This window comes from Centroberyx gerrardi, chromosome 17 (assembly GCF_048128805.1).
Source record: "Centroberyx gerrardi isolate f3 chromosome 17, fCenGer3.hap1.cur.20231027, whole genome shotgun sequence".
In the NCBI taxonomy this organism is placed as follows: Eukaryota; Metazoa; Chordata; class Actinopteri; order Beryciformes; family Berycidae; genus Centroberyx; species Centroberyx gerrardi.
In genome coordinates, this window is record NC_136013.1 from 27,392,856 (window position 1) to 27,464,944 (window position 72,089).

At 42.0% G+C, this 72,089-nt stretch overlaps 1 protein-coding gene across 1 annotated transcript; it reads right to left on the bottom strand.

Annotated features, from left to right (window-relative positions):
- Window positions 1–39,179: 39,179 nt before the first annotated feature.
- On the bottom strand, window positions 39,180–44,535 carry LOC144542536 (thyrotropin receptor-like). The gene is made up of 4 exons (XM_078289356.1): window positions 44,513–44,535; window positions 41,130–41,439; window positions 40,889–41,038; window positions 39,180–39,203 (listed from the first exon to the last, which is right to left on the bottom strand). Exons 1-4 carry the CDS (start codon window positions 44,533–44,535, stop codon window positions 39,180–39,182), a joined length of 507 nt encoding a protein of 168 aa, XP_078145482.1.
- Between the last annotated feature and the right edge of the window lie 27,554 nt (window positions 44,536–72,089).

The following is a 72,089-nucleotide window of genomic DNA, read 5'->3' on the forward strand; positions in this document are numbered from 1 at the left end:
AAAACATCAGTTGCAGGTTTCCTCTAGGTTACCAGAACCCGGGGAAGAACCAACACATCCTTTCCAGCCAGGAGACTTTGTCCTTGTAAAATCACTAACAAATGTCACCCTCTCCCCTAAGTGGAAAGGACTGTACCAGGTGCTGTTGACCACCAGAACAGCAGTAAAGGTGGAAGGCAAAGCCGAGTGGATTCACGCCACACGTTGCTGCAGAGCACCATGCGCCGGTTCGGGGCCAGCAGAGGGGACTGCAGCACAATCATCTGTTGCATCCTCTTTGGAATCTTCAGCGCAGGGGTGATACTCATCCTCTTCGAGAAGGAACTTAGGGAAAAAAGTTCTCCAAACCAACATCCAACGATAAACTCAACGGCGTTTCCGGAGGACACTCAGGACTCCAACTACAGGCTGGACAAACGGGAAAGGTCCTGTCGTTCAGCTCCAAAGAACACAATCTCATCTCAAACAAATGCTAATAGGGTTCCGTATACTAATCTGTACATGAAATTGATGCATGATTTTGCTTATACCCTCAAAAGGTCTAACTGTTATGTTTGTGCTCATATTCCACATACTTCAGGAGAGGGGATGCCTTTGATTCCCAGCCCACTGTCAGGACCAGACATGGTAGGATGGGTGTTGGCGATGCAAAAAGAGTCCTTATTCCGGAGGTCAGGTTGACTGTGCAGAATTCAAACAATATCAGACACTTAACTGAAGTGACCGCTACTGACTATTGTGGCCATAGTGTACGACAGGTAAATTTCACTCAATTAGCCCTCCGGAGATATAATTACCATTCATTGCAATCGCCGGTGTTGACCTTAAACCCTTCTTATGTGCCAACTGGCCATTACTGTATTTCTCAGTATAGACAAGGAGAAACATCTCAATTTTTCCTAGGTAACAGTACATGTGACCATTACATTCCATCTAGCTGTGGGACATCTGAGAGTATCCCTAAGTGGTGTCCTCAAATGTGGATACCATACCTACAGAAAATAGCAATAAATTCGACCCTAAAATCTGATCCCTCCATGCCTGCAATGTTCAACACTTAATTTTTGTGGTGGCCAAGTGGTGATGGAGCGAATACTCTAACATCTACAGTGTTCATATGTGGTAATAAAGCGTATGCCTTTCTCCCAACCAATTGGACAGGTTCCTGTTATGTAGCATATCTAATACCTCATATGTATGTTAACGAAACTCTGACCCACAGGCACTTGTATTATCCCCATCGTGTGAGGCGAGAGGATAGGATTAGTGAGGGCAGGAGATTCATGACAGGGCTAGTACCATGGTATGGTGCAGGAAGTAATGCTCATGAAATAGACAAACTGGCAGCAGATTTGGAGAACCTCACGGGACAGGCCGAGGCGGGTTTTGAATCTCTAAATGAGGAACAAAAAGCTAACAGACTAGTGTCATTACAAAATAGAATGGCCCTTGATTATGTTCTGGCTTCCACTGGTGGAGTATGTGACTTAATTGGTCAAGAGTGTTGTACTTACATCCCGGATTCCTCTGATAATGTTACTCACGTGGTCCATCACCTAAATTCTCTGTTGAAAAATATGAAGGTGCATGATTCTCCCACCGCATTGGGCTGGGATCTTATTGATTGGCTTAAACTGACTCTCGGTCCCAAATTGTGGTTGATATTTCAGCCTCTGATCATAGGGTTTGTGGTCCTGGTCAGTCTGGTGGTGGTTATCAAATGTAGTATCTCTCTCCTGTTGTCTCTAATGCAGAAACCAGCTTGTTAATTTGTTGTTCAAAATGTTCAGTGCACCTCTACTGACAGTAGTGAGGACGCCTCTTTAGCTACAGGTTCGTGCTTGGAAATGGACTGGGCTCCATTTTATCATGATGATTCTGATTCAGATGCTGAATTGATCATCTGGAATGATGTCCATACTAGTGAAGTGTGTCTGTGATAATAGTGACTACGACGGGGCAGCTCTCTGAAGGAAGACTCGAAACCACTCTGCATCGTATGTTCTAGCACCTCTCCAGAGTGGTGGCCCTCTACTGAGTATAAAGCTCATGGGTTGAAGACGATGATCTTGACACTGTTGTATGAACCCTTTACCCATTTCCTTTGAATATTGTCACTAGGTAAATTGAGAAGGTTTCAAGCTCAGCGACACAACGGAGGTTGCTTACCAAGATGCATTGTACCAGTGATTGGAACGTCCCTTTTTCCCATTTTGCTTTTATGTATGTGTTTCCTCTCTCATTTAACATTGATCCTTTATGTTTTCCTTCATTTATGTTTTTCTATATTCCATATTGATTGAAGCTTGCTTGTAACTCTTAGTAGTAATGTTTTCCTCACTGTTTCAGTGAAGTATACATAGGGTAGGATGTATCTTGCGTTATTTGATTTTAATCTTAGTTGTCACTCTGTGCAGAATGACACTACTGAAATGTGATTTTCTTTAACTCCAGCATCTACCTCAAACACCATAAGATTTGTGGGATTTGATTTGTTTCTTGATTTGAATGTTACGAAAAATGGTGTTGTTAATGATATTATGATATGTGTGATTTGAATTACTATGTTATCATTTTATAATGAGTGATTTAACTTTTATTCTACGTGTATGATTTTGATGATCAGCAAAGTGTAACACTTGGGTTTTTTCCTCTGTATAAATGATTGAGGTTTTACATAAGTGTTAGCCATTTTGCTAATAGAGTAGCCTACCGCATGAGGTCTTTTACCCAACTCATGTCCAGTGTGAGGGGGGACGTTTGGCCTTATGCTGGCTATGTGACTTAGGACCTCTGCCCAAGGTATTATAAATTCTTGGTAATTTGTGATCAGTTCGTTTGGGACTGGCGGACAGAACTCCTAGGGCATGTGGGAGTGTAGTTAAAAATTTTAGTTAAATTTTGTGTTGTTGATTTCATAATCAACAAGGGGGGAACTGTGGAAGAAAATTTAACATACATGTAACAGCTTAACTGGTCTCCCTCGGGGAATGCACTGTTTCATGATGAATGGTTACCTCACTGTAACCTTTGGGCCATAACTTACTAGGCCAGAGGTCTCTTGTCACAAGTGGCTCCTGGATGTCCCAGACTATCTGTAGATTCTCTAAACTAAGACATAACATATGATGCTGTAATCCTTTTCTGTGACCTGTTCCCATGTCAGCACATTCTGTGCGTCCTTGGAAGATACATAAAGACCAGCTCAAATCTATTCTCCTTTGAAGAAGTGTATGTAGCCTATGTGCTGTGTGCATCTCTTCCTCTCATGAGACTCCTTTTAATAAATATATACTCAAGTAAGACGAACCTCTGACTCCAGAACTTTTTCCTCAACACGCTAACACTAGCATACAAATGAACAACAAACATTGCGTGCAACCGCTTTTACAACAGCATTGTTTCAGCAACATGGAGTGAAACTACTCCCAGGTAAAAACAAACAAACAAAAGAACAGGCAGTTTAATTTCCGCACAAGCAGCCTCACTTCCGCCCAGCAGGAGGCGTTTGCCCAACCAAGAGCGCGATCTGCGAGACTGCAGCTGCATAGTACTCAGAAGAAGACTGCGAGCAGAGGACAACAACACGAGAAAAAGCTGCTGCCTTATGTGCCGAAAACGTCTCGACAAAGGTATATATTAACGATAATGTTACATACTACTAATAATAATACTGATTCATCACAAGTATATGCCTTTTTTGGAGGATTTCATACATTTCTGTATTCTTGCACCGACAGGCATAACTTACGCCTGTGCTATTAAACTACCCTCAATCGCACGCTACACACCTAGCCATTACTAGCCACCATTCGGACTGCTGCCTCTACAAAACACAGCTATCGGGAACTTCATTTCTTGTCGCATTCCACACGCCTGCTTACTTCAAACATACATCTCTTGTCCTTGCCCTCACTACCAACTGTACGCCATTAAAGTTTCGGTAAACTCCTCCATTTTGGGAGCTGCCACCCAAACTAAATGCTACCACACTCGACGCCATTGTTCAGGGAAAGTTTCCTCTGCAATATACCTGCTACAACTCTGACAAAACAGTGTACAGTATAATATTGTGCCCATCGCACAGTACTATGCCGAATACGTGACTTTTGGAAGACAGAAAAAAATATACTTTGTCTTGAACATTCTATTTAACCTCACACGTTTTGGTATATTGCCAAGGAACCTTTAGGCCGCAGCCTTTTACTCTCCCGGTCGACGTCATCATCGTGCTAGCACCAGCCCCCCAAAGCTTCTTTTGGTGAAAACGGAAGACGTTATTGGAATTTTTATGCCAACGTAGACACAATACTATGCCCATGGCCAAAGTGTACGTTTGACCTACAAAGACGTTTCGGAATGCAACGCTACATGCAATCCCACATCGTTACATTTTACCATTTACAGCTACTAACGCCTTAGCCATCTAGCGTCCATTTGAGGCAAGCTGTAGACCTTTATCACAAACAATGGCTGCCGTACTTCCGCTGCGTATAGCTCATTTCTCACCATTGCCAACAATGTTAACAAACCACCGTTATGTCACTCCTTTGTCTTTCAACATCATGTGTAACACAATACAGGGTTTTGCCGTTGACCTCTGTTTCTGTTATCAGACGACTGCGCAAGTACCTGTGATCTTGCGTCACAAAATGCTAACTGGCTAACCAAGGCTAACGGCCAGTTCTGTACTGTCATCGTTTTGTGACCCTTGATCAAATAACTTTTTATGTCTTTATTTTTTCATAACTGCTCTAGTCCTCTGACAACCACACCTGAAAGATATGTCAGACACAACAACTGTATTGCGTTACACATTATGTTGGAAAACAGAATACGTGATCACAGACACAGTTATGTGTGACAGAATGTTGGCTTTGTAACATTGTCAAAGCATGGCAGCCATGTTTGTGAAAACGGTGAAATGTGAGCTGACTATTCATAGTATCCTGTTACATCACCACACGGCCATCTTGACAGTAAAATAACAGGTGCTTGTTATAAATTCACAGCTGCTTACAATCAAATGACAAACACAGACAATGAGCTGTGTGTATTTTAAAGCCCCATATTGATACAAAATACATGTGACATCATGGCAATACAGCACATATGCACATTGTCATTCTTGCTACATACTACAGCAGCTATTTTCACTAAATAGTTCCCCATCTCTGGTTAAAGGTGTCCTAGTAGAAATGTTCACATTCTTTTTCCCCATGCTTCTGCATTGCAATACCACTGCATTACAACTTCCTGTTGCCAGCTATGGCCTTCACTAAATCGCTCTGCAGCGTACCCAAAGTCTTACATTTGTAACATCATTTATGTAGTTATAGTAACCATTACATTTCTGTTGCTTTTGTTGGTTCATCTTCTCTATACATCACAAAAACACACTTGCCACAGGAAGTAGTAATGCACCAGCTTAACTGTTACCATGACAGTGTGAAAAGGGCCTATCGGTAAAATCACCTGCTGTATTCTTTGGCTGGAATGAAAACATATACTATCAATCCACTACGGCGCACAGTTGAATAGTCCTAAGTCATAGCATACATCATTTGATGTTGCTTAGCAAGCAGATGGTAGCAGTTTGCAATCATAACAATTCAGCTACCTTAACTGTTCGAACATAGAAACCATACACAATTAAAAGCATTTGTGTAGCAACACTTCACTGTAAACATTTTGGTACAGTAACTAACCATGATGTTGACTTTTGCTCTTACTTCAGTATTTTACAAGAATGGCGACTCCAGCAAAAGTGAGCAAGATGGAGTTGTGTGGATACATACACAACGTCAGCCATAAAAAGTCATACGTAAAGGACCCCTCCAAGAAATACTTCAATGCTGTTATTCAAGAAGAGGACCAGTTTACACACATTGTAGCCTTCAGTGCCAAAGACTACACCACATTCTGCAGTGCCCAAAGCAACAAGTGCTCTACATTGCAATTAAGTACAAATACATTTATTGTCATTTATATTCCCATTACCACAACCAAGCCACCCACAAACAACACAATATACAACGGCATGGTTGGGACTGGCACAACACTACATAGGTGCCAGTCCCAAGTCCTTGCATTAAAAACCTTGCATTTTATTATCATATAGGAACTTTGTAGGACCAGGTCTGTCTTAGAAATAGCTTCCACTCTTCTTCTACACCTCTTCGCTGTGCAAAAAACACCCCTTACATCTGGTCACTGTGTGGAGACAGCAGATGCGAAGGGGGCCAGCAAAGATGATGTTTCCCAGTTTGCTGCACAGAGCAGACGTGTACAAGAACAGTGGCAACCATTTCTAAGACATCCATATGAAAACAACAAGGACAAGCCACACAAACAAGACACTTTACACATTATTACATCTACTGTAACACAATATGATAACAGATACAATCTGGTAAAAGACAAGAGTTCAACGAATCCACACAGCTTGTCATATTACTATCTCTATAAACCCTGCCCACTTGTAGTCAACATTCCTTTACAATCCAAAACTAAACATGTTTAATTCAAGGACTTCAGCTACTACCTGCACAGTGTTCCAGTACCAACCAGGCTACATATGCAACTGATACCTATATTGTTACAGAACATATGACACTAAAAGTGTCATTTCTATGTCATTATCTGACATCTCCAAGCATATATTGTCAATGTTCATCAAATAACACATTTCCCAACAAGAACCTGCGCTGTACAACTCACCACTCACAGTTCAGGACACACATCCATACCGCATATCATTCTGTCCCAGACTTCACCATGGCTTCATCCTCCGTGGACATTATCTGTCCAATCAGTTGGCTGATTTATACATCCAAGTACCATAACAGCACACCTACATACTGTTACTAATACAGACAGGTGTATTGTATATTTTCCCCTTTCACTTGTATGTTTAAAAACAGACTGTCACATTGACTCCAATGCTACTACTATACTGGTCCGTGCATTACCATATCTACAATGCCATAAAACACACATTACTGCCATTGCACATCACTTTACACAAAATTCTACACATTGCCCCACTTTGAAATTTGCACATGATGTGCCTGTATTGTGGCTGTACACTACAAGGACCCTGACGTCACTCTGACATCACACTGTAAGCAGGGAGACAGGAGAAGGAGAGTCAATACATCAATACAACTTCCTCATCACACAGCTTTTTGCACAAAATCTATCAGCGCACATTCAGACATCCACAGAGCAATGACAAAGGCCCTGGGGGTGTACATTCCAGCCGTCCAAACACGAACTACGTTCTACTTCTTTTCACTATGTTTACATTTCCTTTTTTAGACATCTTACCATCTGGAAGCCTGCAATTTATCTCTACACAAACGTAATAATAAAAGATAGTACTCTACAATGCAGAAAAATTTACTGTTATAATAACAACATAGCATACATAGTTTTGTATGCCATGTTTTGACAAAGACACACTTTTTCTCTATAAATACATACATTGCCTACATTGGAATTTGCAATTGTACACCTCCCCCCCCCCCCATGCACCAGCTGAATATACCCATTTACACCCATAACCACATCACCTTCACTGTTCTACTTTTGCACACAATGCTTAAATACTTTTCACCTTATAAAACACCCTATCTTTCCTGCACCTCCTTTTGAACACTCAATACATTCCAAATCACCTAGCTCATAATAACATCAACATTGCCATCCTCTTTTGATATGGAAACCAACAAACCACAACACAACATTACAATCTTCACACTATGTCAGTGACTGTAACCTAATTGTTTTCCCGTCAATGACATTAATCAGATGTTTACTTCAATCTCTTATTGATTATTTCACCGCCCCATCTGTGCTTTAGAACACCAGTGAAGTTGCAGAACATCACGCTGCTGCCTTCACGAACCACTCAAGGGAAAATGGATGTGAGGTTTTCTGCATGGTCTACAGTATCCTGTGTGAGACAACTCAACTTCATCTACGACAGCAGCTACAGAACTCCAGAAACATCCATGACTGTTTCTGAAGTCTACTCACAAGCCAACAACTACCAACGGGTAAATATCCTTGCATTGTGTGTACCCTGTACAATAGTATGTCTATTCAATTAACTTACAAACATGTCACAATGAAACTACACAATCAACATTTACCTACAACTTGCACACACTACTTACTTCTTGTGTGTGCACTGTCTCTGTCTCAGCATCAAGTTGCATTAGCAACACAGCACATCATTTGTGTACATTTTCACACATTACTCACACTCTTCACATACAGTACTGACACACTTTATTACATGCCCAGTTATGAGAAACCCATTCATGGAATTACCTGTTGCTTTATCTGCTTTCCATCCAAACCATTCACACAACCATTACAGTTACACTGCACTTAGAGCTATAATTACTACAGTGTTACAATCTAGTCTTTCTAAATATTCATACCTGTACAAGCACTACAAAGAATATAAAAATACCCCCATACAGATCTACATACTTGTTAGAGCTACATTCCCCAAAAGCTACAGCATGGTCTCCTTTACATATTACTATTTGCAACTATGTACATAATCCTTACAGAAGTTTGTTTCACTGCAACAATTACCTCCGACTTTTGTAGACACACAGCTGAATCCTACCTTTGCACTTGTCATCACTTGCCCCTTATTGCTTGCAGGAAACAAACTATTCCATGGTTTGGGCCTACCTTGAACATTTACACAACATAATATACTGGAAGCATTTCACATTCTCATTTACAACTATCACAGCATAGTTTACATTCTTCACGTCTCATACTAGCACATGTTCTGCCGATATCCCCATGTACTATACATCATATTGCTCGCTGTTGAAAATACTTCATCAGGCAGTATACACTGGCATTATGTGCTTTGTGCAATAATGCTACATGTGCTATGCAACTATTTAGATAAAAAACAAACGGTGCCTGTCCTATGTACTGTAACAACTGTCCACCTGTAATCACTATTACACGCTTATGACATACCGCACAAACATCACCACACAACACCTGCAATTTACAGGTCATTACTGGCCCCACACAACATCTAATCTACTACTTTTTAAATGTGCACATTATTGTCTATCTTCTACTCACAAACATGGAAATACTTACATCACCTACACAATATTAGCTTATTATATCTCATACACATCATATGATGACATCTCACGCAAACATACCACAACAATTTGCTTGCCATACACTACCACTTAACTCTAAAAGCAAATTGTAAATGAAATACTCCTCCATCACAAGTTACTTGCTATACAGACAAGATATCGCACATTAGAAACATTGCCCAATTTGTTACTTATTACAAATTATAAAATGTTCTCCATTGCTAACACTACCATTACAATTCTCATCTACATATTACTTTTTCCTCATTATTTGTCTTTCTCTTCTCTACAACTCCACAGACAACCATTACTGGAAAGGTACTGGCCAAGAGGACTACTGGCTCCAACAGGGTGTCTTCAGGCAGTTTACTGCCATACACCATATTCTTGCTGGGTGACTCCACAAACACCATCGACCTAACTGTCTGGGGTCAACCAACTGTAGACATTGACGAGTGGTACATGTTTCGGGAGATTTCAGTACGTGAGTTTGGCGGCACCGAGTCCCTGAGCACCACAAGAGACACAACATCATCACAAGTTGCTGCAGCAGGACCTTGTGTGACTGCACCAAAAGAACAACCCCAAATCATCTGTGGAGAAGTTGTGCGCGCAACCGTTAGCAAGAACTTTTTGTGCAGTTGCGGAGCAGACATACCAACTGTCAACTGTGCCTCACTGAGTTACAAGTGCACTAAATGCCAACAACGTTGCAAGTGCAAAACACTCAACAGTGTGACCTCTGTACAGATTACCATTTCCACTGCTGATGCTACAGAGACCACACACAAAATAACTGATTCTGTACTAAGAAGCGTGCTTATGAGTACATATGACCAAATGTCAGCAGACGACATAGAAGAGGCACTGCTGATGCTAGACAACATTGAACTTGAATTGTATCGCAACCAAGTCATTTCCATGGCTGAAGTCTTTGCCACTCAAGCCCACCACAATCAATCCAGCACACCTGCAGCCTCTATAGACTGTGCCACCACCTACCTAACAGCTTCACAGACCACAGCTAGCCCTGCGATTTCTGGAGACCAACCCTCAACTTCAGCTACAAAGACCCCTGCTAAACCACCCAAACACACCTTTACACGTAAAGGTAAATCTAAAGCCACACCAACAACTACACAAAACCCAATCATGGACAAGAAACAAAGCACTGACAACAACATCCTGGCTGATGTTCCCCTGGAAAACCGGGAAGACATGACAGAAGATTAACAACCTCACATTTCATCACAGGGCTCCAGATGACAACTACATATTCACACTTACAACCTTTGTTCTTAAATGTGCTACAACATTTTACAACATGTCACACTGGTATCACTATGTGATAATTGTTACTTTACATAACTTCCTGTTTTTTGGTTAACTACATGCTCATTGAGTACTGCAACTATCATACTTCTTGGAGACTTACCACAACTTCACTACAGCAGTGACCCTTTACACTAATAACATGTTGGCTGAATAAAATACTGCACATTTCTCATAATCAGGTACATTTCATGTTGTACACTGATCCACAATACTTCAACAATGCTTACCTTTTTCCCAACCACACAATAGCTACTCTTTGTACTATCACATGTACTTCCCTGGTCACTCATATTGTATGTTAATCAACATCCCTGCTGCTTTAAAACATAATGAGACACTTTATGCCATTTTTCCCAGATTTTCACTTACAAATAATGACCAACTAAGAAGTCCATTCTTTTTTGCACTTTATTCACGTTGACATATTCCTGAAAAACATTTTGTGACAAATACTGCATTCTATGTTTACACTTAACATACTGTTACCTTTACCATGGAATGCACTACTTCTTATGCCTTGATCTTTGTGTTCCTTTTCTGAAGGTTCTTACACCAACAGTTGATAAAGATGAGCAATATAAAGACATGCTCAATGTTTACAATATCTCTGTTGCACTACAATTGTAATATAGTTTTATTTGTTTTGCTTTTTTATTACACTTGACGACACTCCCAATACAAGTTTTATATTCTCATATTTCACATCCTTGCACAAAACACACAGTACAATAGCAAGGTATTACATACTAACACAACAAACTTGACAACCACTATTACTGCTACTTATATCCTTCATATTACTACTTACAGACGTATGACTATTTACACTTATTTTCTACAATTTCTACAACTTTTATACAACCACTTCAGCAATGGCAACTAGTTTTCATGATGGTGCCTCAAAAACACCTTTACAATGACAGACATCACCTGCTGTACTTGTGTCTGACCAAATACTTTCAATTACTATGTTCAATTATTGCCTCTTGTTTTTCTAAATTGTGCACTATTTCTATAATAAAGTAAGACACTTTTCAAATACCTTGCTTTCCATATGTCTTCCTATAATGTCTATCATTATTGCACTTTTTACAACTGATTGCTTCCATTAACCACATACAGACTTCACCAACATATTCCCCATTCTTTTACATTTGACCGTTGGCATAAAAGCCACAATCTGCATATTAGCTGCTTTTGAGATTACACTTACAATTTACACTTTCCCATTTGGCAGACGCTTTTATCCAAAGCAAGGTACATATGAGGTGCAGTGAACACTTGCAACGCTCCTTATAACATACCAAAACATGTCATACTATTATACTTTGGACATTGCGCACTATCTCCATAATTCTCAAACTTGCCACATCTTCCCTTCAAGTTATTTACATCAACATGCTGTGTACCCATTTATAAAAACCTCACCCACAAAAGGCCAATATGTGCTTGGACCCGTCATTGCCGCCTGCGGCTATATTTAGGGGTCCTAGCACGTAGTGCTGGGAACCCTATTGTTTTTGTTCCGATTATTAGGGGTCCTAGCACGTAGTGCTGGGAACCCTATTGTTTTTGTTCCGATTATTAGGGGTCCTAGCACGTAGTGCTGGGAACCCAATTGTTTTTGTTCTGATTATTATTATTATTCTTCCCGTGCCCTAAAAGTATCTGGATCTCAGAAACCATAAGCCCCACAGCAGCCAAACTTTCCACATAGGTTGGAAATCTCACCCACTACTCAGGAAACAAAAATTACACCAATCTACCTGATGGTGGCGCTATAACAGCCTACTTCACGTTTTGGTCCATAACTTCTGAACCGTGAGTCATAGAATCAAAATTCCTCTTCTCATGGATTCCTTGGATCATTTTGAATTTTCTCCAAAACCTATTTTTGCGAACTCCTCCTAGACCGTTGAGGCAATCATCTCCAAATTTGCCATGCATCATCTCTGGACTCCCATGATTAAAAAACATTAAAAGATATTTGATATTCCATACCGTTTTCATATAATTAGCTTCCAAAGTTTAGTCAAAGGTTGTGGGCGGGGTCTATTTTACAAAAATTGCCGTAACTCATGAGTGCATTGTGCTACCTTCACCAAATTTTGTACACTTGTGCAGATGTCTACTCTGAGATACAAATCAGAATTTCCTGTTATTTTGCCGATAGGGGGCGCTACAGCAACATTTTACATTTTAAATGCCCATAATTCAGTAACTATAAATCATAGAAACAAAATTCTTTTTTTCCTGTATTCCTTAGGTGAAGCCACATCATATTCATATTCATTCAATTTGGTATGCATCATTTCTGGACTCCCATGATTAAAAAACATTAAAAGGTATTTGGTACTCCATATCGTTTGGCCGCTATATGCCAATCAATTTGATGCCATGGCACATATTTGAGAAAATTGTAATTGTAATTGTTCCGATTATTATTAGGGTTCCTAGCACGTAGTGCTGGGAACCCTATTGTAATTGTTCCGATTATTATTATTTTTCTTATTCTTCCCGTGCCCTAAAAGTATCTGGACTTCAGAAACCATAAGCCCCACAGAAGCCAAACTTTCCACATAGGTTGGAAATCTCACCCACTACTCAGGAAAAAAAATTACCCCAATCTACCTGATGGTGGCGCTATAACAGCCTACTTCACGTTTTGGTCCATAACTTCTGAACCGTGAGTCATAGAATCACAATTCCTCTTCTCCTGTATTCCTTGGGTCATTACGCATCTACCCAGATAGGCGACGCCCATTTCCGTCTGACTAGATTTTCCGCCATTTTGAATTTTCTCAAAAACCTATTTTTGCGAACTCCTCCTAGACCGTTGAGGCAATCATCTCCAAATTTGCCATGCATCATCTCTGGACTCCCCTGATTAAAAAACATTAAAAGATATTCCATACCGTTTTCATATAATTAGCTTCCAAAGTTTAGTCAAAGGTTGTGGGCGGGGTCTATTTTACAAAAATTGCCGTAACTCATGAGTGCATTGTGCCTACCTTCACCAAATGTTGTACACTTGTGCAGATGTCTACTCTGAGATACCAACCAGAATTTCCTGTCATTCTGCCCATAGGGGGCGCTACAGCAACATTTTAGATTTTAAATGCCCATAATTCAGTCACTATAAGTCATAGAAACAAAATTCTTTTTTTCCTGTATTCCTTGGGTGAAGCCACATCATATTCATAGGCCCCGCCCATTGCCGCCATATTAGACTTTCCGCCATTTTGGATTTTCTCAAAAACCTGTTTTTGCGAACTCCTCCTACACCGTTGAGGCAATCTACTCCAAATTTGGTATGCATCATCTCTGGACTCCCATGATTAAAAAATATTAAAAGATATTTGATACTTCATATCGTTTGGCCGCTATATGCCAATCAATTTCATGCCGTGTCACATATTTGACAAAATGAGCCATAACCCATGATTGCTTTGTGCTATCTTCACTGAATCTAGTACACTTCTGCACATATCTACTCTGAGGAAATGTGCAATATTTGGTGTCTATATCTCACATTTAACCCAGAGGTCACCAGCTGCTAGGACCCCGTCATTGCCGCTTGCGGCTATATTTAGGGGTCCTAGCACGTAGTGCTGGGAACCCTATTGTAATTGTTCCGATTATTAGGGGTCCTAGCACGTAGTGCTGGGAACCCTATTGTAATTGTTCCGATTATTAGGGGTCCTAGCACGTAGTGCTGGGAACCCTATTGTAATTGTTACGATTATTATTAGGGCCCGAGCACCGACCGGTGCGAGGACCTATTGTAATGCAAGGAATTATTATTAGGGCCCGAGCACCGACCGGTGCGAGGACCTATTGTAATGCAAGGAATTATTAGGGCCCGAGCACCGTCCGGTGCGAGGACCTATTGTATTTCAAGGAATTATTAGGGCCCGAACACCGACCGGTGCGAGGACCTATTGTAATGCAAGGAATTATTATTATTATTAGGGCCCGAGCACCGACCGGTGCGAAGCCCTATTGAAATGCAAGGAATTATTAGGGCCCGAGCACCGACCGGTGCGAGGACCTATTGTAATGCAAGGAATTATTATTATTTTTCTGCCGAATGAATTGCATTTTTGAGGGGCTAAAGATGCTCGAAAAGTTGCGCAACTTTGCACATGCCTCAGAAGTGGTGAAAAATTACATATTTTATGGGTCTTGCGCATGGGTGTGGCAAAATGGCTCAATAGCGCCCCCTACAAAATTTCAAAAAAATACTCATCGCTCTACGTTTCACCTACATGTACCAAATTTGGTAGGCACATGTATCAAGTCCACACCTACAAAAAACGTCAATAGCTGCCATGACCTAAACCCAACAGGAAGTCAGCCATTTTGAATTGATTGTGGCATTTTTGTGCGTTTTTGCCCATTTACAGGGGTCATACTTTAACGAACTCCTCCTAGACGGTTAATCGGATCCACCTCAAACTTGCTCAGCGTATATAACAGACCTTGACGATGAAAAGTTATTAAAAGCTTGAGTTTTCCTCGAACGGCGTGGGCGTGGCGAGGCGTCGAATTTCCATGTTTCGCCACGAAACAGGAAGTGCTTTGTAACTCGGCCGTACATGGTCAAATCTGGCCCAAACTTTACATGTTTGATAAGTGTCATGGCCTCAAGACATCGACATGGCAATATTCAGTTATAGTCATAGCGCCACCTACTGGCAAACAGGAAGTGCTTTGTAACTCGGCTGTACGTGGTCACATCTGCCCCAAACTTCACATGTTTGATGTGACTCCCGGCCTCAACATTTCTACATGCGAATTTTCAATCACAGTCATAGCGCCACCTACTGGCAACACAGGAAGTGGTTTGTAACTCAGCTGTACTTGGTCACATCTGCCCGAAACTTCACACGTTTGATGACAGTCCTGGCCTGAAGACATCTACATGCCAATATTCAGTTATAGTCATAGCGCCACCTACTGGCAACACAGGAAATGACATGTTATATACTGAAAATTCTGAGCCGCGTCGACCGGTCGGTGTCCAGTAACGATGCCGCGGTTGCGGCTCACCCCGACGTGCACGAAGTGCGAGGGCCCGATCATCGCTGCTTGCAGCTTTAATTAGGGCCCGAGCACCGTCCGGTGCGAGGACCTATTGTATTTCAAGGAATTATTATTATTAGGGCCCGAGCACCGTCCGGTGCGAGGACCTATTGTATTTCAAGGAATTATTAGGGCCCGAGCACCGTCCGGTGCGAGGACCTATTGTATTTCAAGGAATTATTATTATTATTTTTCTTTGTAAAAAAAAAACGCATTTTTGAGGGGCTAAACGTGCTCGGAAAGTTGCGAAACTTTGCACACACGTCAGAAGTGGTGAAAAATTACATATTTTATGGGTCTTGCGCATGGGTTTGGCTAAATGGCTCAATAGCGCCCCCTACAAAATTTCAAAAAAATACTCATCGCTCTACGTTTCACCTACATGTACCAAATTTGGTAGGCACATGTATCATGTCCAGACCTACAAAAAACATCAATACGTGCCATGACCTAAACCCAACAGGAAGTCAGCCATTTTGAATTGATTGTGCCATTTTTGTGCGTTTTTGGCCATTTACAGGGGTCGTACTTTAACGAACTCCTCCTAGACGGTTCATCGGATCCATCTCAAACTTGCTCAGCGTACATAACAGACCTTGACGATGAAAAGTTATTAAAAGCTTGAGTTTTCCTCCAACGGTGTGGGCGTGGCCTGGCGTCGAATTTCCATGTTTCGCCATGAAACAGGAAGTGCCTGTAACTCCACCGTACATGCTCACATCTGCCCCAAACTTCACATGTTTGATAAGTGTCCCGGCCTCAACATTTCTACATGCCGATTTTCAATCACTGTCATAGCGCCACCTACTGGCAACACAGGAAGTGCTTTGTAACTCGGCTGTACGTGGTCACATCTGCCCCAAACTTCACATGTTTGCTAAGTGTCATGGCCTCAAGACATCGACATGGCAATATTAATTTATAGTCATAGCGCCACCTGCTGGCAATACAGGAAGTGCTTTGTAACTCCACTGTACATGGTCACATCTGCCCCAAACTTCACATGTTTGATGAGTGTCCCAGCCTGAACACATCCGCAGGCCAATATTCAGTTATAGTCATAGTGCCACCTACTGGCAACACAGGAAGTGGTTTGTAACTCCACTGTACATGCTCAAATCTGCACCAAACTTCACATATTTGATGAGAGTCCCGGGCTGAAGACATCGACATGCCAATATTCAGTTATGGTCATAGCGCCACCTGCTGGCAACACAGGAAGTGGTTTGTAACTCGGCTGTACGTGGTCAAATCTGCCCCAAACTTCACATGTTTGATGAGACTCCCGGCCTGAACACATCTACAGGCCAATTTTCAATCATAGTCATAGCGCCACCTACTGGCAAAAGGAAATGACTTGTTTTATACTGAAAATTCAGAGCCGCGTCGACCGGTCGGTGTCCAGTAATGATGCCGCGGCTGCGGCACACCCCGACTTGCGCGGAGTGCGAGGGCCCGATCATCGCTGCTTGCAGCTTTAATTAGGGCCCGAGCACCGTCCGGTGCGAGGACCTATTGTATTTCAAGGAATTATTATTATTATTATTATTAGGGCCCGAGCACCGTCCGGTGCGAGGACCTATTGTATTTCAAGGAATTATTATTATTATTATTATTTTTATTATTATTATTATTTTTCTTTGTAAAAAAAAAACGCATTTTTGAGGGGCTAAACGTGCTCGGAAAGTTGCGAAACTTTGCACACACGTCAGAAGTGGTGAAAAATTACATATTTTATGGGTCTTGCGCATGGGTTTGGCTAAATGGCTCAATAGCGCCCCCTACAAAATTTCAAAAAAATACTCATCGCTCTACGTTTCACCTACATGTACCAAATTTGGTAGGCACATGTATCATGTCCAGACCTACAAAAAACATCAATACGTGCCATGACCTAAACCCAACAGGAAGTCAGCCATTTTGAATTGATTGTGCCATTTTTGTGCGTTTTTGGCCATTTACAGGGTTCATACTTTAACGAACTCCTCCTAGACGGTTAATCGGATCAACCTCAAACTTGCGCAGCGTATATAACAGACCTTGACGATGAAAAATTGTTAAAAGCTTGAGTTTTCCTCGAACGGCGTGGGCGTGGCGAGGCGTCGAATTTCCATGTTTCGCCACGAAACAGGAAGTGCTATGTAACTCCACTGTACATGGTCAAATCTGCCCCAAACTTCACATGTTTGATAAGTGTCACAGTCTGAACACATCTAAAGGCCAATATTCAGTTATAGTCATGGGCGGGGCGTCGCATTTCCATGTTTCGCCACGAAACAGGAAGTGGTTTGTAACTCCACTGTACATGGTCAAGTCTGCCCCAAACTTCACATGTTTGCTAAGTGTCACAGTCTGAACACATCTAAAGGCCAATATTCAGTTATAGTCATGGGCGGGGCGTCGAATTTCCATGTTTCGCCACGAAACAGGAAGTGGTTTGTAACTCCACTGTACATGGTCAAATCTGCCCCAAACTTCACGTTTGCTAAGTGTCACAGTCTGAACACATCTAAAGGCCAATATTCAGTTATAGTCATAGCGCCACCTACTGGCAAAACAGGAAGTGGTTTGTATCTTGGCTGTACGTGGTCAAATCTGCCCCAAACTTCACATTTTTTATGAGAGTCCTGGCCTCAACATTTCTACATGCCAATATTCTGTTATAGTCATAGCGCCACCTACTGGCAACACAGGAAATGGCTTGTAACTTGGCTGTACGTGGTCTACTCTGACCCAAACTTCACATGTTTGATGACAGTCCCAGCCTGAACAAATCTACATGGCAATATTTAGTCATAGTCATAGCGCCACCTACTGGCAAAACAGGAAGTGGTTTGTAACTCGGCTGTACGTGGTCAAATCTGCCCCAAACTTCACATGTTTGCTAAGTGTCCCAGCCTGAACACATCCACAGGCCAATATTCAGTTATAGACATAGCGCCACCTACTGGCAACACAGGAAATGACACGTTATATACAGAAAATCAGAGCCGCGTCTACAGGTCGGTGTCCAGCAACGATGCCGCGGCTGCGGCACACCCCGACATGCGCGAAGTGCGAGGGCCCGATCATCACTGCTTGCAGCTTTAATTAGGGGTCCTAGCACGTAGTGCTGGGAACCCTATTGTTTTTGTTCCGATTGTTATTATTATTATTATTAGGGGTCCTAGCACGTAGTGCTGGGAACCCTATTGTAATTGTTCCGATTATTATTATTATTATTATTATTATTAGGGGTCCTAGCACGTAGTGCTGGGAACCCTATTGTAATTGTTCTGATTATTATTAGGGGTCCTAGCACGTAGTGCTGGGAACCCTATTGTAATTGTTCCGATCATTATTATTATTATTATTAGGGGTCCTAGCACGTAGTGCTGGGAACCCTATTGTAATTGTTCCGATTATTAGGGGTCCTAGCACGTAGTGCTGGGAACCCTATTGTAATTGTTCCGATTATTAGGGGTCCTAGCACGTAGTGCTGGGAACCCTATTGTTTTTGTTCCGATTATTATTAGGGGTCCTAGCACGTAGTGCTGGGAACCCTATTGTTTTTGTTCCGATTATTATTATTAGGGGTCCTAGCACGTAGTGCTGGGAACCCTATTGTAATTGTTCCGATTATTATTATTAGGGGTCCTAGCACGTAGTGCTGGGAACCCTATTGTAATTGTTCCGATTATTATTATTATTATTATTAGGGGTCCTAGCACGTAGTGCTGGGAACCCTATTGTAATTGTTCCGATTATTATTATTATTATTATTATTTTTCTTCTTCTTCTCGTGCCCTAAAAGTATCTGGACCTCAGAAACCATAAGCCCCACAGCACCCAAACTTTCCACATAGGTTGGTAATCTCACCCACTACTCAGGAAACAAAAATTACCCCAATCTACCTGATGGTGGCGCTATAACAGCCTACTTCACGTTTTGGTCCATAACTCCTGAACCGTCAGTCATAGAATCAAAATTCCTCTACTCCTGGATTCCTTGGATCATTACGCATCTACCCAGATAGGCCACGTCCATTTCCGTCTGACTAGATTTTCCGCCATTTTGAATTTTCTGAAAAACCTTACTTTTGCGAACTCCTCCTAGACCGTTGAAGCAATCATCTCCAAATTTGCTATGCATCATCTCTGGACTCCCCTGATTAAAAAACATTAAAAGATATTTGATATTCCACACCGTTCTGATATAATTAGCTTCCAAAGTTTAGTCACAGCTTGTGGGCGGGGTCTATTTCACAAAAATTGCCATAACTCATGAGTGCATTGTGCTACCTTCACCAAATGTTGTACACTTGTGCAGATATCTACTCTGAGATACCCACCAGAAGTTCCTGTCATTCTGCCCATAGGGGGCGCTACAGCAACATTTTACATTTTAAATGCCCATAATTCAGTCACTATAAATCATAGAAACAAAATTCTTTTTTTCCTGTATTCCTTGGGTGAAGCCACATCATATTCATAGGCCCCGCCCATTGCCGCCATATTAGACTTTCCGCCATTTTGGATTTTCTCAAAAACCCATTTTGGCGAACTCCTCCTACACCGTTGAACCTATCTACTCCAAATTTGGTATGCATCATCTCTGGACTCCCATGATTAAAAAATATTAAAAGATATTTGGTACTCGATATCGTTTGGCCGCAATATGCCAATCAATTTCATGCCGTGGCACATATTTGACAAAATGAGCCATAACCCGTGATGGCTTTGTGCTATCTTCACTGAATCTGGTACACTTGTGCACACATCTACTCTGAGGAAATGTGCAATATTTGGTGTCTATATCTCACATTTAACCCAGAGGTCGCCAGCTGCTAGGACCCCGTCATTGCCGCTTGCGGCTATATTTAGGGGTCCTAGCACGTAGTGCTGGGAACCCTATTGTAATTGTTCCGATTATTAGGGGTCCTAGCACGTAGTGCTGGGAACCCTATTGTAATTGTTCCGATTATTAGGGGTCCTAGCACGTAGTGCTGGGAACCCTATTGTAATTGTTCCGATTATTATTATTATTAGGGGTCCTAGCACGTAGTGCTGGGAACCCTATTGTAATTGTTCCGATTATTATTATTATTATTAGGGGTCCTAGCACGTAGTGCTGGGAACCCTATTGTAATTGTTCCGATTATTATTATTATTATTATTATTATTAGGGGTCCTAGCACGTAGTGCTGGGAACCCTATTGTAATTGTTCCGATTATTATTATTATTATTATTCTTCTTGTGCCCTAAAAGTATCTGGACCTCAGAAACCATAAGCCCCACAGCACCCAAACTTTCCACATAGGTTGGAAATCTCACCCACTACTCAGGAAACAAAAATTACCCCAATCTACCTGATGGTGGCGCTATAACAGCCTACTTCACGTTTTGGTCCATAACTCCTGAACCGTGAGTCATAGAATCTAAATTCCTCTACTCCTGGATTCCTTGGATCATTACGCATCTACCCAGATAGGCCACGCCCATTTCCGTCTGACTAGATTTTCCGCCATTTTGAATTTTCTCAAAAACCTATTTTTGCGAACTCCTCCTAAACCGTTGAGGCAATCATCTCCAAATTTGCCATGCATCATCTCTGGACTCTCATGATTTAAAAACATTAAAAGATATTTGATATTCCATACCGTTCTGATATAATTAGCTTCCAAAGTTTAGTCAGAGGTTGTGGGCGGGGTCTATTTTACACAAATTGCCATAACTCATGAGTGCATTGTGCTACCTTCACCAAATTTTGTACACTTGTGCAGATGTCTACTCTGAGGTATAAACCAGAATGTCCTGTCATTTTGCCCATAGGGGGCGCTACAGCAACATTTTAGATTTTAAATGCTCATAATTCAGTCACTATAAATCATAGAAACACAATTCTTTTTTTCCTGTATTCCTTAGGTGAAGCCACATCATATTCATAGGCCCCGCCCACTGCCGCCATATTACACTTTCCGCCATTTTGGATTTTCTCAAAAACCTATTTTGGCGAACTCCTCCAACACCGTTGAACCTATCTACTCCAAATTTGGTATGCATCATCTCTGGACTCCCATGATTAAAAAACATTAAAAGATATTGGCTGCTCCATATCGTTTGGCCGCAATATGCCAATCAATTTCATGCCATGGCACATATTTGACAAAACGAGCCATAACCCATGATTGCTTTGTGCTAACTTCACTGAATCTGGTACACTTGTGCACATATCTACTCTGAGGAAATGTGCAATATTTGGTGTCTATATCTCACATTTAACCCAGAGGTCACCAGCTGCTAGGACCCCGTCATTGCCGCTTGCGGCTATATTTATTATTATTATTATTATTATTTTTCTTCCTGTGCCCTAAAAGTATCTGGACCTCAGAAACCATAAGCCCCACAGCAGCCAAACTTTCCACATATGTTGGAAATCTCACCCACTACTCAGGAAACAAAAATTACCCCAATCTACCTGATGGTGGCGCTATAACAGCCTACTTCACGTTTTGGTCCATAACTCCTGAACCGTCAGTCATAGAATCCAAATTCCTCTATTCCTGGATTCCTTGGATCATTACGCATCTACCCAGATAGGCCACGCCCATTTCCGTCTGACTAGATTTTCCGCCATGTTGAATTTTCTCAAAAACCTACTTTTGCGAACTCCTCCTAGACCGTTGAGGCAATCATCTCCAAATTTGCCATGCATCATCTCTGGACTCTCATGATTAAAAAACATTAAAAGATATTTGATATTCCATACCGTTGTGATATAATTAGCTTCCAAAGTTTAGTCACAGGATGTGGGCGGGGTCCATTTTACAAAAATTGCCGTAACTCATGAGTGCATTGTGCTACCTTCACCAAATTTTGTACACTTGTGCAGATGTCTACTCTGAGGTATAAACCAGAATTTCCTGTCATTTTGCCCATAGGGGGCGCTACAGCAACATTTTAGATTTTAAATGCCCATAATTCAGTCACTATAAATCATAGAAACGAAATTCTTTTTTTCCTGTATTCCTTGGGTGAAGCCACATCATATTCATAGGCCCCGCCCATTGCCGCCATATTAGACTTTCCGCCATTTTGGATTTTCTCAAAAACCCATTTTGGCGAACTCCTCCTACACCGTTGAACCTATCTACTCCAAATTTGGTATGCATCATCTCTAGACTCCCATGATTAAAAAACATTAAAAGATATTTGGTACTCCATATCGTTTGGCCGCAATATGCCAATCAATTTCATGCCGTGGCACATATTTGACAAAATGAGCCATAACCCGTGATGGCTTTGTGCTATCGTCACTGAATCTGGTACACTTGTGCACATATCTACTCTGAGGAAATGTGCAATATTTGGTGTCTATATCTCACATTTAACCCAGAGGTCACCAGCTGCTAGGACCCCGTCATTGCCGCTTGCGGCTATATTTAGGGGTCCTAGCACGTAGTGCTGGGAACCCTATTGTAATTGTTCCGATTATTATTATTATTATTATTCTTCCCGTGCCCTAAAAGTATCTGGACCTCAGAAACCATAAGCCCCACAGCACCCAAACTTTCCACATAGGTTGGAAATGTCACCCACTACTCAGGAAACAAAAATTACCCCAATCTACCTGATGGTGGCGCTATAACAGCCTACTTCACGTTTTGGTCCATAACTACTGAACCATGAGTCATAGAATCAAAATTCCTCTACTCCTGGATTCCTTGGATCATTACGCATCTACCCAGATAGGCCACGCCCATTTCCGTCTGACTAGATTTTCCGCCATTTTGAATTTTCTGCAAAACCTATTTTTACGAACTCCTCCTACACTGTTGAGGCAATCATCTCCAAATTTGCCATGCATCATCTCTGGACTCCCCTGATTAAAAAACATTAAAAGATATTTGATATTCCATACCGTTGTGATATAATTAGCTTCCAAAGTTTAGTCACAGGTTGTGGGCGGGGTCTATTTCACAAACATTGCCATAACTCATGAGTGCATTGTGCTACCTGCAACAAATTTGGTACACTTGTGCAGATGTCTACTCTGAGATACCAACCCGAATTTCCTGTCATTCTGCCCATAGGGGGCGCTACAGCAACATTTTACATTTTAAATGCTCATAATTCAGTCACTATAAATCATAGAAACAAACTTCTTTTTTTCCTGTATTCCTTAGGTGAAGCCACATCATATTCACAGGCCCCGCCCATTGCCGCCATATTAGACTTTCCGCCATTTTGCATTTTCTCAAAAGCCTATTTTTGCGAACTCCTCCTACACCGTTGATCCTATCTACTCCAAATTTGATATGCGTCATCTCTGGACTCCCATGACTAAAAAACATTAAAAGATATTTGGTACTCCATATCGTTTGGCCGCAATATGCCAATCAATTTCATGCCATGACACATATTTGACAAAATGAGCCATAACCCATGATTGCTTAGTACTATCTTCACTGAATCTGGTACACTTGTGCACATATCTACTCTGAGGAAATGTGCAATATTTGGTGTCTATATCTCACATTTAACCCAGATGTCACCAGATGCTAGGACCCCGTCATTGCCGCCTGCGGCTATATTTATTATTATTATTTTTCTTCCTGTGCCCTAAAAGTATCTGGACCTCAGAAACCATAAGCCCCACAGCAGCCAAACTTTCCACATATGTTGGAAATCTCACCCACTACTCAGGAAACAAAAATTACCCCAATCTACCTGATGGTGGCGCTATAACAGCCTACTTCACGTTTTGGTCCATAACTCCTGAACCGTCAGTCATAGAATCCAAATTCCTCTATTCCTGGATTCCTTGGATCATTACGCATCTACCCAGATAGGCCACGCCCATTTCCGTCTGACTAGATTTTCCGCCATTTTGAATTTTCTCAAAAACCTACTTTTGCGAACTCCTCCTAGACCGTTGAGGCAATCATCTCCAAATTTGCCATGCATCATCTCTGGACTCTCATGATTAAAAAACATTAAAAGATATTTGATATTCCATACCGTTGTGATATAATTAGCTTCCAAAGTTTAGTCACAGGATGTGGGCGGGGTCCATTTTACAAAAATTGCCGTAACTCATGAGTGCATTGTGCTACCTTCACCAAATTTTGTACACTTGTGCAGATGTCTACTCTGAGGTATAAACCAGAATTTCCTGTCATTTTGCCCATAGGGGGCGCTACAGCAACATTTTAGATTTTAAATGCCCATAATTCAGTCACTATAAATCATAGAAACGAAATTCTTTTTTTCCTGTATTCCTTGGGTGAAGCCACATCATATTCATAGGCCCCGCCCATTGCCGCCATATTAGACTTTCCGCCATTTTGGATTTTCTCAAAAACCCATTTTGGCGAACTCCTCCTACACCGTTGAACCTATCTACTCCAAATTTGGTATGCATCATCTCTGGACTCCCATGATTAAAAAACATTAAAAGATATTTGGTACTCCATATCGTTTGGCCGCAATATGCCAATCAATTTCATGCCGTGGCACATATTTGACAAAATGAGCCATAACCCGTGATGGCTTTGTGCTATCGTCACTGAATCTGGTACACTTGTGCACATATCTACTCTGAGGAAATGTGCAATATTTGGTGTCTATATCTCACATTTAACCCAGAGGTCACCAGCTGCTAGGACCCCGTCATTGCCGCTTGCGGCTATATTTATTATTATTATTTTTCTTCCTGTGCCCTAAAAGTATCTGGACCTCAGAAACCATAAGCCCCACAGCACCCAAACTTTCCACATAGGTTGGAAATCTCACCCACTACTCAGGAAACAAAAAGTACCCCAATCTACCTGATGGTGGCGCTATAACAGCCTACTTCACGTTTTGGTCCATAACTCCTGAACCGTCAGTCATAGAATGAAAATTCCTCTACTCCTGGATTCCTTGGATCATTACGCATCTAGCCATATAGGCCACGCCCATTTCCGTCTGACTAGATTTTCCGCCATTTTGAATTTTCTCAAAAACCTATTTTTGCGAACTCCTCCTAGACCGTTGAGGCAATCATCTCCAAATTTGCCATGCATCATCTCTGGACTCCCCTGATTACAAAACATTAAAAGATATTTGATATTCCATACCGTTCTGATATAATTAGCTTCCAAAGTTTAGTCACAGGTTGTGGGCGGGGTCCATTTTACAAAAATTGCCATAACTCATGAGTGCATTGTGCTACCTTCACCAAATTTTGTACACTTGTGCAGATATCTACTCTGAGATACCAACCAAAATGTCCTGTCAGTATGCCCATAGGGGGCGCTACAGCAACATTTTACATTTTAAATGCTCATAATTCAGTCACTATAAATCATAGAAACAAAATTCTTTTTTTCCTGTATTCCTTAGGTGAAACCACATCATATTCATAGGCCGCCATATTAGACTTTCCGCCATTTTGGATTTTCTCAAAAACCCATTTTGGCGAACTCCTCCTACACCGTTGAACCTATCTACTCCAAATTTGGTATGCATCATCTCTGGACTCCCATGATTAAAAAACATTAAAAGATATTTGGTACTCCATATCGTTTGGCCGCAATATGCCAATCAATTTCATGCCGTGGCACATATTTGACAAAATGAGCCATAACCCGTGATGGCTTTGTGCTATCTTCACTGAATCTGGTACACTTGTGCACATATCTACTCTGAGGAAATGTGCAATATTTGGTGTCTATATCTCACATTTAACCCAGAGGTCACCAGATGCTAGGACCCCGTCATTGCCGCTTGCGGCTATATTTATTATTATTTTTCTTATTCTTCCTGTGCCCTAAAAGTATCTGGACCTCAGAAACCATAAGCCCCACAGAAGCCAAATTTTCCACATAGGTTGGAAATCTCACCCACTACTCAGGAAACAAAACTTACCCCGATCTACCTGATGGTGGCGCTATAACAGCCTACTTCACGTTTTGGTCCATAACTCCTGAACCGTGAGTCATAGAATCAAAATTCCTCTACTCGTGGATTCCTTGGATCATTACACATCTACCCAGATAGGCCACGCCCATTTCCGTCTGACTAGATTTTCCGCCATTTTGAATTTTCTCAAAAACCTATTTTTGCGAACTCCTCCTAGACCGTTGAGGCAATCATCTCCAAATTTGCCATGCATCATCTCTGGACTCCCCTGATTAAAAAACATTAAAAGATATTTGATATTCCATACCGTTCTGATATAATTAGCTTCCAAAGTTTAGTCACAGGTTGTGGGCGGGGTCCATTTTACAAAAATTGCCATAACTCATGAGTGCATTGTGCTACCTTCACCAAATGTTGTACACTTGTGCAGATATCTACTCTGAGATACCAACCAGAATTTCCTGTCGTTCTGCCCATAGGGGGCGCTACAGCAACATTTTACATTTTAAATGCCCATAATTCAGTCACTATAAGTCATAGAAACAAAATTATTTTTTTCCTGTATTCCTTGGGTGAAGCCACATCATATTCATAGGCCCCGCCCATTGCCGCCATATTAGACTTTCCGCCATTTTGAATGTTCTCAAAAACCTGTTTTTGCGAACTCCTCCTACACCGTTGAGGCAATCTACTCCACATTTGGTATGCATCATCTGTGGACTCCCATGATTAAAAAACATTTAAAGATATTGGCTGCTCCATATCGTTTGGCTGCGATATGCCAATCAATTTCATGCCATGGCACATATTTGACAAAACGAGCCATAACCCATGATTGCTTTGTGCTATCTTCACTGAATCTGGTACACTTGTGCACATATCTACTCTGAGGAAATGTGCAATATTTAGTGTCTATATCTCGCATTTAACCCAGAGGTCACCAGATGCTAGGACCCCGTCATTGCCGCTTGCGGCTATATTTTTATTATTATTTTTCTTATTCTTCCTGTGCCCTAAAAGTATCTGGACCTCAGAAACCATAAGCCCCACAGCACCCAAACTTTCCACATAGGTTGGAAATCTCACCCACTACTCAGGAAAAAAAAATTACCCCAATCTACCTGATGGTGGTGCTATAACAGCCTACTTCACGTTTTGGTCCATAACTTCTGAACCGTGAGTCATAGAATCAAAATTCCTCTTCTCCTGTATTCCTTGGGTCATTACGCATCTACCCAGATAGGCCACGCCCATTTCCGTCTGACTAGATTTTCCGCCATTTTGAATTTTCTCAAAAACCTATTTTTGCGAACTCCTCCTAGACCGTTGAGGCAATCATCTCCAAATTTGCCATGCATCATCTCTGGACTCTCATGATTTAAAAACATTAAAAGATATTTGATATTCCATACCGTTTCCATATAATTAGCTTCCTAAGTTTAGTCACAGGTTGTGGGCGGGGTCCATTTTACAAAAATTGCCATAACTCATGAGTGCATTGTGCTACCTTCACCAAATTTTGTACACTTGTGCAGATGTCTACTCTGAGATACACACCAGAATTTCCTGTCATTCTGCCGATAGGGGGCGCTACAGCAACATTTTAGATTTTAAATGCTCATAATTCAGTCACTATAAGTCATAGAAACAAAATTCTTTTTTTCCTGTATTCCTTAGGTGAAACCACATCATATTCATAGGCCCCGCCCATTGCCGCCATATTAGACTTTCCGCCATTTTGGATTTTCTCAAAAACCCATTTTGGCGAACTCCTCCTACACCGTTGAACCTATCTACTTCAAATTTGGTATGCATCATCTCTGGACTCCCATGATTAAAAAACATTAAAAGATATTTGATACTCCATATCGTTTGGCCGCTATATGCCAATCAATGTTAGGGCGTGGCACATATTTGACAAAATGAGCCATAACCCATGATTGCTTTGTGCTATCTTCACTGAATCTGGTACACTTGTGCACATATCTACTCTGAGGAAATGTGCAATATTTGGTGTCTATATCTCACATTTAAGCCAGAGGTCACCAGATGCTAGGACCCCGTCATTGCCGCTTGCGGCTATATTTAGGGGTCCTAGCACGTAGTGCTGGGAACCCTATTGTAATTGTTCCGATTATTAGGGGTCCTAGCACGTAGTGCTGGGAACCCTATTGTAATTGTTCCGATTATTATTATTAGGGGTCCTAGCACGTAGTGCTGGGAACCCTATTGTAATTGTTCCGATTATTATTATTATTATTATTATTATTATTATTATTATTATTATTATTATTTTTCTTCCTGTGCCCTAAAAGTATCTGGACCTCAGAAACCATAAGCCCCACAGCAGCCAAACTTTCCACATATGTTGGAAATCTCACCCACTACTCAGGAAACAAAAATTACCCCAATCTACCTGATGGTGGCGCTATAACAGCCTACTTCACGTTTTGGTCCATAACTCCTGAACCGTCAGTCATAGAATCCAAATTCCTCTATTCCTGGATTCCTTGGATCATTACGCATCTACCCAGATAGGCCACGCCCATTTCCGTCTGACTAGATTTTCCGCCATTTTGAATTTTCTCAAAAACCTACTTTTGCGAACTCCTCCTAGACCGTTGAGGCAATCATCTCCAAATTTGCCATGCATCATCTCTGGACTCTCATGATTAAAAAACATTAAAAGATATTTGATATTCCATACCGTTGTGATATAATTAGCTTCCAAAGTTTAGTCACAGGATGTGGGCGGGGTCCATTTTACAAAAATTGCCGTAACTCATGAGTGCATTGTGCTACCTTCACCAAATTTTGTACACTTGTGCAGATGTCTACTCTGAGGTATAAACCAGAATTTCCTGTCATTTTGCCCATAGGGGGCGCTACAGCAACATTTTAGATTTTAAATGCCCATAATTCAGTCACTATAAATCATAGAAACGAAATTCTTTTTTTCCTGTATTCCTTGGGTGAAGCCACATCATATTCATAGGCCCCGCCCATTGCCGCCATATTAGACTTTCCGCCATTTTGGATTTTCTCAAAAACCCATTTTGGCGAACTCCTCCTACACCGTTGAACCTATCTACTCCAAATTTGGTATGCATCATCTCTAGACTCCCATGATTAAAAAACATTAAAAGATATTTGGTACTCCATATCGTTTGGCCGCAATATGCCAATCAATTTCATGCCGTGGCACATATTTGACAAAATGAGCCATAACCCGTGATGGCTTTGTGCTATCGTCACTGAATCTGGTACACTTGTGCACATATCTACTCTGAGGAAATGTGCAATATTTGGTGTCTATATCTCACATTTAACCCAGAGGTCACCAGCTGCTAGGACCCCGTCATTGCCGCTTGCGGCTATATTTAGGGGTCCTAGCACGTAGTGCTGGGAACCCTATTGTAATTGTTCCGATTATTATTATTATTATTATTCTTCCCGTGCCCTAAAAGTATCTGGACCTCAGAAACCATAAGCCCCACAGCACCCAAACTTTCCACATAGGTTGGAAATGTCACCCACTACTCAGGAAACAAAAATTACCCCAATCTACCTGATGGTGGCGCTATAACAGCCTACTTCACGTTTTGGTCCATAACTTCTGAACCATGAGTCATAGAATCAAAATTCCTCTACTCCTGGATTCCTTGGATCATTACGCATCTACCCAGATAGGCCACGCCCATTTCCGTCTGACTAGATTTTCCGCCATTTTGAATTTTCTGCAAAACCTATTTTTACGAACTCCTCCTACACTGTTGAGGCAATCATCTCCAAATTTGCCATGCATCATCTCTGGACTCCCCTGATTAAAAAACATTAAAAGATATTTGATATTCCATACCGTTGTGATATAATTAGCTTCCAAAGTTTAGTCACAGGTTGTGGGCGGGGTCTATTTCACAAACATTGCCATAACTCATGAGTGCATTGTGCTACCTGCAACAAATTTGGTACACTTGTGCAGATGTCTACTCTGAGATACCAACCCGAATTTCCTGTCATTCTGCCCATAGGGGGCGCTACAGCAACATTTTACATTTTAAATGCTCATAATTCAGTCACTATAAATCATAGAAACAAACTTCTTTTTTTCCTGTATTCCTTAGGTGAAGCCACATCATATTCACAGGCCCCGCCCATTGCCGCCATATTAGACTTTCCGCCATTTTGCATTTTCTCAAAAGCCTATTTTTGCGAACTCCTCCTACACCGTTGATCCTATCTACTCCAAATTTGATATGCGTCATCTCTGGACTCCCATGACTAAAAAACATTAAAAGATATTTGGTACTCCATATCGTTTGGCCGCAATATGCCAATCAATTTCATGCCATGACACATATTTGACAAAATGAGCCATAACCCATGATTGCTTAGTACTATCTTCACTGAATCTGGTACACTTGTGCACATATCTACTCTGAGGAAATGTGCAATATTTGGTGTCTATATCTCACATTTAACCCAGATGTCACCAGATGCTAGGACCCCGTCATTGCCGCCTGCGGCTATATTTATTATTATTATTTTTCTTCCTGTGCCCTAAAAGTATCTGGACCTCAGAAACCATAAGCCCCACAGCAGCCAAACTTTCCACATATGTTGGAAATCTCACCCACTACTCAGGAAACAAAAATTACCCCAATCTACCTGATGGTGGCGCTATAACAGCCTACTTCACGTTTTGGTCCATAACTCCTGAACCGTCAGTCATAGAATCCAAATTCCTCTATTCCTGGATTCCTTGGATCATTACGCATCTACCCAGATAGGCCACGCCCATTTCCGTCTGACTAGATTTTCCGCCATTTTGAATTTTCTCAAAAACCTACTTTTGCGAACTCCTCCTAGACCGTTGAGGCAATCATCTCCAAATTTGCCATGCATCATCTCTGGACTCTCATGATTAAAAAACATTAAAAGATATTTGATATTCCATACCGTTGTGATATAATTAGCTTCCAAAGTTTAGTCACAGGATGTGGGCGGGGTCCATTTTACAAAAATTGCCGTAACTCATGAGTGCATTGTGCTACCTTCACCAAATTTTGTACACTTGTGCAGATGTCTACTCTGAGGTATAAACCAGAATTTCCTGTCATTTTGCCCATAGGGGGCGCTACAGCAACATTTTAGATTTTAAATGCCCATAATTCAGTCACTATAAATCATAGAAACGAAATTCTTTTTTTCCTGTATTCCTTGGGTGAAGCCACATCATATTCATAGGCCCCGCCCATTGCCGCCATATTAGACTTTCCGCCATTTTGGATTTTCTCAAAAACCCATTTTGGCGAACTCCTCCTACACCGTTGAACCTATCTACTCCAAATTTGGTATGCATCATCTCTGGACTCCCATGATTAAAAAACATTAAAAGATATTTGGTACTCCATATCGTTTGGCCGCAATATGCCAATCAATTTCATGCCGTGGCACATATTTGACAAAATGAGCCATAACCCGTGATGGCTTTGTGCTATCGTCACTGAATCTGGTACACTTGTGCACATATCTACTCTGAGGAAATGTGCAATATTTGGTGTCTATATCTCACATTTAACCCAGAGGTCACCAGCTGCTAGGACCCCGTCATTGCCGCTTGCGGCTATATTTATTATTATTATTTTTCTTCCTGTGCCCTAAAAGTATCTGGACCTCAGAAACCATAAGCCCCACAGCACCCAAACTTTCCACATAGGTTGGAAATCTCACCCACTACTCAGGAAACAAAAAGTACCCCAATCTACCTGATGGTGGCGCTATAACAGCCTACTTCACGTTTTGGTCCATAACTCCTGAACCGTCAGTCATAGAATGAAAATTCCTCTACTCCTGGATTCCTTGGATCATTACGCATCTAGCCATATAGGCCACGCCCATTTCCGTCTGACTAGATTTTCCGCCATTTTGAATTTTCTCAAAAACCTATTTTTGCGAACTCCTCCTAGACCGTTGAGGCAATCATCTCCAAATTTGCCATGCATCATCTCTGGACTCCCCTGATTACAAAACATTAAAAGATATTTGATATTCCATACCGTTCTGATATAATTAGCTTCCAAAGTTTAGTCACAGGTTGTGGGCGGGGTCCATTTTACAAAAATTGCCATAACTCATGAGTGCATTGTGCTACCTTCACCAAATTTTGTACACTTGTGCAGATATCTACTCTGAGATACCAACCAAAATGTCCTGTCAGTATGCCCATAGGGGGCGCTACAGCAACATTTTACATTTTAAATGCTCATAATTCAGTCACTATAAATCATAGAAACAAAATTCTTTTTTTCCTGTATTCCTTAGGTGAAACCACATCATATTCATAGGCCGCCATATTAGACTTTCTGCCATTTTGGATTTTCTCAAAAACCCATTTTGGCGAACTCCTCCTACACCGTTGAACCTATCTACTCCAAATTTGGTATGCATCATCTCTGGACTCCCATGATTAAAAAACATTAAAAGATATTTGGTACTCCATATCGTTTGGCCGCAATATGCCAATCAATTTCATGCCGTGGCACATATTTGACAAAATGAGCCATAACCCGTGATGGCTTTGTGCTATCTTCACTGAATCTGGTACACTTGTGCACATATCTACTCTGAGGAAATGTGCAATATTTGGTGTCTATATCTCACATTTAACCCAGAGGTCACCAGATGCTAGGACCCCGTCATTGCCGCTTGCGGCTATATTTATTATTATTTTTCTTATTCTTCCTGTGCCCTAAAAGTATCTGGACCTCAGAAACCATAAGCCCCACAGAAGCCAAATTTTCCACATAGGTTGGAAATCTCACCCACTACTCAGGAAACAAAACTTACCCCGATCTACCTGATGGTGGCGCTATAACAGCCTACTTCACGTTTTGGTCCATAACTCCTGAACCGTGAGTCATAGAATCAAAATTCCTCTACTCGTGGATTCCTTGGATCATTACACATCTACCCAGATAGGCCACGCCCATTTCCGTCTGACTAGATTTTCCGCCATTTTGAATTTTCTCAAAAACCTACTTTTGCGAACTCCTCCTAGACCGTTGAGGCAATCATCTCCAAATTTGCCATGCATCATTTCTGGACTCCCATGATTAAAAAACATTGAAAGATATTTGATATTCCATACCGTTGTGATATAATTAGCTTCCAAAGTTTAGTCAAAGGTTGTGGGCGGGGTCTATTTTACAAAATTTGCAGTAACTCATGAGTGCATTGTGCTACCTTCACCAAATTTTGTACACTTGTGCAGATGTCTACTCTGAGGTATAAACCAGAATGTCCTGTCATTTTGCCCATAGGGGGCGCTACAGCAACATTTTAGATTTTAAATGCTCATAATTCAGTCACTATAAATCATAGAAACACAATTCTTTTTTTCCTGTATTCCTTAGGTGAAGCCACATCATATTCATAGGCCCCGCCCACTGCCGCCATATTACACTTTCCGCCATTTTGGATTTTCTCAAAAACCTATTTTGGCGAACTCCTCCAACACCGTTGAACCTATCTACTCCAAATTTGGTATGCATCATCTCTGGACTCCCATGATTAAAAAACATTAAAAGATATTGGCTGCTCCATATCGTTTGGCCGCGATATGCCAATCAATTTCATGCCATGGCACATATTTGACAAAACGAGCCATAACCCATGATTGCTTTGTGCTATCTTCACTGAATCTGGTACACTTCTGCACATATCTACTCTGAGGAAATGTGCCATATTTGGTGTCTATATCTCACATTTAACCCAGAGGTCACCACATGCTAGGACCCCGTCATTGCCGCTTGCGGCTATATTTATTATTATTATTACTATAGAACTTTAACACAGATTGCTTCATAAACAAAAGCAAATACATCAGTACAACCAAACAATTAATACAACTCAATTTCTCACTCTGAAAATATTTTCACTTATCTCACTAGTCAGCACAGTGGGCCTTATTTTGGCCTAAAGATTCAGCACCATGGACAGCCCCGCTAAAACTCATTTATTACCTCCGCCAAGGAGGTTCTGTTTTCGGTGCCGTTTGTTTGTGTTTGTTTGTCTGTCTGTCAGCAGGATTACGGAAAAACTACTCGCCCGATTTTCATGAAACTTCGTGGAAGGATGTAGCATGGGCCAAGGAAGAACCCACTAAATTTTGGAGCGGATCCGTATATTGGTTGCACTTGCACATTTGCATATCATAGAAGACTGGATTGGCCTTGGCGGAGGTCTGCGCTCTCCGAGTGCCCTTCTAGTTTATTTTGGGATGCAGTGAGATGCAATGACAAACAAAGGATGCAGTAACAGGATGCAATTGTGTCATGAAAAATAAATGAATAAAGCTCCCCTACATTCTCCTTTGTTCTCCGCTTCAAATCATGCCATCTTCTTTTGCAGTCTGAAGGTGTGCGTTTGGAAACACCAACAGCACTGACAGACTGGGATATTAAATCCCAAATATGGTTTCTCGCAGTCCCGGTTAAATTTCTTGCCTGAAGTTTTGAGGAATGCCTCTGCACCTCATCCGTCAGGACTTGCAGCTCGCGGTCTAAAAATTTCATTTTTCTCTTTCTCTCTGCCATTGTCCTGCCTACTGTGTTCTTGGCGCAAAGGCAACATTTATACTTTGCCACATTGATAATTGCAATCAGACGCAAAACAGGGGCAAATTGCACTCAGTTGCAACAGGTTATGGGCGTGTTTGCGCTGGCATATCATTAGCGCAATATCTTTTGTGAATCGGTCCTTGAGACGGAGCAAATAGCGGTTGCAAATGATACGCAATTCATGGTGCTATTAGCGGCCGCAATCCATTCTTTGTGAATTCGCCCCTCAATGTAAGTTTGAGCCACAAAGGAGCAGGCGTTTGGAAGGCATTGCTAAATTAAGTTCTTGTTAACGATAAGTTGGATAAAGATATTTGGGACGCCAATAACGGCATAGCCATCTAGCGTCCCTTTGGGGCTAGTTGACTGTGAAAAACTGCAGTACCGCTACATGTTTATCGCGTTTGTTAAGAAAATATGCCTTGTGTCAAAAGTTACATTGCTTTTTATACGAGAAACCTTTTTTCTTAATTCGGAATATGCTTTATCCGTAAAAGACATAACTGTATTAACAGTGAAATGCAATGATGTATTAACTTACCCAATAACGTCAACGACCTTCAGCTGCGGAGAACCAGTGCAGTTTCAGACCACCAGGTATGTGCAGACAAATGCGCAGAGCAACCGTCAACTATGGTAAGTCTGGAGAGGAAATAATGTAGGGCCAGGCCCATGAAAAGCATAAAATTTGAAACAAATTGAGCTATATCTTGTCACATTTTGTAAAATAAATCTCTATATGGCAATTGAGCTTTGTAAACCTGTAAAAACAAAAAGACATAAACAAATTGCGTTCACTTTGTTGGACGTCGACTACCTTACAATATCCTACAGGTGAATTACACATGGTAGCCTATTTGTTCTGCTTTTTGGCTCAAAGGTGTGTGGGAATGATGATATGGTTGATTGTGTTCACATTTCTAGACTACTCCGTAACGTTAATTGGCAAATGTGAAAGTTGAAATAGCTCAGTCATTCAAAGAATAAAGTGTAACAGCGCTTTTCTTAACTGTTCAAGTGACAACAAGGGCACGGTTAAGCTCGTTAACTACCTAATTAGCACTGTTGCTGAGGAGTAGGCCATGAAAGACTGCAGTAACGCTACATGTTTATCATGTTTGTTGAGAAAACATGACATGTCAAAAGTGGCATTGCTTTTTAGAGAAACCTTTTTTCTTATACTTTTTCTATACTTTTTACGTAGAAAACATGTACACTGTATTAACAGTGAAATTTAATGATGTATGAACTTACCCAATAACATCAATGACCTTCAGTCGCGGAGAACCAGCGCAGTTTCAGAGAACCTCCTTGTTTCAGACCACCAGGTATGCGCAGATGATTGACCAGAGCGACCATCAACTACGGCAAGTCTAAAGGGGAAATAATGTAGGCCCAGGCCGTACCTCATGCAAGTCTGGAGTACTATAAATTCCTACATATATATACATATTTTAATATAAAACCTCCTTGGTCTTTTTGTGAAACAATATAATGATGTCCTACCTCAATAAAGGCTTTTAAAAAAACTCCCAAAAAAACAAGAATTTTGTCTTTTTTTTTGTAATTCTTTGCATATGACTGTAGCCTATACAACTGCAGCCTACATTCCTGATTTTATTACGCAAATAAAAATAAAGTGTCGCCAAACCAGTCAAAAGCATATAATGAAATACAGTCACAGATGTTTGTCAAATTCACAGTATGCCTTATAGGCTATATACACTATTGAAAAGTTTATCAGCAGTAAAACACCTGATATTAGATTAGGTAAATTGCTAGTAAAACTATAACAAATGAAGACCGTTTTCATGTTTTACTTTTTGACAGAAAAAAAGAACAGTTTTATAACAGGTTATTTATTTATTTGTTTGTGTATTTTTAATGTGAAACGGATGACATGTCCTGGAAGTCTGTGGACCACACCAACCACCTGTTTTTGTGACAACTAACACAAAACAGAAGGTACATTTTATGATTACAGATTAGAAAGTAATTTGAAAATATCCACAACAAAGCACAAAAGAGAAGCAAACCACACCAGACTATAATTGATTAGCCTATATTTTATAATTTGTTGTTTCTAATATACAGTATATGCTTTGAAGGGTTAATGTGTAGCCTAATTTCTGGTCCAATGCTGACCTCAATCAGTTCAGTGTTGTCATGACAAGACAGCCTGTTTTGTGCCTTCGCTAGAATGAGACCATCATCAGCATGGTGGGCAGGTTGGACTGTTCCACAATCAAAAATAATGAACATTCTATCATGTTTCACTGAGTTTGAGCATTGTTCTATTGTCTTAGCATTGTTCAATGAACGGGGACCGTTATCAGGATCTTGACATTATACCACAATTCCTGTTGTGTGTGCATTTTTGGAGCATATTGAAGGTGTGTGTGTGAAGTAGGCTAACTGTTCCCCTGCACATACATACATAAATTGGAGCGTTTGGAGGATTATATACATGCCGAATTTACCAGAACACCCTACTGATTCATAATAAAGTCTCAAATTATATTTTCCAATGTGTGTTTTTTGCCGATAAGCAAGGCAAAAACAAATAGACAGATTTTTAAATAGACCTTGGTGTGGCAGGGGGTCTCTAGCCTCAGGTGCTCCAATATGTAATAGCCTAAATTTAATTTGTAAATGGTCAGTTTCTCCATTGTAGCCTACTAGTGATTATTACAACACTGCATTTTGAAATTATGCTGTTTGTAGTAACTTTAAACTCCATAAGTTGCTTGCTGAAGCAAGCACAACTAATAAAGAAGTAAATAAGAGTATATAAGTGTGACTTGCTTTCAGCAAGCACACTAATAAATAAAGAAGTAAATAAGAGTGTATACTTGCTAAAGCAAGCACACTAATAATCCGAACAGAAACAATAGGGTTCCCAGAACTACATGCTTGGACCCCTAATAAAAAAAAAAATCAATAGATAAAGTTCCAGGGCATTAATTATCATTGGAAACATGAAAATGTTTAATAAATATGACTCACACACTGGCTTTGCAATTATTAATTACCGCTCTGATTGTGGTTATAAAAGACAGTTTCTGATGTGTTATCATAACACAAAAGAGAAGATGACCATACGCAGCATCCCATAAACTTTTTATCAGGTGCTGGAGTGTAGTGGAGCTAAAGTATTTATGAAAGAATGCTGCACACTGCTGCCAGTGCTCCTATATATTTATTTATCTTACAACATTTCGATAGGTCTTCATCACGATCAACACCTATGGACAATTTATCATTTCAGTAAGTGACATCATAAACATTTGTTTTATCATGATCAACATTGCAATTGCAGCAGTAAGCGTGCATGAGGAGGAAAAGGTTTATCTGCCGTTCTGACACGTCTATGCTGCCCATTGCACTGACACATAAGTGTGGACAAGGTGTTAAATATGTAAAGCTTAATTAACATGTTGGTTTTGAATGGCTGTAACCCGGGCTAAATTGTGCTTTTGCAGTTGCAGCACTTAGATGTGGAGCAGCCTTCTTGCCTTCCCCAGCAGGAAGGTCTCCTCCATTGTCACCATCAAATCCAATTTTATAAGCAAAGTATATAGGCTACCTTTGCCATGAAGCACTGTAGTCTAGGCTGAAGAATATGCTTGGCAAATTAAAAGTCAGTCAAAGGAGGTCAAAGGGGGTTAAAGGGCAAAATAAATTTAGTAACCATAACAAGTTGTTTAAAAAGTGCATGTCATTGATTCATTAACTTGCTAACCACATAGCATCAGAGTTGATTGATTGCGACTTAGCTATGTTAAGTTGCTAACCAAATACCATAGAATCGGAGGTCTATTGATAGCTAGTTAGCTACTTAACCAGCTACTTAACCAGCTACTTGATGAATAAAGATTGATGTGAGGTTGGTCACAAAGTGTAATTTATTGTAGAAACCATGGTAGCTCTCTTCTAGCGGTCTCCTCTGCCACGAGTTTGAGATACCCACCCACCGAGAAGCACAACATCACATCCTTTTTCATTGCACTGAGCAAATTGAATTAGCCTAATCGAGGGGGCGTGTCTTATACGTATCCTGTGGGGCATGTCTTGTAGGGAGTCTGCAGGCTGCAGATAGACCTACTTGGTATCCCCGGGTACAATCTGGCGCAAAAAGTGGCGCAGAAAGGAGGTGCCTCAACCAAACCAGGAAGACAACAACCACAGATTAAATGCAGGCTAGTTGCTTAGATTGAGTGTGAAGCTAATCAATATGGCAGATCGTAGCATGAAAGAAAGGATTCTAACTGCTGGACTCTCTGCAACAAAGCAAAAGGAGAAGCCTTTAAACAAAAAGATGACTGCCATCCTTCAAATTGATTTGGATGCCGGTGATTTGTTTGTTTAACGCTGAAAGTAGGCCTACAAAGCCCAGTTGCGATCTAGAAATCCTGTGGTGGATATCTGGCTGACAGACGAACTGACTGACTGACTGACTAAATAAAATGGGAAACTAATAAAATAAAACTAATTAAATATAACTACAATAGCCTTAAGTCCATAAGTAAACTGATCTGTTATTTTGGAAAGATTATTACATGTGGAATTATTTTTGAACTAGGCTATTGAATTTTCTAAAGTGTTTTTTGTTGTAGGCCTATTGGATTTCTACAGACTGGATTCTTAATTTCACACACTGATGCCAAAGATTATTACAGAATAGACAGGTTTATAATTCTTATATGGTATCTATATGACACACACATAGCTCAACTTATTTGACTAACTAAATTAATTTCATTTAATTTATTAATTAAAAACATGGTCAATATTATTTAAGTTTCAACAGTGTCAAAATATGTTCTGTTATTTAAATAATTTTATAAAGAATTTTATGTTCCATGTTCTGTTATCTAATATAATATTCCATTACTTTTCCTTATGTTTTAGGTTTTTGCCATGGTATTGTTTCGGAACCAGTATCGCAATTATTAAGCTGGTATCAGTATCAAAGTCAACATTTTGGTATTGTGACAAACCTACTAGGCAGTAGGGGCTAGGTTAAAGTATGTGGACGTGAAAAAAAAAGGGGAAAGTGTTGTTATTATGCCTGAACTGTTGTTATATGTGTGTTATATGTGTACACTTTGCTATCCCTAAATAAAAATGTAAAAAAAACAAACGCCAATATTTACCTCATTGTCCCTCATTGATTTTCCCCACTCACAAAGCTCTGGCCGCCCTTCAGCGATCTGGCAAAAGAGTCTTGCTGCCTTCAAGTGCTCCTTGTAAGCTCCTACTTCTGAGTGGAAAGTCGTAAATACATCTTGTTGTTATTTTTGGTCAGAAATAACAATAGACCCTGAAACAGAAGTAGCTTTATTGGTGACTATTTTAGAAACCATGTGGTACAGAGCCACTTTGTGCTACAATGGCAAAATGAAGAGAAGAATGTTTGCATTAGTGCTGTAATTGATATTTTAAGTTTATTGGATAAAAGTTACGTGACACCTAAAATCATGTAAAATTTGACCTTCTCAGTCATATTTACCACTTTATTGGGTCGTTCAAGCGTGCTCTACCCGTAATTACAATATTTCTAACTGCATTTGAAAGCAGCATCTGCTTGCTACTGTTATGTATGTTACTTCTACATGCTACATATTTAATTTCATCACATTTATAAATGAACAGAAAGACAATTATCCCTTTTGAGTTTCATGCCCTACTACAGGATGGGAGATCAAAGGGGGGACCTACAGCTTGTTGCCTGGTGTTTCCCATACTGACAAATTTTGAGATTTGAACGCTGGATTGTGAGGAAAGCATATGTGGGGAGTAACACTGACAAGTTGGCTTCGGTAGAGCTGTGCTTGGCGCTGGCATAGCCCCATCCGGCTCAGCAACATCAGGATGTCCCAGTGAAATGCCCTTGTGAGTATAGCATTGAAAAATGGCTGTGCGCAAGAATTGATAGGATAGAAGAGCACCAGCAGCACCTGTGGGGACAAACAGATTAGCCCTTATTTTAGCTATCAGGAAAATACATAATGAAAATGTACTGAATTCAAACTCAAGAGTGAGTCAAACCTTTGAATCTGTGACAGTGATTAGTGGTCGGTGGAGAGTTGCAGACAAGCCATAGAAGGAGATGGGTGCTAGACATAAGAAGTTGGTGAAAATAAGAACAGCCATGCGTTTGGCCATGCTGGCATCACATCTGCTCGACTGGTGCTGGGGATTGTGCACCATACAGTATATGTGGAAGTAGCACAAGCATACCACTATGAAAGCCAAGACGTTGAGCATCAGGATAGAGACCACGTAAACTTGACCAGCAGTCGTCTCAGTATCCATAGGTAAGCAGATGCTCACCCTCTGGTAACTGTTCACACTAACTCTGGTAACTGGCTCTAGGTAGAACTTTTTTGAAGGTTAGACTTAGAACTTTCTCAGATAGATTAATCTAGAATCCTTACCAATTGGTTACATCTGTATCTGTATCTGTATCTGTATCAGTAAGTGGTTACATCTGGAACTGGGGCTGCAACTATGATTATTTTCATAATTTTTTTTGATAAACTGTTTAATCATTTAGTCTATAAAATGTCAAAAATAATGACAAATGCTCATCACAAGTTGCCAGTGCCCAAAGTGTCACGATCCAGCCTCCGTGAATCTGTCTGCTGGTTGTGGGTGTGTTTTGGTTTTGTCTGTCTGGCTATTCATTTCCCTTGCCCGCTCTCTCTCCACACCTTGTCTTCATCCACAATCAGCGCACCTGTCCCAGATCAAGCCATCACCACTCCTCTTCACTCCAGTATAAAGACGCTGGTGAGAGAGCCAGTCACTGCCGGATCATTGTGCCATACATGGTTTGTTGTTGTGCACACTTCCAGCTCTCTAGTTGTCTGTTTGCCTGCTTTGCCTGCTTGTTTGCCAGTCTGCCTGTTGCCAGCAGCTTTACGCCTGTTCTCCCTGTCTCCAGGAATGCCTGTTTGCCTGCCCGCCTCGTCTGCTCGCCAAGCCCCGCCAGCCAGCTCTCATCCTGGGAATCACCTCCACCTGGCTGCCTTCCCCACGGACTTCCCTCCCCAAGACCCCAGCTCAAACCGCCAGTCTTCTTCTCTTCGTCACCGTTAAGCAGAGAATAAAGACTTGTGATTTTGACCTTACCTGTTTGTCCTGGTCTGCATTTGGGTTCAGCCTAGATTCCTGACACAAAGTGATGTCTTAGTCTTACCAGCATGCCAATCCCCCCAACCCCCAAATGTAATCGGTGATGGAGCAGATACAGACTGATGGTAGCGCTCCACTCACACCGGTCTCTCAAACTGCAGCCAAAAACAAAGCTGATGAAGGCCAGTTTGTTGTCATAACAACATAGTTGTTGTCGCACTCTGTTGTCATAAGTAGTATTGTCCCGCCTACATCGACCGTCCAATCAGGTATCTGTCGGTAACTGCCGGTGAATAGGCTTGCGTCATGACCCTTATGAATCGCCATGCAAACTCAAGGGGGATGAGGGAGGGGGATGCAGGGGGCTCCCAGATACATATATATATACATATTTTCTGTGGGAAATATCCCCACATCACAGAAAAGGGGAAAATATATATATATGTATATATATATGTATGTATATTTATTTTCCCCTTTTCTGTGATGTGGGGATATTTCCCAGAGAGACCCCAGTTCCCCTCGTATCACCACACAACACTCATGCTCCGTGTCATAATCCTCTAGGGATTGTCTCCCCAATAAGAAAGGGTATGTAGCTGAACTATTTTTTTAACACTTAATAATAAATTTAACTAATTAAATATAGCCGCTAGCAGTGATGGCTGGGATCATGGCAGTACAGCAGCCAGAGCTGAAACATGGAAGTTTGCATTAAGATTACTGTCAGTTTTGTCATATTAGGCTGTTGATCCATCAGGCCGCAAGCTATCAAGTTCTGATACTGAAGAATGCAATAGCAAGTTGAAATGTGTCCATATCCAACTTTGAATTGGCTTTACTGTGTTTAGCTGTACACTCAAAATGCTGCTGTTGGGCACAATCTGGTCGGATCTGTATGGAAATTGGTGTGCATGTTCCACATACAGGTTGGAACATGATTACCAAATTTCATAGCGATTTGTAAAATTCTGTTTGAGTTGTAAGCCAAAATGTAATAGGCCACGCCCACTTTCAGTAATGACAACCAAACTTCAGATTTTGAGTAGAACATGGTCCTAGAGCATGTGTACCGAATTTTCTGGCCTTTGTGGCGCCCCCTATTGGTCAATATTTGAATGGCTTTGCACACATGTTCATTCATTATATGTGAACATGTCCAAGTTTCATGATGATTGGACCATCTATCACAAAGTTATAACAATTTATCTTATAGGGATCACGTGGTGACGCAGAGGAAGATGGCTGCTTAGGAAGTGAGCTCTGGCACCATCGCCACTCATTTTGTTTTTAATCTGATTACTGGTGATAATTGTACTATAATTTTTGAGTCTTCTAATTCGTTATATACCCCTACCATGAGCGGCATGCCGAATTCCAAGAAAACCGATCCTAATTCGACTCAACAACACCCAAGTACTAGGGCCAAGACTAGCCAGGCCACTCAAAATGGTGCCGAGGCTAACGCCATTACAACCTCTGAGGGAGAGCCGACATCTAAAATTGCAATCCTTGGGCTTCTTCGACAGCTGTCCGAGGACCAAAAGACGCATTTTACAGACTTTCGGAAGGAGCTATCGGAAGCGCGGAGAGGCATTTTTGCTGTCGAGGAGAAGCTAGTGGATGTACTATCCCGAATAACTAGTGCGGAGGCCCGTCTGGATATGCTGGAAGACGCCGAAAAACAATGCCGAGACCATCCTTCGGCGTCTACCTCGGAGGTTGAGAAATTAAATGCCAAACTGACCGAATATGAAGACAGAGATAGACGCGTAAATCTGCGCATTTATGGCTTTCCAGAGCATTGTGAGAATAAAGACGCCATTTCTTTTTTAAAAGAAAAGCTCCCGGAGATCCTTCATCTTGATTTTCCGGAAGGCCTGGACTTGGAGCGTGCACATCGGTCGCTGGCTCCTATCAATCCCAGGCCATTCGTTGTGCGTTTTTTACGATTCCAGCAAAAAGAACGCTTGAGGAGTGCAGCCAGGGAGATCGGCGATGTACGGTGGCAGGGGAACAAAATTAGCATCTACCAGGATTTCTCAAAGGCTACTCAAGACCGGCGACACTCTTTCCTGGAATGCAAATGGATACTTCACTCAGCTAAGATCCCGTTTGGCATTGGATACCCCGCCATGCTGTCCTTCACAACGCCCGGGGGTACCAAACATCGATTTGACGACCCGAAGAAGGCTCTGCAATGCATCAAAGTGCTTTAAGTCGAAGCTATCGTATCAGCTACTGGACTGGCCTTAATGCATAGGTATATATCCATGCTCCCGGAGAACATTTGCACTGGTAAGAGGCTCAGTAACATGCTCCACAATGTTATTTTCTTGTTCTATTTTTGGACGTTTTGATTGTCCCCCATTGAGACGGAGATGGTTGACTACGGCGGCAAGGAGGGGTTTGTAATGCGGCTGTTCTGAACAACTCTTTCATTAGGTTTAATAAGATGTTACTACAAGTATTTTGTTAGTTGTTACAGTGGGTTGTGTTGTTGTGGGGATGGAGGTATTCATGTGCCTTTTGTCACAGCTGTGGGGGGACTTTTTTTCTGTTTTTTTTTCATATTACACTTTAGCTTTCATGTTTTCCATTATTCGGTGCGTGTGTGTGTGTGTGTGTGTGTGTGTGTGTGTGTGTGTGTGTTTTCATTTAGCTCCTATTATGTTCTAGTGCTGTCATTGAAGTTATCATGGTGCCAGTAGATATGGGTGCAAATATGGTGTGTGTATGTATAGGTATGTGTGCACCTGTGCATGCATGCTAGTGTGTGTGTGTGTGTGTGTGTGTGTGTGTGTGTGTGTGTGTGTGTGTGAGCGGGCACCCTTTACATTGTTTATTTTATTCTTTATTTTATTTTATTTCTTAATAATTTGAAAGTCTTCCTTATTCCTATCTAACTGACCTATTGTACACAACGTGGTTGCTTTTGATACCTACTCAACGATTGTCAGGTTGCAGATATCAACGCTGATATCACCCTGTTCCTATAATTGGCGATGGGGCTGCCTCTTTTGGGCAGCTATTTGGTTCTCAGATTTGATTTGATTTGATTTGTTAGTTGTCCAATGTTGGACTTGTCAGGAACGATGAGGAGTAAAGTTTCTCCTCACTTTTCTGCGTTTTGTTTTGCAATATGTGTTTATGGTTTGGGGGGCTTTTGTTTTGGCAAGGGCTACTTTAGGGATCTGTGGCGCTATATCTTTTTCTCTGAAGTGACATTGTTTTATGCTTCTCTATTAGGCTATACATGACTAATCTCAACATTGTTTCCGTCAATGCCAGGGGTCTTAACATTCCGCATAAACGGGCCACTATTCTAGAATTTTTTCGTAAGAAAAAGATTGACCTTGCAATGGTTCAGGAGTCGCATCTACTACGTAAGGACACCGGCCGCTTTCCAAATAAGTTTTACCACTCTATTGCTTCTTCATCGGCCTCTACAAAAACCAAAGGGGTGATGGTGGTTTGTAAGCGCAATTTGAAATTTGATTTCCTTGATTCGTGGGCTGACTCGGAGGGCCGGGTCGCTATTGCCAAGATTCGCTTGGATGGGAAGAGCATGGCATTGATTTCTGCTTACACCCCGAACAATTTTGACCCTGATTTTTATAATCTTCTAACCAAAACCCTCCTGGATCTAACAGGCTTTCGTTTGATTCTAGGCGCAGATTTTAATGCAGTGTGGGACAGTAACATCGATAGGTCGGGCGGGGCAGAGAGCAAGGACCAACATCTTGCTTCTAATGCATTACGACAGTGGGCTAACCACATGGGTATGATCGATCTCTGGCGTTTATTGAACCCATCCGTCAAGGATTACTCTTTTTTTCTCGGCCAGACATAGATCTTTCGCGAGAATAGATTATCTCTTTGCATCCAAAGATTTATTTCAAAATGTCCAGAACACTATTTACATCCCATTCGCATGGTCCAATCATAAACCCGTCTACTGCTCTGCCTCCATAAAATCTGCCCCGTCTAAAGCTCCCAGGTGGCGTTTTAATTTTTCGCTGCTTGACGATGAGGCATACAAGGCACAGTTTGAGATTAATTTCTGTGAGTTTCTGGAGTTTAACCAGGGCTCGGTTGCAGACCTGAGGATCTTATGGAATGCTGTGAAGGGTTTTGTGAGAAGCAACACCACCCTATTTGCCTCAAATCGAAACAAGGCACGCGCGGCTAGACTGGAGGCGCTAGAATCAAAATATGCTTCCCTAGATGCTACTCTCCAACATAGCTACAGTGATTCAGTCTCCCTCATGAAGGAGGTGGTTAAAAAATGAATTAATTCTCTCCTCAAGCACCGCTCAGAATTCCTCATGCACAGAACCAGGCAGAAATATTACTTCCATGCTGCGAGGCCCAGTCACCTGCTGGCCCTGACATCGCGCGGCTCATCTCTAGTTTTGCGCGTCTGGTCTATTTTTTCCCCTCTACGCGCGGCTACGCGGCCCTCAAACAGGTAAAAACTCCATAGAACTGTGTAAAAAACGAGTACAATCTGTTTAAAAATGATTAAAATAAACACCTCATTGTACCAGAGGCAATGTGACACAGCAGAACAACCTTGTGGGTGTTTTTACATTGCACATTAAAATAAATCAATCAAATCAATGTGTATCCATGATCCTGTAGTTAAAACGATCTAGTTAATTAATTCAGTACCAGTTAATATAGCCTACACTTCCGAACCCTGCATAACCAACTGCATTATCACTTGGCAAAACTCAACTTGATATCTCCTCAGAAAACCACGGCTGGCACGCAACCACACGCTACACCCACACGCTCCTACGTGACGCGTCGCGTCCGTGTCCCATGTATTTCGGCTGTGAGACTTCTGACCAGCGAGCATTTCTCTGACATCTTTGGCATTAAATCTAAGGAGGGTATTGTTCTGACTGATCCTAAGGGCGTAAATTCCACCTTTCGATCCTTTTACGAAGAACTGTATAGTTCTCCAGGAGTGAATCTGAAGACTTGAGTGTACCTATTACATTGAAGGAGATTGAGGAGGCGTTGAGGGACATGCGCAAGGGCAAATCACCGGGCCTGGATGGAATTCCGCTGGAGTTTTACCTTGCTTTTTGGCCCTTGTTCGGTCCCCTGCTCCACGATATGATTCAGTTCTCAGTAAAGGAAGGTTCATTCTCGAGGGACGTTAACATTGCTTTGATCTCCTTGAAAAAGGGCAAGGACCCAATGGAATTTGCTAGTTACAGACCCCTCTCGCTGCTGAATGCAGATGTAAAGATTTATCAAGATGCTGGCCCGGCGTCTTCAGGGCTACATGACAAAACTAGTGCACTGTGACCAGTCAGGCTTTATTAGCTCCAGGTTGGCCTCTGCCAATGTAAGGAGGCTTTTACATGTCATAGATAGCGCCCGCAACCTGAAATCCTCTGCTGCAGTTCTTTCGCTAGACGTGATGAAGGCCTTTGACCGGCTGGAATGGCCTTTTCTATGGTTGGTGCTTGAGGCAATGGGCTTTGGCACTCCTTTTATTGATATGATCAGAGTGCTATACTCGAACCCTACTGCTATGATGCTCACCGGTAAGAATTGCTCTCCCCTTTTTGACATCGCTAGGGGGTCCAGACAGGGTTGCCCTTTAAGCCCGGTGTTGTTTGCACTCTCCCTCTCCCTCCCTTGGCGCAGACCATCCGTCAATCACCCTTGCTATCTCCGATCTCGATCAATGAAACACATCACCATATTTCGTTATATGCTGATGATCTGTTACTGTATGTCGACAACGCAACACAATCCATACCCCAGATTCTGGTTATTTTTGACCAGTTTGGCGATTTATCTGGGTTTAAAATTAATTGGCAGAAGTCTGCTTTGTTGCCGTTGAACGAGGCTATGGCCCGATCATCCGTCCCTCCAGTTGTCCCAGTTGTCAAACACTTCACATACTTAGGCGTTGAAATCTTTCCGTTGATTCGAACCACAGCGAAACATAATTTTGAAAACACTCTTAGTAAAATCACTTCAGACCTAAACAGATGGTCCTCATTACCCAATTCTCTGCGTAGCTGAGTCTCAATAATCAAGATGAATATCCTCCCTAGAGTTAACTTTTTTAGCTCGATGCTTCCTCTTCCTCAATCAGCCCAGTATTGGAGCAAGCTAAAGACAGCTGTGACTAAATTTGTATGGCAAGGCAAACGCCCGCGTATCAAGCTCTCCACGATGCAGCGGGAGAGATTGGCGGGCGGTCTATCTCTCCCAAATTTTTAATTTTATTATTGGGCCTTTACGCTCAGACTTTTACTAACCTGGTTTGAGCCTAACGCATTGGTGTCTTGGCAAGCTCTGGAAGAGAGTCTTGTACATCCATATTCTCTCCAGGATCTTCCAAACTCCAACGTGCCCCCTGCACGATGTAGTCAAACATTTGGCCCCATAGTCTCTCACCGTTTGGAGGGCGGCAGAGAAGCTGTGTGGGTTCCCCTTTGCGTGGAACCCATGCTCACTGATATTTGATCATTCTAAACTGCTGATAGGTGGCCACCCTATACAATACCCCCGCTGGAGGGAGAGAGGTATTCGCACGTTGGGGGATATTTATGGAGACGAGGGCCTGCACTCCTTTCAAGACCTGTGCATACAGTTTGAATTGCCGCGTTCCTCCTTTTTTTTTTATTTGCAATTGAGATCCGCTTTAAAGGCCTGCAGAGTCCCGTCTCCTCTTACACCACATCCATTACATACAATTCTGGGTAGAACCAGAGGCACAAGAGGTCTGGTTTCCAAACTTCATTGGTTTATCTTGGAGCATGCTTATAGACCCCTGGCATTAGACGTTTTGTGGAGGGCTGATATCAATGTCTTGGTTTTATTTTTATTTATATTTATTTTAGTTTTTTGTTTTTCCCTTATTTACTCTGGTTATTATAATTACTACGTATTTATTCTTATTTTCTGTCATTGACTGTGTGTAGCATTGTTATTATATTATGCTATGTGATTTTTCCTTTTCCTTATTGTATGCATAGAACTTTAATAAAGAAAATTTGATCACAAAAAACAATTTATCTTATAGGCCACGCCTCCTTCACAAATTTAAGAGTTAATATTTTCAAAACTACAGTAGATATCAACAATCTATCAACAAAATTTAGAGAGCGTAGGTCCATAGATGCTACCGACCGATTTTGGTGGTAATCGGTCTACTGTGTAGGAGGAGATGTTAAAAATTAGTTTTTCAGATAATTCAAAATATCTCAAAAATTTTAAAGGCGAACCTTGAGGGTCCTTAAGCACATTTGTAGAGTACAGTTAGGTGGACATGTGTACCAAGTTTCATGTAAATCCGACAAACGGTGTGGGAGATACAGCACTTTAAACCTTTTATTTTTAACCTTTAATTATAGTGCCCCCATCAGGCTGATGGGGGTCATATTTCTTGTGGGTCTAATTGAAGCCATACTAGACCACGGTGTAAAGTTTCATGGCTCTAGTATTTGCCATCTCACTGGAAATTGAGCCCAAAGAGAAAAACAACAATAATTAAAAAAAGTACTAGTACAAAAATTAACTAGGATGCTGTCGGGGCAGACAGCAAGGGTATATCTCCGAAATTCCCCAATCCTCGAAGGCCCCATTAAGTCAAATGTAATAAAAAGCCATTCAATAATCACACAATAAGACTCCAGGGGTTAATCTTCCCAATTATATTGGTTGTATGTCCCAACTATTTTTATTTCGCCAAATAATAACATTTTTCCATCTGGGCTAATCAAAAGTTAATTATATTATTATTACTCCTAAACACTCCAAAATGAATGGATATAATCCTCTAGGGATTGTCTCCCCCAATAATAAAATATACCTTAACTATTTTTTTAACACTCAATAATAAATTTAACTAATTAAATATAGCTGCTAGTGGCGATGGCTGGGTTCATGCCAGTACAGCAGCCAGAGCTGAAATGTGGAAGTTTGCATTAAGATTACTGTCAGTTTTGTCATATTAGGCTGTTGAGCCATCAGGCCCAATGCTATTAAGTTCTGATACTGAAGAATGTAATAGCAAGTTAAAAGATGTCAATGGGTTAGGTTTAGGGTTTGGGTTTAGGGTTAGGTTGGTTGTTTGTAGATGTTTACCCAGAGCTCTGACCACAACTGTTTCAGGGTTAGGGTTAGGGGAACCGTTTGGTCATGGTTAAATGAGAAAAGCCTTTGTAAAGAAAAAAAAGAAAATGCTACTGCTGTTATGGTTGAAATGTCTTTCATAAACGCCGGGAAGTTTAGGCAAGTAAAACCACTTTGGTTAAGGTCTGCGTTCAGGTTATGCTTAGGCAACTAAAACAAGTTGGTGAAGGTCAGGGGAACGGTTTGGTCCTGGTTAAATGAGAAAAGCCTTTGTAAAAAAAAAAAAGAAAATGCTACTGCTGCTATGGTTGAAATGTCCTTGGTAAACACCGGGAAGTTTTAGGCAAATAAAACCACTTTGGTTAAGGTTTGCGTTCAGGTTATGCTTAGGCAACTAAAACAAGTTGGGGCAGGTAAGGGAAGTGTTCCCATTTGTCAGTGAAAATGAATGGAAATGTATTGCCATTGTCAAAATTGTGACACGGTGTCAATGTGCTTGACGTTTGGCACACCTTGAATGGTAACAATTGGGAACAATCCTGACATACTGGAACGCGCCGCGCCAACGTGCCAGATCCTAAGGGGGGCGTTTGCGCGCCACCATGACAAATGGGAACAATCCTGACATACGGGAACGCGTCAGATCCTAAGGGGGGCGTTTTGCGTGCCACCATGACAAACGGGAACATTTTTGACATTTGTGTCAAAAAAACCCAATTGTAACCAATCTGTCCAAATTTGACAGGGGCTGTACAACTAGTCAATCCTCAAACCATCCTCACTTGATTATTCCAAATAAACCTAGTTTTTTTCTAGTTGCCGCAGAGGGGATTTGGTCTTGTGGGATTGTTCTAGGCCATGCCCACACTGCCTGTGCAAAATCTGGGGTCTCTTGGAACTTTCTTTGAGAAAATGTGCAAATATGAAAATTTTTATGTCCATGTCCATTTGGGAACATTTTTGCCATTTGGGTTGACATTTGGGAATATTTTTGACATTTGGGTTGACAAACAGGAACATTTTTGATATTTGGGTTGACAAACGGGAACATTTTTGACATTTAGGTTGACAAACGGGAACATTTTTGACATTTGGGTAGACAAACGGGAACATTTTTGACATTTGCAATTGTCCATTTGGGAACATTTTTGACATTTGGGTTGACATTTGGGAACATTTTTGCCATTTGGGTTGACATTTGGGAACCCTGACCACCCATTCAAATGTATGCCAAATGTCAAAATACTGACTTTGGCATACTTTTGAATGGGGTAGTCAGGGTTCCCAAATGGACAATTGCAAATGTCAAAAATGTTCCCAAATGTCAACCCAAATGGCAAAAATGTCCCCAAATGTCAACCCAAATGTCAACCCAAATGTCAAAAATGTTCTCAAATGTCACAGTGACAAACGGGAACATTTCTGCCATTTGGGTCGACATTTGGGAACATTTTTGACATTTGGGTTGACAAACAGGAACATTTTTGCCATTTGGGTTGACATTTGAGAACATTTTTGCCATTTGGGTTGACATTTGGGAACATTTTTGACATTTGGGTTGAAAAACGGGAACATTTTTGACATTTGGGTTGACAAACGGGAAGCCTGACCACCCATTCAAAAGTATGCCAAATGTCAAAATATAAGGGCTATTTTGACATTTGGCATACTTTTGAATAGGTGGTCAGGGTTCCCAAATGTCAACCCAAATGGCAAAAATGTTCCCAAATGTCAACCCAAATGGCAAAAATGTTCCCGTTTGTCACTGTGACATTTGGGAACATTTTTACCATTTGGGTTGACATTTGGGAACCCTGACCACCCATTCAAAAGTATGCCAGATGTCAAAATATTGACTTTGGCATTTTGGTTTGTAAGTTGGATTTTCGTTTGTAAGTTTGGAACTTTTTGAGGAATGCACCAACCCTAACCCTAACCACATCTCCCAAATGTTAAAAATGTTCCCAAATGTCACAGTGACAAAGGGGAACATTTTTGACATTTGCAGTTGTCCATTTGGGAACATTTTTGACATTTGGGTAGACATTTGGGTATAACTTGCCATTCACTTATCCTATCCAAATTTCCCATTCAAATGTATGTGGGGTGTCACGCTTACCACGCAGCAATGCTACGTGCTACAGGGTCCGGACAAAGATGGAAGTGCCCCATTTGGGAGTGGCAACGACATATTAAAAAATCAGAGCTCTGACAAATTTAGAAAAAAAATGTCATTTCACCAATCTGCCCAACTTTGACAGGGGCTGTCCAACTAGTCAACCCTAACACCATCCTCACTTGAACTATTCCAAATAACCCTAATGTTTTTCTAGATGCCGCAGAGGGGATTTGGTGATGTGGGCTTGTTCTAGGCCCCGCCCACAATGTCTGTGCAAAATCTGGGGTCTCTGGGACCTTTATTTGAGAAAATATGCACATTTGAAATATAATATTCACATAACCCTAATGTCAACTTTGACACAAGGGAAAACTGCCGACCCTTTGACATTTGTGCAGGTTTTTAGGCACCTTAACATGCATCCAGAACCACCAAATTTATGTCAGATCTTCACTGTAACACCAACTTTCAGTTGGAAAAGGTTGCAACTTTCTAGCTCTACTATAAAGGGTCAAAATCCAGTGAAATGGCCTTCTGGAGGCCTTCTGACCTTTCAGTTTCCTTATGTCTGTGTCCATTTGGGAACATTTTTGCCATTTGCAATTGTCCATTTCGGAACATTTTTGCCATTTGCAATTGTCCATTTGGGAACCCTGTCCGCCCCATTCAAAAGTGTGCCAAATGTCAGATTTTAGTCATTCCCTAATATTTTGTGCAGGTCTGTGCACATATTTAAGGAACCTTAACATGCATCCAGAACCACCGACTTCGTGTCAGCTCTTCACTATAACACCAACTTTCAGTTGGAAAAGGTTGCAACGTCCTAGCTGTAGTATAAAGGGTCAAAATCCAGTGAAACGGCCTTAACTAGACGCACGCACACAGACCGCATGTGATCAGCGCATGGTCAATTCCTTACATTCTGACATTTAGCATACATTTGAATGGGGGGTCGGTGTTCCCAAATGTCATAGACCAAAAAAAGGACTTGATGTTGTCTTATCAATGTGAAATTGAAATATGTTCCATAATAGAGGCTCCTTTTGAATCCTGAACTGGTTCCAGCAAGCCAAATGTATGCAGAACCAGTTCCAGCCTATTCAAATGCAGATGTTTCGTGGATGACATTCGGGAACCCTGACCACCCCATTCGAAAGTATGCCAAATGTCAAAATATAAGGGATATTTTGACATTTGGCATACTTTTAATGGGGTGGTCAGGGTTCCCAAATGGACAATTGCAAATGTCAAAAATGTTCCCAAATGTCACAGTGACAAAGGGGAACATTTTTGACATTTGCAGTTGTCCATTTGGGAACATTTTTGACATTTGGGTAGACATTTGGGTATAACTTGCCATTCACTTATCCTATCCAAATTTCCCATTCAAATGTATGTGGGGTGTCACGCTTACCACGCAGCAATGCTACGTGCTACAGGGTCCGGACAAAGATGGAAGTGCCCCATTTGGGAGTGGCAACGACATATTAAAAAATCAGAGCTCTGACAAATTTAGAAAAAAAATGTCATTTCACCAATCTGCCCAACTTTGACAGGGGCTGTCCAACTAGTCAACCCTAACACCATCCTCACTTGAACTATTCCAAATAACCCTAATGTTTTTCTAGATGCCGCAGAGGGGATTTGGTGATGTGGGCTTGTTCTAGGCCCCGCCCACAATGTCTGTGCAAAATCTGGGGTCTCTGGGACCTTTATTTGAGAAAATATGCACATTTGAAATATAATATTCACATAACCCTAATGTCAACTTTGACACAAGGGAAAACTGCCGACCCTTTGACATTTGTGCAGGTTTTTAGGCACCTTAACATGCATCCAGAACCACCAAATTTATGTCAGATCTTCACTGTAACACCAACTTTCAGTTGGAAAAGGTTGCAACTTTCTAGCTCTACTATAAAGGGTCAAAATCCAGTGAAATGGCCTTCTGGAGGCCTTCTGACCTTTCAGTTTCCTTATGTCTGTGTCCATTTGGGAACATTTTTGCCATTTGCAATTGTCCATTTCGGAACATTTTTGACATTTGGGTTGACATTTGGGAACATTTTTGACATTTGGGTTGACATTTGGGAACATTTTTGACATTTGGGTTGACATTTGGGAACCCTGACCACCCATTCAAAAGTATGCCAAATGTCAAAATATTGACTTTGGCATTTTGGTTTGTAAGTTGGATTTTTGCGAACTTTTTGAGGAATGCACCACTATTGGTGCGCCTTTTAAAAAATGTTCCTCTTTGTCACTTTGACATTTGGGAACCCTGACCACCCATTCAAAAGTATGCCAAATGTGAAAATATTGACTTTGGCATTTTGGTTTGTAAGTTGGATTTTCGCGAACTATTGAGGAATGCACCACTATTGGTGCGCCTTTTAAAAAATGTTCCCCTTTGTCACTGTGACATTTGGGAACATTCAAAAGTATGCCAAATGTCAAAATATAAGGAATATTTTGACATTTGGCATACTTTTAATGGGGTGATCAGGGTTCCCAAATGGACACTTGCAAATGTCATTGTCAAAATAGCCCACATTTTTGACATTTGGGTTGACAAATGGGAACATTTTTGACATTTGGGTTGACAAACGGGAACATTTTTGACATTTGGGTTGACATTTGGGAACAATTTTGACATTTGGGTTGACAAACGGGAACATTTTTGACATTTGGGTTGACAAATGGGAACATGTTTGACATTTGGGTTGACATTTGGGAACCCTGACCACCCATTCAAAAGTATACCAAATGTCAAAATAGCCCTTATATTTTGACATTTGACATACTTTTGAATGGGTGGTCAGGGTTCCAGTTTGTCAACCCAAATGTCAAAAATGTTCCTGTTTGTCAACCCAAATGGCAAAAATGTTCCCAAATGTCAACCCAAATGTCAAAAATGTTCCAGTTTGTCAACCCAAATGTCAAAAATGTTCCCAAATGTCACAGTGACAAACGGGAACATTTTTGATATTTGGGTTGACATTTGGGAACATTTTTGACATTTGGGTTGACAAACGGGAACATTTTTGACATTTGGGTTGACATTTGGGAACACTGACCACCCATTCAAAAGTATGCCAAATGTCAAAATAGCCCTTATATTTTGACATTTGGCATACTCTTGAATGGGTGGTCAGGGTTCCCAAATGGACAATTGCAAATGTCAAAAATGTTCCCGTTTGTCAACCCGAATGTCAAAAATGGTCCCATTTGTCAAATGACAAACGGGAACATTTTTGACATTCGGGAGGGCACCCCCAAACGTCAAAAATGTTCCCGTTTGTCAACCCAAATGTCAAGAATGTTCCCGTTTGTCAACCCAAATGTCAAAAATGTTCCCATTTGTCAAACTCAAATGTCAAAAATGTTCCCGTTTGTCAACCCAAATGTCAAAAATGTTCCCAAATGTCACAGTGACAAATGGGAACATTTTTGACATTTGGGTTGACAAACGGGAACATTTTTGACATTTGGGTTGACAAACGGGAACATTTTTGACATTTGGGTTGACAAACGGGAACATTTTTGACATTCGGGAGGGCACCCCCCGAAACGTCAAAAATGTTCCCGTTTGTCAACCCGTTTGTCAAAAATGTTCCCGAATGTCAGGGCTCCCGGGTGCCACCTGGTGGCCGGCCCGGCGTAGCCTGACAAACGGGAACTGTGGGTCGGATCGGAGCCAAGTTTTCCCGCGCGGGTCCCGGCCAAATATTAATGCGGATCGCCTCGGTTCCCGATTTTTCGGGGCCCCTGTTTGGGCGGGAAGGGAGCGTCCGTTTGGGGCCCGAAATTCCCTAACGCATGAATGGCCGGGGTTGCCAAATGTCAATGAGCTCCTTAGGCAGGCAGGTAAGGGAAGTGGGCAAGTCAGATCCGTAACTTCGGGATATGGATTGGCTCTAAGTGCTGGGTTGGTCAGGCTGCCGTGCAAAGCGGGGCTGGGCTCGAGCCGCGGCTGGGGGAGCAGTTGCCCCATTGCCCTCCTCTCTCCGCCTCTGGAAGTGCGGTGTGCGGCCCACCTCGCGGGGCTCTCGTCCATGGCGCTTCGTGCGTCGTGTGGCGGGGGTTTTCGCGGGGCGGTGTCCGCCGCCGTGTCGGAAGGCGGGCCGGTGGAAGGGATCGGGTACGGTGGTCGGCGGCAGCAACTCTGGACACGGCCGGTAGTCAATTAAAAGCCGGGTCTCCAATAATGGCCGGGGCCGTGGTCGACACAAACAAATAAAGGCCGGCCCCAAATACAGGCCGGGGAAAAAAACAAAGGAAACAAGACTAGGTCAAAACCTAGTATATGGCTGGACCGTGTCCGTCTCCTCTCTCCGCCACTGTCCTCTCCACCGCGCCCACGGCCCGTACCTATCGGGGACACCCGGTGACGTATCGGTGTCGGGACCCCGCCGAAATCTTGGCCGGATCACCAGAAACTAAATCGGCGGCCAGCTATCGGCACTGGCCGGAACCGTGTTCCCGGGAAACTCGAAGCGTCGGCAGTAAGCCCTCGGCGCACCGAAACCTCCATGCCGCTGACAGAACAGAGGGCTGTCAGGTGGACTGAGCTCGCGCATCGAAATAAACGGCGATATGATATAATTGTATAGATTCTACTTTAGCTTCAGTTAGCTTCAGCTTACATGCAAACAACGGTGGATACCGGTTAACTCCTGGTGCCTGTTATACATGTAACTGTAGTTTGTAGTAACATACAAGTATATATATACATATATATATATATAAGTAAGTAATAAGAGTAATAATAACAGTGAAAATAAAGACTGTTTTTCCTTAATGTGTGGCTGGATTGTCCATTAGACACGTGAGAATCACCTTCTGTACAGTGAAACCAGCAAGAATAAACATAGTTCTATATACAGTGTATTTGTGGAGTTTGTCTCTCTGACAGAGGAAATGCATTTCAGCAAATTTCTACTTTCACATGCAATAGAATAGAAACATCAAGAACTTTTTTCCCCAAAACTTTAGATTTTGAAGGACAAAAACAACTTCAGAATCTTCTCCAGAAGAAAGTTTCCTCCTGCAGAAGAAAAGTCTTCAGTTGTTTGATTAAAATTCTTTCAGAAAGGAAAAGAATCCTTTTCAAGTTTAAAACTTGTAAAGTCAGTGAAACCACCCCTGACTTATTTTAAGAAATCTTATCAAGTGAATATCACTTACTTCACTGGCAGCCACATTTGCCTGTTTCAAGCAAAACAACAAACTACAATTCAACTAGTGAAAACAAATTGGTACTTACTTTGCAGCCTGTCCTGCCATTGTCCTCAGGAAAATCTTCTTCACAAAAAGAAGAAAAAAAAACAAAGCTCTTGGGAAGAGAGGGAGCAAGAAAATAAATAAAAAAAGAAGAAGAAAAAATCCTTTTAAAAAAGCAAGAAACTTCAAAAAAGAGTTTTCTTCAGAAAAGTCTTCAGGTTCAATGAAATTCTCTTCCAAAATGGCAAAGAGGTGGAGTGTGTGATCAGAATGGAAAACACAATGAAGGAGTGGAGTTTACCTGCAGTATTTATCCTCCATGCAGCACTACACACCTTCATGATGATGTCATAGTCACACAGACCAATCAGCTTGATTGTGGTCTTTCAACGGTGGGAGGAGGGTGTGACTGGATGGTTGACGTGACATGGCCTTTTTGTGGTTCCGAGCATCAAACAAATAAATAAAAATTAAATTTGTCAAAAATGTCTTTTATATTGTTCAGAACATGCTGCTTTATGTGAACATACTGAACATTCATGCAATTCATCACTCACTTTTTCACAATTTTCAACCAAACATGAAAAAGCTCATATGGTGTGACTGTCCCAAGCACGTTTCACAAAGTTTAAACTTGAATAAAACGAAGAAAAATAAATGCAACTCTCCTCAAAAAAGTACAAAATGATAACACAGATGTCTATTTGTGAGTCTGCTCTTTTCAAAGACCAGGCATAATATTTTGAGTCAGCTCTGATCAAAAAGATTTTGTCCCAGAAATGGATATCATATGGTGTGACACTATATTGTGATATTTAAAACGGACAATTGTTTGGAGACCCTTGGGGAGGAGGGATCCTTGTTCAACCAGGAAGTACAGAAAACATCTCAGAAGGACATGGAAGGGTTACAAGGTGAGTTGTCTCTTGTCATTTTTTCAATAAATCAAATCTTTTTGGCACTCCCACTTCAGTACCCTTTCCCGGTGTCTTTTTACATAAAAATGCCAAAGATAAATTACTTTTTTGTCATTATTACTTTTAAATCTATGTTACCATGTTGCAGTGGGTATGCTGTTAGCATGCTAGCGTATAACCACAAGGCCCAATGTTATGCTAAGTGCATGAAACCTCATATGGTGTGACACTACATCATATTGTGTGACAGGTTTTGCTTGTCACTTCATATGATCCATTTGTCACACCATATGATATGAACTGTATTTTCCTACACTCAGAATAATTATTAATTTGAGCTAACAATTTATTCTTGTATTTTATAACTAATAGCTAAGTTTAATGTATGTTTTGTCCTTTTTAACACTTTTTTTCTGTCTATCATCACATGAAAAAAAATGTATACCTACTCCACTCAGGGGAATCCATATTTACCTACTTCAGCTTACAAACTTCAGCTGACATGACAAGAAAGATATCATTAACTTGTGATATTCAGTTGTTGTTTAACTCATTTACTAGAATGAACTTATGCCCTGTTTTAAATTAATGTTTTAAATTAATGTATTAAAGGTAACATTTCCGCATTAAAATATCTAAAAACGACTAGACCTATGTTATATATTTTTTTAAAATGTGTACTTACATTATCCCAAATGTTTCCAACAATGTTGAAACCCAGAGAAATAAGTAATTCAATGTCAATGGCATCATATCCCCTTTACCCCCTAACTTCCGGGGAAACACAGGAAACACCAGATGATACGTCAGAGAGTGAGGAAGGAAGTCGGCCAACTAGCTAGCTAGCCACTCTAGCCACTCTGTTGTTTTTTTCATTCTATTGTTTTTATTGCTCACTCGTGATGGATCATGATTATTCATTCCCGTTTGCTGTGCGTTCTGTCGTCGAAGCTGTCCCCGTAAAAAAACTCCCATGATCCCACGCTACTTCACGACGTCATCAAACTACGTCTTTTGTTATTGTTTTTATTGAGAGACCGCTAGCGGCAGAAATTACGTACTGTGCGTTTAAATTAATGTATTATATTAATGTTTTAAAGAGTAACTAAACCCCAAACCCAAATCTTTGGTGAAGCCTGACACCCAATGTTGAAAAGTAGGGTACTGAACTGGCCTTCACCTATTGGCTGGTCTTTGTGCCAGGTGATGTCACCACCTGTTGTACTCTATAGAGGGTGACATCACAGGGCCAATAGCAGATGATCAGTGCAGTACCCTACTTTTCACAATTAGGTGTCAGGCTTCACCACAGATTTAGGTGGGGTTTAGTTACTCTTTAAATGAATGTTTATGAAAGCAGAAATAACCTCACTGTTCAGCAACCTTGTTGATATGACTGATTTACTTACCAGTAGTTATGAGTAATCAATACTTACCTGACATATGAGTGATCAGTACTTACCAGTAGTTAATATTCAGCAGACTTAACTGTAAACAATACTTACCAGACAAGTGATACTATTCTTTATTAGTGTGTTCCTCACTAGAAATATGGTTCTTCTCTAGTCCTGTGTCCGATACCCAAGTGCTATACAATGTTTAGTGGCACAATGTTCCACACTTTTGTGTGATTTTTCTTAAACTGTTTTTATTTGAATGTTAAATGCATATAATACATGTTTTTGCATTGACAAATTGTGGTGTGGTGTCGTTCATCCTATGGTGTGACACTATATCATTTGGTGTGACATTCAGAATTGTGACAATAAAAAGGCTTTGTTAGTAATAAATCATAAAAATCTCAGTGGAACACATGGAAAATAGTATCAGCAAGAGTCACAAGTATTTTGTTAGATTTATAACAGGGTTTGTCAGAATTAATCTAAAATATATTGAAAGATTGAGGACAGAGAAAAATAATACAAAATGTAATGAATTTGCACAAGGAAATGCTGGATCTCAAGATAGTAATGATAAAGAATTATTATTATAAAATGAGTTACTTAAGAAAAGTATACCCCATTTTCATTTTATATACAATAACTTTCATGTCACACCATATGACAATTTTAGGCACTAATACAACAAATTGGTGAATAAATTCAGATTCCAATACAAAATCTAAAAGACCACATATATTTTTGGAAATCTAAGAGTCAGTACAACACAACTTAATAATTTTCATGCCTAATATTGAAGTTTAAAAAAAAAACTTTTTTTCAGGCTTATATGTCAACCACCCGACTTCATTTGCCTCAGATTTGTTGAGCTCACTCACAGAGCAAGACATAGAGCTGGATTCAGCTGGAGATGTTTCTATATAGTATAGTTTAGTTTATAATTTTTTTTATAGTATTTTTAGTATAGTTTCCTCTATGTGCTTTCATTTGACATGCTTTTCATGACTCAGGTAATTTTGAAACTTGAAATTCTCTTGTCTGTGAAGCAGACACATTCATCTGCTCACATCGTTGAGACTGGGAAAACATCCTCTTGGGCTGCATTTTACGGGGGCTCAACATATTGGGGGGGAGGAGGCTGCGTGGTGGCGGCACGCATTGAACCAAACACCACCCTCTCTGTCTGGACCTAGTCCCGACCGGACGCTGCGGTCCCCCCCTGGGCACCTACGCCCCCTGGCCTGTTCGTTTGCTCCGAGGGCTGACGGAGCAGCGGGCTTGACTTTGGGCGCCCTTGGGGAGGCCTGTCCGGTGCCACCGGGCCCTGTCCGCCATTCGGAACCATAAAAACCTCAGCGCGGCATGAGTGCCTACCAACTTAATGTCGCTCTCGTCCGCGGCACCTCGTGTGTCCAGAGTCGCCGCCGCCAACCGCCGTACCCGATCCCCTCCACCGGCCCGCCTTCCAACACGGTGGCAGACACCGCCCAGCGAAAACCCCGGCCACGCGATGCGCGAAGCTCCACGGATGACGCACCCCAGCCCAACCGACCCAGCCCTTAGAGCCAGCAATCAGCAATCAGCAGCCGTGTAACATTAGCCTGTAGTCAGGTCAGCAAATCAGTAGTCATGTAACACTCAAATTTAGTCACCTCAGCCAATCAGAAGTCATGTAACACTCAAATGTAGTCAGCTCAGCCAATCAGAAATCATGTAACACTCAAATTCAGTCACCTCAGCCAATCAGAAGTCATGTAACACTCAAATGTAGTCAGCTCAGCCAATCAGAAGTCTTGTAACACTCAAATGTAGTCACACTAGCCTGTCATCAGCACAGCCAATCAGCGCCGTGTAACATTAGCCTGTAGTCAGGTCAGCAAATCAGCAGTCATGTAACACTCAAATTTAGTCACCTCAGCCAATCAGAAGTCATGTAACACTCAAATGTAGTCAGCTCAGCCAATCAGAAGTCATGTAACACTCAAATTTAGTCACCTCAGCCAATCAGAAGTCATGTAACACTCAAATGTAGTCAGCTCAGCCAATCAGAAGTCTTGTAACACTCAAATGTAGTCAGCTCAGCCAATCAGAAGTCATGTAACACCTGCCTGTAGTCAGCTCAGCCAATCAGCAGTCATGTAAAACTACACTGTAGTCAGCTCAGCCAATCAGAAGTCATGTCACACTCAAATGTATTCAGCTCAGCCAATCAGAAGTCATGTAACACTCAAATGTAGTCAGCTCAGCCAATCAGAAGTCATGTAACACCTGCCTGTAGTCAGCTCAGCCAATCAGCAGTCATGTAAAACTACACTGTAGTCAGCTCAGCCAATCAGCAGTCATGTAACACTAGCATGTAGTCAGCTCAGCCAATCAGAAGTCATGTAACACTAGACTGTAGTCAGCTTAGCCAATCAGCAGACATGGAACACTCAAATGAAGTGAACTCAGCCAATCAGAAGTCATGTAACACTAGCCTGTCATAAGCGCAGCCAATCAGCAGTAATGTAACACTCGCCTGTACTCAGTTCAGCCAATAATCAGCCATGTGACACCTATCTGTAGTCAGCTGATCCAATCAGCAGTCATGTAACACTCAAATGTAGTGAATTCAGCCAATCAGAAGTCATGTAACACTAGCCTGTAGTCAGCTCAGCCAATCAGCAGTCATGCAAAACTACACTGTAGTCAGCTCAGCCAATCAGCAGTCATGTAACACTCAAATGTTGTCATCTCAGCCAATCAGCAGTCATGTAACACTCAAATGTTGTCATCTCAGGCAATCAGAAGTCATGTAACACCTGCCTGTAGTCAGCTCAGCCAATCAGCAGTCATGTAACACTACACTGTAGTCAGCTCAGCCAATCAGCAGCCATGTAACACTCAAATGTAGTCAGCTCAGCCAATCAGAAATCATGTAACACTAGCTCGTAGTCAGCTCAGCCAATCAGCAGCCATGTAACACTAGACTGTAGTCAGTTCAGCCAATCAGCAGTCATCTAACACTAGACTGTAGTCAGGTCAGCCAATCAGAAGTCATGTAAAACCTGCCTGTAGTCAGTTCAGTCAATCAGCAGCCATGTAGCACCCAAATGTAGTCAACTCAGCCAATCAGCAGTCATGTAACACTAGCCTGTAGTCAGCTCAGCCAATCAGAAATCATGTAACACTAGCTTGTAGTCAGCTCAGCCAATCAGCAGCCATGTAGCACCCAAATGTAGTCAACTCAGCCAATCAGCAGTCATGTAACACTAGCCTGTAGTCAGCTCAGCCAATCAGCAGCCATGTAGCACCCAAATGTAGTCAACTCAGCCAATCAGCAGTCATGTAACACTAGCCTGTCATCAGCACAGCCAATCAGCGGTAATGTAACACTCGCCTGTCCTCAGCTCAGCCAATCAGAAGTCATATAACACTAGCCTGTAGTGAATTAAACCAATCAGCCACCATGTTACACTAGCCTGTAGTCAGCTCAGCCAATCATAAGTCATGTAACACTAGCCTGTAGTCAGCTCAGCCAATCAGCAGCCGTGCAACACTCGCCTGTAGTCAGCTCAGCCAATCAGCAGCTGTGTAACACTAGCCTGTAGTCAGCTCAGCCAATCAGCAGTCATGTAACACTAACCTGTAGTCAGGACAGCCAATCAGCAGCCATGTAACACTCAAATGTAGTCAACTCAGCCAATCAGAAATCATGTAACATTAGCCTGTAGTCAGCTCAGCCAGTCAGCAGCCGTGTAACACTAGACTGTAGTCAGCTCAGCCAATCAGTGGCCTTGTAACACTCAAATGTTATCAGCTCAGCCAATCATAAGTCATGTAAAACTACACTGTAGTCAGTTCAGCAAATCAGCAGCCATGTAACACTCAAATGCGCTGGTCGTTATTGCTGCAGGATTTCAACATTGAGATACATCACATTAAAGGAGTGGATAATATTATGGCTGATGCATTGTCTCGTGTGGGGTTTTAGAAAATCAAGCATTTCTTGGGGGAAGAAATGTTTGATCTTAGGTGGGGGGGTGTTATGACCCTGGGTCATAGTTTGTGTTTGGGTGTGTATTTGTGTTGTTTCTCCCTCCCTGCCTGAGGGTGGCGGTGTTCACCCCGTTTGTGTGTTCTCCAGTTTGTTGAGTTGCAGGTGGCGGCTGGTGATTGGACGGGAGACTGATGGCGCCTATTTTAAAAAGGGCGTCTGTCCGATGCCGGCTCACTCCTTCTCCTTCCTGGCTCCCAACCAGACCGTGCTGTGCTTTGCCACATGAATACTGTGTTGACCTAGTGGTGTAGATTGACTTTGTTATTAAGAATGTAAATAACTTCTGAGAGAGCAGTCCCGGTAGCCATAGGGGTGAGAAGCCTTTTTTCTTTGTTTTCTTGTCTCTTGTTTATGATAGGGAGGCAGGTAAGCTGATTGTACTTTTGTTTTTGTTTGCTTAAGTTAGGTAAGTTAGTTACTTTTTTTCATCATAGATCGTTTTGTTTGTTATTTTGGCTGTGCTCCCCCCGACGTTTTGCTACCTTATTGAAGAGTGATTAAATAAATCAATTTTATTTGGACTGCACCTGCTGTGGCACTGGTCATCTTTGGGAGTTGGGAAAGAGGGGAGTCACTTTTATGCTATGCTCGGTTTTCCCCTAGGCCGGGCGTAACAGAAGTCATTTAACAATAGCCTGTTTTCAGCTCAGCCAATCAGCAGCCATGTGACACCTGTCATGTAACACTAGACTGTGGTCAGCTTAGCCGATCAGCAGCCATGTAACACTGAAATGTAGTGAACTCAGCCAATCAGAAGTCATGTAACACTAGCCTGTAGTCAGCTCAGCCAATCAGAAGAAATGTAATGCTAGCCTGTAGTCAGCTCAACCAATCAGCAGCCATGTAACACTCAAATGTTGTCAGCTCAGCCAATCAGCAGTCATGTAACACTAGACTGTAGTCAGTTTAGCCAAACAGCGGCCATGTAACACTCAAATGTAGTCAGCTCAGCCAATCAGAAGTCATGAAACACCTGCCTGTAGTCAGCTCAGCCAATCAGAAGTCATGTAACACTATCCTCTAGTCAGGTCAGCCGATCAGCAGCGATGTAACAGTCAAATGTAGTCAGCTCAGCCAATCAGAAGTCATGTAACACCTGCCTGTAGTCAGCTCAGCCAATCAGCAGTAATGTAACACTAGACTGTAGTCAGCTCAGCCAATCAGCAGTCATGTAACACTACACTGTAGTCAGCTCAGCCAATCAGCAGCCATGTAACACTCAAATGTAGTCAGCTCAGCCAATCAGAAATCATGTAACACTAGCTCGTAGTCAGCTCAGCCAATCAGCAGCCATGTAACACTAGACTGTAGTCTGTTCAGCCAATCAGCAGTCATGTAACACTAGACTGTAGTCAGATCAGCCAATCAGCAGCCATGTAACAGTCAAATGTAGTCAGGTCAGCCAATCAGAAGTCATGTAAAACCTGCCTGTAGTCAGTTCAGTCAATCAGCAGCCATGTAGCACCCAAATGTAGTCAACTCAGCCAATCAGCAGTCATGTAACACTAGCCTGTAGTCAGCTCAGCCAATCAGAAATCATGTAACACTAGCTTGTAGTCAGCTCAGCCAATCAGCAGCCATGTAACACTAGACTGTAGTCAGTTCAGCCAATCAGCAGTCATGTAACTCTAGACTGTAGTCAGATCAGCCAATCAGCAGCCATGTAACACTCAAATGTAGTCAGCTCAGCCAGTCAGAAGTCATGTAACACCTGCCTGTAGTCAGCTCAGCCAATCAGAAGTCATGTAACACTATCCTCTAGTCAGGTCAGCCGATCAGCAGCGATGTAACAGTCAAATGTCGTCAGCTCAGCCAATCAGAAGTCATGTAACACCTATCTGTAGTCAGCTGATCCAATCAGCAGTCATGTAACACTAGACTGTGGTCAGCTTAGCCGATCAGCAGCCATGTAACACTGAAATGTAGTGAACTCAGCCAATCAGAAGTCATGTAACACTAGCCTGTAGTCAGCTCAGCCAATCAGAAGAAATGTAATGCTAGCCTGTAGTCAGCTCAACCAATCAGCAGCCATGTAACACTCAAATGTTGTCAGCTCAGCCAATCAGCAGTCATGTAACACTAGACTGTAGTCAGTTTAGCCAAACAGCGGCCATGTAACACTCAAATGTAGTCAGCTCAGCCAATCAGAAGTCATGTAACACCTGCCTGTAGTCAGCTCAGCCAATCAGAAGTCATGTAACACTATCCTCTAGTCAGGTCAGCCGATCAGCAGCGATGTAACAGTCAAATGTAGTCAGCTCAGCCAATCAGAAGTCATGTAACACCTGCCTGTAGTCAGCTCAGCCAATCAGCAGTAATGTAACACTAGACTGTAGTCAGCTCAGCCAATCAGCAGTCATGTAACACTACACTGTAGTCAGCTCAGCCAATCAGCAGCCATGTAACACTCAAATGTAGTCAGCTCAGCCAATCAGAAATCATGTAACACTAGCTCGTAGTCAGCTCAGCCAATCAGCAGCCATGTAACACTAGACTGTAGTCTGTTCAGCCAATCAGCAGTCATGTAACACTAGACTGTAGTCAGATCAGCCAATCAGCAGCCATGTAACAGTCAAATGTAGTCAGGTCAGCCAATCAGAAGTCATGTAAAACCTGCCTGTAGTCAGTTCAGTCAATCAGCAGCCATGTAGCACCCAAATGTAGTCAACTCAGCCAATCAGCAGTCATGTAACACTAGCCTGTAGTCAGCTCAGCCAATCAGAAATCATGTAACACTAGCTTGTAGTCAGCTCAGCCAATCAGCAGCCATGTAACACTAGACTGTAGTCAGTTCAGCCAATCAGCAGTCATGTAACTCTAGACTGTAGTCAGATCAGCCAATCAGCAGCCATGTAACACTCAAATGTAGTCAGCTCAGCCAGTCAGAAGTCATGTAACACCTGCCTGTAGTCAGCTCAGCCAATCAGAAGTCATGTAACACTATCCTCTAGTCAGGTCAGCCGATCAGCAGCGATGTAACAGTCAAATGTCGTCAGCTCAGCCAATCAGAAGTCATGTAACACCTGCCTGTAGTCAGCTCAGCCAATCAGCAGTAATGTAACACTAGACTGTAGTCAGCTCAGCCAATCAGCAGTCATGTAACACTACACTGTAGTCAGCTCAGCCAATCAGCAGCTATGTAACACTCAAATGTAGTCAGCTCAGCCAATCAGAAATCATGTAACACTAGCTCGTAGTCAGCTCAGCCAATCAGCAGCCATGTAACACTAGACTGTAGTCTGTTCAGCCAATCAGCAGTCATGTAACACTAGACTGTAGTCAGATCAGCCAATCAGCAGCCATGTAACAGTCAAATGTAGTCAGGTCAGCCAATCAGAAGTCATGTAAAACCTGCCTGTAGTCAGTTCAGTCAATCAGCAGCCATGTAGCACCCAAATGTAGTCAACTCAGCCAATCAGCAGTCATGTAACACTAGCCTGTAGTCAGCTCAGCCAATCAGAAATCATGTAACACTAGCTTGTAGTCAGCTCAGCCAATCAGCAGCCATGTAACACTAGACTGTAGTCAGTTCAGCCAATCAGCAGTCATGTAACTCTAGACTGTAGTCAGATCAGCCAATCAGCAGCCATGTAACACTCAAATGTAGTCAGCTCAGCCAGTCAGAAGTCATTTAACAATAGCCTGTTTTCAGCTCAGCCAATCAGCAGTCATGTAACACTAGACTGTAGTCAGTTTAGCCAAACAGCGGCCATGTAACACTCAAATGTAGTCAGCTCAGCCAATCAGAAGTCATGTAACACCTGCCTGTAGTCAGCTCAGCCAATCAGAAGTCATGTAACACTATCCTCTAGTCAGGTCAGCCGATCAGCAGCGATGTAACAGTCAAATGTAGTCAGCTCAGCCAATCAGAAGTCATGTAACACTTGCTTGTAGTCAGCTCAGCCAATCAGAAGTCATGTATCACTAGACTATAGTCAGCTCAGCCAATCAGCAGCCATGTAACACTCAAATGTAGTTAGCTCAGCCAATGAGAAGTCATGTAACACCTGCTTGTAGTCAGCTCAGCCAATCAGAAGTCATGTAACACTAGACTGTAGTCAGCTCTGCCAATAAGCAGCCATGTAACACTCAAATGTTGTCAGCTCAGCCAATGAGAAGTCATGTAACACCTGTCTATAGTCAGCTCAGCTAATCAGCAGTAATGTAACACTAGACTGTACTCAGCTTAGCCAATCAGCGGCCTTGTAACACTCAAATGTAGTCAGCTCAGCCAATCCGAAGTCATGTAACACTCAAATGTTGTCAGCTCAGCCAATGAGAAGTCATGTAACACCTGTCTATAGTCAGCTCAGCTAATCAGCAGTAATGTAACACTAGACTGTACTCAGCTTAGCCAATCAGCGGCCTTGTAACACTCAAATGTAGTCAGCTCAGCCAATCAGAAGTCATGTAACACTAACATGTAGTCAGCTCAGCCAATCAGCAGTCATGTAACACTAGCCTGTAGTCAGCTCAGCCAATCAGAAGTCATGTTACACTAGACTGTAGTCAGCTCAGCCAATCAGCAGCCATGTAACACTGAAATGTAGTCAGCTCAGCCAATCAGAAGTCATGTAACACCTGCTTGTAGTCAGCTCAGCCAATCAGAAGTCATGTAACACGCCCCTGTACTCAGCTCAGCCAATCAGCAGCCATGTAACACTAGCCTGTAGTCAACTAAGCCAATCAGCAGCCATGTAACACTCAAATGTAGTCAGCTCAGCCAATCAGCAGCCATGTAACACTCAAATGTAGTAAAAACACAGGAAACAGCGTTTCAGGCCGCCAGCAGCCTGTCTTTAGGCCTTTTGTGAGCAAGGAGCGGTTTCAACTCATTTCTGCCTCCCCAGACCCAGTAATATGTGACGGTGCCATTCTCACTGTTTCTCTGTCCAAATGACCTGAGAAGGGGTGAAACGGCTTTTCGGCAAGCTGTCAGCAGTTTCGTGCGTTTTGGCTTCTCCAGCACCTGCAAATGGTCTGAATACGCAGAAAACACTGTTTGTCCCTCCAAACAGCATGAAAACACAGAAAACACTGTTTCTCCTTCCAAACAGCCTGAAAACATAGGAAACAGCGTTTCAGCCCGCCAGCAGCCTGTCTTTAGGCCTTTTGTTAGCCAGAAGCGGTTTCAACTCATGTCTGCCTCCCCAGACCTGGTAATGTGTGATGGTGCTAGACATTACCACGCACTGTTTCTCAGTCCAAGTGACCTGAAAAGGCTGGAAACGGCTTTTCTGCAAGCTGTGAGCAGTTTAGCGCGTTTCGGCTTCTCCAGCACCAGTAATGTGTGACCTTTGTGACCTTTTCAGTGTCTCTCTGCCCAAATGAGCCGAAAATGCAGGAAACAGTGTTTCAGCCCTCCGGTACCCCGTCTTTAGGCCTTTTGTGAGCCAGGAGCGGTTTCAACTCATTTCTGCCTCCCCGGCACCAACCGTGTGTTATTATGCAATTTTCAGTGGTTCTCCCTCCAAACAGCCTGAAAACACAGAAAACAACGTTTCAGCCCGCCAGCAGCCTGTCTTTAGGCCCTTTGTGAGCCAGGAGCGGTTTCAACTCATTTCTGCCTCCCCAGACCCAGTAATGTGTGACGGTGCCATTCTCACTGTTTCTCAGTCCAAATGACCTGAAGAGGCTGGAAACAGCTTTTCGTCCAGCTGTAAGCAGTTTAGCGCGTTTCAGCTTCCCCAGCACCTCCAAACGCTCTGAAAACGAAGAAAACACTGTTTCTCCCTCCAAACTGCCTGAAAACGCAGGAAATAGCGTTTCAGCCCGCCAGCAGCCTGTCTTTAGGCCTTTTGTGAGACAGGAGCGGTTTCAACTCATTTCTGCCTCCCCAGACCCAGTAATGTGTGACGGTGCCATTCTCACTGTTTCTCAGTCCAAATGACCTGAAGAGGCTGGAAACAGCTTTTCGGCCAGCTGCAAGCAGTTTAGCGGGTTTCAGCTTCCCCAACACCTCCAAACGCTCTGAAAACGAAGAAAACACTGTTTCTCCCTCCAAACTGCCTGAAAACGCAGGAAACAGCGTTTCAGCCCGCCAGCAGCCTGTCTTTAGGCCTTTTGTAAGCCAGGAGCGGTTTCAACTCATTTCTGCCTCCACAGACCCGGTAATATGTGACGGTGCTACACATTACCACGCACTGTTTCTCAGTCCAAGTGACCTGAAAATGCTGGAAACGGCTTTTCTGCAAGCTGTGAGCAGTTTAGCGTGTTTCGGCTTCTCCAGCACCAGTAATGTGTGACCTTTGTGACCTTTTCAGTGTCTCTCGGTCAAAATGAACTGAAAATGCAGGAAACAGCGCTTTAGCCCTCTGGTACCCTGTCTTTAGGCCTTTTGTGAACCAGGAGCGGTTCCAACTCATTTCTGCCTCCCCGGCACCAACCGTGTGTTATTATGCAATTTTCAGTGTTTCTCCCTCCAAACGGCCTGAAAACACAGAAAACACTGTTTCTCCCTCCAAACAGCCTGAAAACACAGAAAACACTGTTTCTCTCTCCAAACAGCCTGAAAACGCAGAAAACACTGTTTCTCCCCCCAAATAGCCTGAAAACACAGGAAACAGCGTTTCAGCCCTCCGGCACCCTGTCTTTAGGCCTTTTGTGACCTGGGAGCGGTTTCAACTCATTTCTGCCTACCCGGCACTAAAAGTGTGTTATTATACAATTTTCAGTGTTTCTCCCTCCAAACAGCCTGAAAACGCAGAAAACACTGTTTCTCCCTCCAAACTGCCTGAAAACGCAGGAAACAGCATTTCAGCCCGCCAGCAGCCTGTCTTTAGGCCTTTTGTGAGACAGGAGCGGTTTCAACTCATTTCTGCCTCCCCAGACCCAGTAATGTGTGACGGTGCCATTCTCACTGTTTCTCAGTTCAAATGACCTGAAAAGGCTGGAAACGGCTTTTCGGCAAGCTGTAAGCAGTTTAGCGCAATTCAGCTTCCCCAGCACCTCCAAACGCTCTGAAAACGCAGAAAACACTGTTTCTCCCTCCAAACTGCCTGAAAACACAGAAAACACTGTTTATCCTTCCAAACAGCCTGAAAACATAGGAAACAGCGTTTCAGCCTGCCAGAAGCCTTTCTTTAGGCCTTTTGTTAGCCAGAAGCGGTTTCAACTCATGTCTGCCTCCCCAGACCTGGTAATGTGTGATGGTGCTAGACATTACCACGCACTGTTTCTCAGTCCAAGTGACCTGAAAAGGCTGGAAACGGCTTTTCTGCAAGCTGTGAGCAGTTTAGCGCGTTTCGGCTTCTCCAGCACCAGTAATGTGTGACCTTTGTGACCTTTTCAGTGTCTCTCTGCCCAAATGAGCCGAAAATGCAGGAAACAGTGTTTCATCCCTCCGGTACCCTGTCTTTAGGCCTTTTGTGAGCCAGGAGCGGTTTCAACTCATTTCTACCTCCCCGGCACCAACCGTGTGTTATTATGCAATTTTCAGTGGTTCTCCCTCCAAACAGCCTGAAAACACAGAAAACAACGTTTCAGCCCGCCAGCAGCCTGTCTTTAGGCCCTTTGTGAGCCAGGAGCGGTTTCAACTCATTTCTGCCTCCCCAGACCCAGTAATGTGTGACAGTGCCATTCTCACTGTTTCTCAGTCCAAATGACCTGAAGAGGCTGGAAACGGCTTTTCAGCAAGCTGTGAGCAGTTTAGCGCCTTCCGGCTTCTCCAGCACCAGTAATGTGTGACCTTTGTGACCTTTTCAGTGTCTCTCGGCCCAAATGAACCGAAAATGCAGGAAACAACGTTTCAGCCCGCCGGCACCCTGTCTTTAGGCCTTTTGTGAGCCAGGAGCGGTTTCACCTCATTTCTGCCTCCCCGGCACCAAAAGTGTGTTATTATACAATTTTCAGTGTTTCTCCCTCCAAACAGCCTGAGAACGCAGAAAACACTGTTTCTCCCTCCAAACCGCCTGAAAACGCAGAAAACACTTTTTCTCCCTCCAAACAGCCTGAAAATGCAGGAAACAGCGTTTCAGCCCGCCAGCAGCCTGTCTTTAGGCCTTTTGTAAGCCAGGAGCGGTTTCAACTCATTTCTGCCTCCACAGACCCAGTAATGTGTGACGG

Excerpts from the sequence above, each read along its gene's own strand:
- LOC144542536 (XM_078289356.1), bottom strand. The coding sequence starts at position 44,535 with ATGTTACTGAGCCTCTTACCAGT. Across the intron at positions 41,440-44,512 it reads TTACTGAGCCTCTTACCAGT|AGTTAGTGTGAACAGTTACC; the intron begins GCAAATGTTCTC and ends GCCAGTTACCAG. Across the intron at positions 39,204-40,888 it reads AGCTCTACCGAAGCCAACTT|ATTGTACCCGGGGATACCAA; the intron begins GTCAGTGTTACT and ends TTTTTGCGCCAG.